The following is a 58,084-nucleotide window of genomic DNA, read 5'->3' on the forward strand; positions in this document are numbered from 1 at the left end:
GGATGATTAGAGTCCTGAATCTGCTAGTTCCAGAAAGGGGGCGGTTCGGAGGGATAGTGGGAAGTAGGCAGATGAGAGTGACTTCTGAGTCTGAACTTGAACCTGGAAGGACAAAGTCCTGTAGCTGTCACTCAATGGAGAATGACAATAAACTAACATAAAGAAGTGCAGAGGTGAGAAACAGAAAGGGTCCCAGTTCTGGTGCCACCACATGAGTCCTGGGTTAAGTGTCATCTGAAGTCTTTTATATATGAGTCAATAAACTCCCCCCCCCTTGTTAAATTTTATTTATTTGACAGAGAGAGAGAGAGCGCACAAGCAGGGGGAATGGCAGTTAGAAGGAGAGGCATAGGAAGAAGCAGCTCCCCACAGATATGGAGCCTGATGAGGGACTCCATCCCAGGACCCTGGGGATCATGACCTGAGCCAAAAGCAGATGCTTAACCAACTGAGCCACCCAGGTGTCCCTAAACTCCCTTTTCTGTGGAAGTCAGTTTAAGTTGGATTCCCATTCCATTGCAATTAAGAGTCCTGATGATGTAGAAGAAAGAAGAGCTTACATAGTATGAGAAAATGGAGGAAGGGCACTCAGGTGGCTCAGTCAGTAAAGCCTGCAACTAGGGGTTTTACATTTGAGCCCCAAGTTGGGTGTAGAGATTACTTAAAAATAAAATCTTTTAAAAAACTGGTGAAGAAACCTGAAAACCAAGAGGCAAGGAGTAGTGAACACCTACTTCCAGCTCTCCTCTCTGGGAACTGCCACCTCTCCCCACCCCCAAGATCATAGGAGGAGGACTCCCTTGTTACTGGGTTTTGTTCAAAAGACCCTGCTCCCCCGGCCACAACTGAGCCCATCATATTTTTTTTCTCAGTAAACTGGAGCTGGGACTAAGAGTGCAGTGCTAATCCCGAAGATGAAAAGACGCCAGACCTTGGGACGCGAGGCATAGCTGTATTTTCTGCCCGTGGACCGTGCAGCAGAGAGAAAGGCAATACATCACATTACAGATGAGAAATTTGAAAGTCAGAGAGACTACATAGCTTTGCCTAAGGTTGCACACTTGGTACGATTTTCACAGAACTAGAGTCTAGCTTTTCTGAATTCAAAAGTTAGGCAGGAAACAGCGGGGTCGGGGCGCCCCAAGAACTCTAGACCTGTGAACAACTTGAGCCAGACAGCGAGGGGTCATCACAGCCTGGCCAACCACCCAAGAAGAGTCAAGCCAATCGAAAGGATGCAAAGATATCTTTCTGTGCTCAAAATATCAGAGAAATCCTGGTGCTTAAAGTGTCCCTCGCTGAGCTCTGAGACTTGCTTTACTGCACTTCCCGAGAATTTACACCGCCTCAACCTGAGCAATTGGAGCAGCCACCGACTTCCCGGAAACTGCAACTCTCACTATGCATCGCGACTGCACGGACTAAACCTGGAATAAACTACAAGCCCCAGAATTCTTTGGGAGAGAGCTACGCTAGTACGAAGGGGCGGAGGGGCGTATTCACGTCGGCCGCGCGGGACCGTTAAATTTGAAACTTGGAGGGTTTGAGGTTACTGGTTTGCCAAGGAGTCGGGTGCAAACTTTTGTCCCTCTGGTCGCTTTGTTACCTCTAAGGGCAGGTTGCGGAAGGAATTCCAGGCGGTCTGCGGCCCTGAAGAAAGGCCTGCGGCAGGAAGAGGGTTTGAACCGGGAATGCAGGATGGCGGCGATGAAGAAGGAAGGGGGTGCTCTGAGGTGGGTACCGGAGAAAAGCTGCCGGGAACTGTGCCTGCGAAACCCGAGGAGGTAGCCGGTGACAGAGGCTCCGCTCAGTGCAGTCCAGAGGAACACGGTCGGGAGAAGAGTGGGCCTGGCTGGAGCCTCCTTCCTGCTGGAGTCGGGGGCGCAAGTGTTGGAGGTGAAGACAGAGTTAGTTAGCATCGACCTCACTGGGGTGAGGGCACGGGAGAACCCAGCTGCATCCAGCTTCAAAGCAAAGGAGGCTGTGCGATCCCAATGTACAAAGAACTTGGAATTTGTAGTGTGGTCCGTGTATCTCCGCTCAGCCATTTTCTAGCTCTTTGATCTTGGACTCACTCGTCTTAGTATGGAAAATGCTGGTGGGTGGGGGACGGCCCTAACTGGGTGATGGGCATTAAGGAGAGCACTTGAGGTAGTGAGCACTGGGTGTTAATATGCAACTGATGAATCACTGAATTCTACCTCTGAAAATAGTAATACTGTGTATGTTAATTGAATCTAGATAAAAAAGGATAGCAGAGATATAATAAATTGCTACTTAAATATTAAAATCATACTGTAATCTTATAAATAAAATCACACATTTATTTATTTTTTTAAAAAGATTTTATTTATTATTTATTTGACAGAGAGAGATCACAAGTAGACAGAGAGGCAGGCAGAGAGAGAGAGGGAAGCAGGCTCCCTGTCGAGCAGAGAGCCCGATGCGGGACTCTATCCCAGGATCCTGAGATCATGACCTGAGCCGAAGGCAGCGGCTTAACCCACTGAGCCACCCAGGCGCCCTAAAATCACACATTTAAAAAAAAATATGGAGGGGCGCCTGGGTGGCTCAGTGGGTTGGGCCGCTGCCTTCGGCTCGGGTCATGATCTCAGGGTCCTGGGATCGAGCCCCGCGTCGGGCTCTCTGCTCAGCGGGGAGCCTGCTTCCCTCTCTCTCTCTCTCTCTCTGCCTGCCTCTCCGTCTACTTGTGATCTCTCTCTGTCAAATGGATGGATAAAATCTTTGAAAAAAAAAATATGGAAAATGCTGATGAATTCAAAGTATGTGTAAGGTAACTGTCTCCAAATAAGTGCCAAATGGTAGGTGCTTCCATGTCAGTGGCATAATTAAAAATATAAAAAGCCCTTCTCTGCATGCTTGCTGCTTTTCCATATATATATATATATATATATATATATATATATATATATATAAGTTCTTCTGGGTTGGAAATCTGTATGCATTTTTTAAAAAGATTTTATTTATTTATTTGAGAGAGAGTGAGATAGAGCATGAGCAGGGGGAGGGGCAGAAGGACAAACAGACTCCTCGCTGAGTGGGGCACCCTAGGTGGGGCTCCACCCCAGCACCCTGAGATCATGACCTGAGCCAAGTCAGATGCTTAAACTACTGAGCTACTCAGGTGCCCTGAGGTATGCATTTTCATTATGGGGTACACCATACTTAGATAAATGCAATATGGAGAACTCTTTAGCTTACGCAACAAGTATTTATTGATTACCTACTAAGTGCTAAATATGGCAAATAAACAAAAGACACAAAAATCCCTACCCTTGTGAAATTTAAGTTCTGGGGTGGGGTGAGGGTGGGTGCAGCAGACAAGAAACAAGATCAATAAACTTAAGTTAGATGGTCAGTACAAAAAGAACTAAAACAGTGGGGATTAGGGGCATTGATGCAATTTTAGATTTTTTTTTTATAAAGATTTTATTTATTTATTTGACAGACAGAGATCACATGTAGGCAGAGGCCGGCAGAGAGAGAGAGGGAGAGAGAGAGAGAGAAGGAAGCAGGCTCTCCACTGAGCAGAGAGCCCGATGCGGGGCTCGATCCCAGGACCTTGAGATCATGACCTGAGCTGAAGGCAGAGGCCCCAACCCACTGAGCCACCCAGGTGCCCCAATTTTAGATATTTTTGAACAGGGGGCCTCACTGAGAAGGTGTCTTTTGGGTCAAGACTTGAAGGAAACTGCTCTGAGTTGGACTCCCTGCTCACCATGGAGTCTGCTTCTCCCTCTCCCTCTGCTGGTCCCCCTGCTTCTTCTCTCTCTCTCTCAAATAAATAAAATCTTAAAAAAAAAAAGACTTGAAGGAAACTCAAGAGTCAGTCAAGCACATATCTGGGGGAAGTACAGAGATTTGGTGAGGGTTGGGGGAGGGAGCTGCATCTTGCAAGTAGTTGGAGTGAAGTGAACCAGAAGAGCAAAAGGAAATGAAGGATGAGGTAGAGGTGAGGATGCAAAGATTGTAAGGACTTGGCTTTTACTCTGGTTCAAAAGTCAGTGGAAGGTTTTGAGCAGAGGAAAGACAGGATCTGATATTAGTTTCAGTAGGATCACCAGCTGCAGTGTTGAAAAGACTAAGGCAGAAGAGGATGAAAGCAGTTATGAGGTTACTGAAATAATCCAGGCAAGAGAAGATGGTAGCTTGAGCCAAACTAGAAACAATGGAGATGATAGAAGGTTGATTTCTGAATCTGTTTTGAAGGTGGAGCCAATAGGATTTGCCAGGTAACTGGAGGTGGGGGATAAGGAAAGGGGTGTCAAGGTTGGCACTGAGATTTTTGGCTTGAGCAACTGGAAAAATGAAATTGCCATTTATTTGAGATGAAGGAACACTGGGAGGAGCAGGTCTGGAAGGAGACAAGACAAGCAAGGAGGGAGGGGAGCAGTCCCAGCTCAGTTTGGGACATTAGGTGAGGTAGTTTAATTGCTATTCCAAGATAAATAAAGAAATTCAGATGGACTCAGCAAACATTTATTCAGTGCTTCCTGGAGACAGAGTCTATATTAGACCATGAGGTTGTAAAAATAAATGACATGGCCTTTAACATTTATAAGATTCACACAATGTAGTTAAAAAGATGAGAGTAGTTACAACCTAAATTATTAATCACTTATAGTTAACCTTCTTGAGAGTTTTCAGCTCTCATCTAAACTAAGGTCACATGTAACTTTCACTTTATTTCAAAGATTAGTGCCTATCTGTTTCTCTGTTTTAAACCCAGAGATGGTGTCTCTCAGCCAGAAGTAAGCTTTTGTCTGATAGTTGCAGAACTCTGAAGTTCAGAGCATACCTCATAATGGTGATTGCCTCCAAAAAACTTGTGGGAATTTCCCCATCCACAGGCTGCGGGCAGTTGTAACCAGTAAATTGTATTTTTGTCTGCTTGTGCTCTGGGCTACCTGTATATACATATAAACTTCAGTTTTAAGTCATCAGTTGAAACATGGTGTGTTGGTCTGACAAACTGCTAGTTTTGTTTGTTTGTTTGTTTTTAAGATTTTATTTGTTTATTTATTTATTTGAGCCTAAGAGAGAGAGAAAGCACACACAAGCAAAGGGAGGAGCAGAGGGAGAGGGTTAAGCAGACTCCATACTGAGCGCAGAGCCCAACGTGGGGCTCAATCCCACAACTCTGAGCTGAAATCAAGAGTTAGGTGCTTAACCAACTGAGCCACCCAGGTACCCCAGTTTGCTAATTTTAAACTAAATGAGATGATGCATTTAGTGGTAAGCATAGAACTCCTTTTTATCTACTTTGCCAAATTTATAATTTTTCTCCTTCTTTTCTTCCTTAAACTTTATTCTTATAACTGTCCTCAGTACCGTAGTTACATTCTCTCTTCTGTTAGGCAATACTACAGCCATAAACTTGGAAACCAGGTTACAGAAAGGCTCAGACACTTAGGAGTATGAGAACACTACTAATGTGCCAGCCCACCATATTCAGCCCAAAGATCATGAATAATCACTTATTTGAAAACATTTATAATAATCTATATATACATCTAAGTATGAAACTTACTTTCATTTCTCTTCACAGTGAAGCCATGTCCTTGGAAGGAGATGAGTGGGAACTGAGTAAAGAAAATGTCCAACCGTTACGGCAGGGGCGGATCATGTCCACACTTCAGGGAGCATTGGCACAGCAAGAATCTGCCTCTAACGGTACTCTTCAGCAACAGAAACGGTGTGTAGAATGGTGGGGGGTGAACCTGTCATCATTCATCTCCAACTGTAGTTGGTAATGTAGATGTGGATCCATGCCTACTGGCATTAAGAAGTACTTTTCAAAATTTGATACTGTGAGAATCTGTTCCCCACCTGCTTTTTCATCACACAACAGCTACTTAAAGATCTCCTTGAGTATGATTAAGAACAAGAGCTATAGGATTTCATTTAATTATGGAGCAGTCAAACTCTTGTATCAATAGAAATAGAGCTTATACAGAACAGTGAGAACAAAGGAAAGTAAGTATCATATTAAGCAATATTTATCAAAAATGTTATATCATGCTGGATCCCTAAATAGAATTAACTTTTGAATAGTAATCAGTTAAAAGAAATTGCTTCCTTGGATTCTGAGTACTGAGAGAGAGTGAAATCTTCTACCTTTTTTTTTTTTTTAAGGTTTTATTTATTTAGATAGACAGCGATCACAAGTAGGCAGAGAGGCAGGCAGAGAGAGAGGGGGAAGCAGGCTCCCTGCCGAGCAGAGAGCCCGATGTGGGGCTTAATCCCAGGACCCTGGGATCATGACCTGAGCTGCCGGCCGAGGTTTTAACCCACTGAGCCACCCAGGCGTCCCTGAAATCTTCTATCTTGTGTATGCATTCAATTTTTAACTTTCCAGGAAAGCATTTTTGAGAGTATGCCAAAAAGAAATAGTGATCTCCAAAGAAAATATACCTGAGAGAAATTAACCCACTGAGCCACCCCGGCGCCCCGAGGACTGCTGATTTTTTTTTTTTTTTTTTAAGATTTTATTTACTTATTTGACAGAGATCACAGTAGGCAGAGAGGCAGGCTGAGAGAGAGGAGGAAGCAGGCCTCCTGCTGAGCAGAGAGCCTGATGCGGGGCTTGATCCCAGGGTCCTGGGATCATGACCTGAGCCAAAGGCAAAGGCTTTAACCCACTGAGCCATCCAGGTGCCCTGAACTGCTGATTTTTATCAGTAGTGTCTTAGATTTTAGTTTTCCACCATTTCTGCAGGTAATGGCCTCATTATCTCATACCTAAATCACCATATTAACTTCATAATGGTGGTTCCTTTTCTAATTTCTTTTATTATTAAAATGTTACTTAATTGATCTTTTTAAATCTTTACTTAACATATTCAAGATACTCTCCAATTAAAGAACCAGTAGTGGCTTGAGCAGATGGAATCCAAAGTCTTTTAGTTTAGTTTTATTTCTTTTAAGTAATCTCTGTGCCCAGCATAGAGCTTGAACTCACAACCCTGAAATAAAGAGACGCATGCTCCACAGACTGAGCCAGCCAGGCACCCCAAGTCTTTAAATTTACATTTAAAACATGCCCTTCTTCTCCAGTAGACATTCTAACGTAGTGTTAGACTACTACTGACCTCCTGACAATATGTCAGAAGGAAGATCTTTTGCTCCTGGACCATGGTTGTGTGTTTGTATGTATATCATAGTAAGGTTAATCCCTTACTATGCCTATCTCCGTTTATTCCTGATACAGTTAGTATCAGGAGCTAGTGTTAGTAACTCTCACACTTTTACAACTTTATTCAACATTCATTTCTTGGAAATCTTGGAAAAATCCTTTTTTTTTTTTTCCAAATTTTATGGTTCCTTCAGAGTCCCACCTTTTGATGCTGCTTCTGTGATACCTCCTTTTGACTTATCAAAGCCTTTATGATCCATTCTTGGCAGCTGTGATATACTATCCTGCTTTGTATTGTTAGTTAATTTTCCCTTTGTATACTTTGTCTTTCTTATTATAGATTCCTTTGCATCAGTAATTATTGTATAGTTCTTTGTATCAGATATAACCCTTTATACGGCTTTTATTATTTTTTTATTTTAATTTTACTTTATTAATTTCTATTAATGTAAATTGTTTATTACCTAGTACTTCCTATCATTTATGGAGTACTTATTATGTCTAAACACTTTATAGTAAGAGTAATCAACCTAGTAAATTAGATAGGTACTACAGTAGTCCTGCCTGATCTGTGGTTTCACTTTCCTCAATTTCATTTACCTGCTGTCACCTGTGGTCCAGGAGCAGATGATAGTCCTTCTGACATATCGTCAGGACGTCAGTAGTAGTCTAACTCTGCACTAGAATGTCTACATCATTCACCTCACTTCATCTCATCATGTAGGCATTTTTATCATTTCACATCATCACAAGAAAAAGATGAAAGATGAGTACAGTACAATAAGATAGAGAGAGAGACCACATTCACATAACTCTTACTATAGTATATTGTTACAGTTTTTCTATTTTGTTATTGTTGTAAATCCCTTACTATACCTAATATATAAATTAAAGTTTATCATGGGTATGTATGTACAGGAATAAAACATAGTATATATAGGTTTAAGAAGTATCCTCAAATTCAGGCATCCATTGGGGATCTTGGAAATTATCTCTCTGCAGATAAGGGGGGGACTTCTTTATTTTTATTTCCAATTTAGAGATGAGGAGACTGAAAACAGAATTTGAACTGGTTGTCTAATGTCACTGTGCTATTGATTAGTAGAACTGCTAGTTTGAGCCTAGGGAGTTTTTTTTTCCAGAGTTCTAAACTGCTGTGTAATTCTGTTTTTCTGTATGTTCTTTTGGAATTTATCTAATTTCCCCATGTTTTGTCCTTCCTATTATATTATCAAGCAGAATCTTGATTATTTCTGTTTTTCTTCCTGTTTAACAAACCCTCAAGCTCCAGTGCAGTTATTTGGATTGATGCTAAACACTTAAAAAATGAATAAAAATGGAGGTGATGCTTGTTTATTTGGCTATTTATTTATTTTGCTAATGCTAACATTTTCTGTTTAAATTTCAGGGCATTTGAATCTGAAATTCGGTTTTACACTGGAAATGACCCTCTGGATGTTTGGGATAGGTGCGTCTTTTTTTTATTTTGCAAGGGCACTAGAAACTTAACAGATGAGTCCTTATGGCCATGCTTCTCAAATTAGGGTGTACAGAGCAGTGTGTCAGAATACAAAGTGATATCTCCCTCTCTCTCTTTTTTTTTTTTTTTTAAAGATTTTATTTATTAATTTATTTGACAGAGATCACAGGCAGAGAGGCAGGCAGAGAGAAGGAGAAACAGTCTCCTTGCTGAGCAGGGAGCCCAATGCAGGACTCAATCCCAGGACCCCAGGATCATGACCTGAGCTGAAGGCAGATGCCCAACCATCTGGGGCACCCAGGTGCCCCAAAGTGATATCTTTGAGAGAGACAGACAGTGTTTCTTCCTGAGGTGTTCGTAACTGAAGAAATTTCAAATTTGTGGCATGCAACTGAGAGCTACACCCTTTTATCCCCATACCCATTATTTCCCAGAAGCACACGTTAGCAAGTTTAAGGAATATAGGCTTAGGACATGTCATTGAGGGCCTCTAAATAAACATACTTTCAAATTAGATATTTTTGCTTAAGAAAGTCAAGAATGGGTCTTGGTGCAAGAATAAAAGTACACATTAAAGTTTAAAATTCTTTTTGAGCATCTGGCTTGCCTAAAAAGTGGCTCAGTCAGTTGGGTGTCTGCTTTCGGCTCAGGTCATGATCCTGGAGTCCTAGGATTGAGTCCTATGGCTAGCTCACTGCCCAGTGGGAAGTCTGCTTCTCCCTCTCCCCCTGCTCTTTTTCTTGCTCACTCTCTCAAATAAAATCTTTAAAAATCAATCAATAAATAAAATTTTTCTTTTCTTTTCCATTCAGGTATATTAACTGGACAGAGCAGAACTATCCTCAAGGGGGGAAAGAGAGTAATATGTCAACATTATTAGAAAGAGCTGTTGAAGCACTACAAGGAGAAAAACGATACTATAACGATCCACGATTTCTTAGTCTCTGGCTCAAATTGGTAAGTCTTTCTCAAGTCTGTTTGAGTTTAAAGTATTACGCCAGGTGATTTTCTCTAGAACTTTCTGGTACATACCAAAAAAAAAAAAAATGGCAAAACCTGAACTATTTAGTAGGTACTGAACTAAACAATTAATACATACTCAATATTTGTCAAATTGGCTCTATTTAAAGATGGATTTTAATGGAAGTTGGGGTTTTTTTGGCCCCTTTAAAAGTGATCATAAGGGCTGTATACCTCCTCATGGGAGTGGATTATTTATTTCAAATATAACTGGGACATGCAGCTGTACTGGGAGAGGATCTGTAGGAGCCAACACATGGCAGTAGTATGATTGTTAGTGAAAAAGTTTTTGCAGGTGATTCTGGTATCCCTTTGTCCCCTTTCTGAGAACCAATACCATGAAAAGATATTGTTTTTTATGTAGTATATTGCTACATCCAAAAATATCAGCCTGTCCACTTTATACTGTCTCATTTGACATGTAGTTCTTTTATTTCTAGAACAGTCTTGAGGCTTTTTTTTTTTTTATGAAAATATCTTCAAATAAGCTAATGACCAGAATTTCTTAGGTATTAATTTCATTGCCTTTATCCTAAAAGAGATTAGAAAAAGTAAGTGATTAAAAAAAAGAGAGAGAAAAGAAAGATAAAGTGATAAATATTTAGAATAGAATGTTAGATAATAGATAATTAGATAATGGATAACTGGATACTTATAAAATAAATTCTTTTTATTAAAAATTAAACAATAAAAATAGATAATTATATAATATTTTAAATTATTCTAAATAATAGAATATTTACAACAGCCATTGTAATATAAAATATTGACAATTGAAATTGATAAAATTTTTGGCTAAAATATATCTCTTGAGACCTTATCTTAAACCTCAAATATCATTAATAAAGGGAATTAGGTGAATTATGCCTGAAGGCATAAGCTATCTTGGTTTCCATAGGACATTTGACATATCTTGGCATCATTATTGACAAGTTGGAAAAATTATCTTTGGAGCGTTAGTGACAAGAATTTATGTCAAAGGATGGTACCCAAGGAATGCTAAATCTTGGATGGTACCCAAGATTTGTTAGCATGGAGACTATGGTCCCTGGTAGCTTACAAATAGATTGTTTTCTTCATTCCATCCTATATAATATTCTTATCCTAAATAATGTTCTTATATGTGATTTACCTAAAGTTTGGACTAGATAAATCTCTAAAGTAATTCTTTATCTCAGGATTCTATGATAATATTTAGTTGGAACTACTGAAAGTAACAATTAATTGGAATAATTTTGCTGTTCACAAATGCTGACCTGGTGCTGGTATTGAAGAATAGTGATATTATTATAACATAAAAAGCATAGTCTAGACCAAAACTACTGGAAGAATGGTCTGCAGACTGTTCAACATAAATGTAAAAGTTCAGAGCAAGCATTTAGAAGTTTTTTTTTTTTTTTTTTGCATTTAGAAGTTTTAAGTTTTGTTAACAAATTTGACTTTCCCACAACATCCAAACACATCATTGTATTTCTAGTAATTTATTTTTATTATATATTTTTAAAAAATACCAATCAACAATAGGAAAAAGAAAATACCAGTCAACAGGGTGCCTGGGTGGCTCAGTGGGTTGAGCCTCTGCCTTCAGCTCAGGTCATGATCTCAGGGTCCTGGGATTGAGCCCCCATTGGGTTCTCTGCTCAGCGGGGAGCCTGCTTTCCCCTCTCTCTCTGCCTGCCTCTCGGCCTACTTGTGATCTCTCTGTCAAATAAATAAATAAAATCTTTAAAAAACAAAAACAAAAAATAGTCAACAATGGAATAGAAACTTGAAACTCTTACACACCAAAACTAGCCGCTTTCCCATGGGCAGTCTGCGAAACGCTGTTCTAGACAACCCTCAGAGTCAAATGATCAGCCCTAGAATGATCAGCAATAATCTGAACTTTGTAGATGGTTAACAGGGTGTATAATGAACTATTTTGCTGTTTTTTTTTTCTTTATGTAATGGTCAAGAGGAGTAACAGTTGGCTTCCTCACACTACTTTCCTTGCTTTGCAGAACAATTTCTCTAAGAATTATATTTATAAGGGGTAACTACAATCTAGCTAAGGAAAAAATTGTTCTTAGGCAGTATCCAGGATTTTTAGTTAAAAGTGTAAAAATTGTTTTAGTTGGCTTGTTAGGGATTACCACAAAGATTTATTTAACTCTTGGATATATTAATCTAACCATGTGGCCCTTTTATTTATGTTATTTTTTTTTAAAGATTTTATTTATTTATTTGACAGAGACCACAAGTAGGCAGAGGCAGGCAGAGAAAGAGGAGGAAGCAGGCTCCCTGCTGAGCAGAGAGCCCGATGTGGGGCTCAATCCCAGGACCCTGGGATAGAGCCCGATGTGGGGCTCAATCCCAGGACCCTGGGATCATGACCTGAGCCGAAGGCAGAGGCTTTAACCCACTGAGCCACCCAGGCGCCCCTATTTATGTTATTTCTTAAGTAATCTCATTCAGCACTCTAGAATAACCTGATCTTTTTTGGCTTTTACAGGTTGAACCAGAGCTATTTAGAAAGCCATTAACAAATGCAGTCAATGTTAACCTTTATTTATGTAGTAACAGATGTCGAGGACTGGATCTGATACTGATAACATGTTCAGAATTAGAACTTTGCTTGAATTGCTATCACAAAGGGGAAAACATCACTCATTGGGATAAGCAGAAAACTCCATTTATTGAATTACTATACAATTAAACTATAAAATACTATTTGTTTTTGTTAAAGATAGAAATGGAGGGGCACCTGGGTGGCTCAGTGGGTTAAAGCCTCTGCCTTCGGCTCAGGTCATGGTCCCAGGGTCCTGGGATCGAGCCCCATATTGGGCTCTCTGCTCAGTGGGGAGCCTGCTTCCTCCTCTCTCTCTTGTCTGCCACTCTGCCTACTTGTGATCTCTGTCTGTCAAAAAAATAAAATCTTTAAAAAAAAAAAAAAGATAGAAATGGAGCATTTCATTTATTCAGTTTTCTACCAGACCCTGGCTAGAGGTTGGGATATAGTGGATAGTAATATTTTGTGCCTTTGTGGAGCTTACTTTATTGGGAAAGACAGATGTTAAGCATTTAATTGTCACAAAGGAGAAAGCAGGAAACTATTGAGTTGTGTAGGAGAGAATACATACAAGGAGGACTTAACCTAGGCTAGACAATCAGGAACAGATAGAAATGAGAGAAAATATATCTAGTAAATAAATAGGAGAAAATGTTAGCCTCCTTTGTGGTATAAGAACTCCTAATTAGAACACTGAAATGCCATTTTTGTATGAAATTAAAATTAGGTATTTTCTGTGAAATTAGTATTTGGGAATAACTACTAGCATTTTAAATTTGTACAACACTCTTAGAAAGCAAGTTGTTGCTTTTTAGGGTGATTTAGGGTGATTCAGCCCATTAGGCGTCTGCCTTAGGCTCAGGTCTTGATCCCAGGGTCCTTCGATTGAGCCCTGCATCAGGCTCCCTGCTCCGTGGGGAGTCTGCTTCTCCCTCTGCCTTCTGCTGCTCCCCCTGCTCATGCTCTCTCTCTCTGTCAAATAAATATATAAATAAAAATCTTTTAATAAAAGGGCAATTTGTTACTGTTTAACATAGTTCTACTTATAGGAATTTATTTAAGGGAGTAATATGAAACATGAAAGGTTGTGTGCATGAAGATATTTGTTATAGAAATTATTGTAATGGGGCAAAGTAGAAGCTGTCTATCCAAAAAATAGGGAGTGGCTAAATGATGGAAGATTTCTGGGTAGAATATTTTTTCTTATCTAAAAATAATAATGAATAAGCAGCAACATGGAAAAATGAATGATGGACAATTAAGTGGAATAAAAGCAAATTTTCTTGTGATTAAAACTTTATAAAATGATAAAAACCCCTTTACCTGTGTAAAATGATATATGTTCTTTTTTTTTTCCTTAAGGAAAAAATGTATGTGGCACTGTTAATGATGTGGGATTTTTATTCAGCCATTCCCCTACCTTCTTACTATTAGAATTATCAACATTATATCTGGTCTTATAAGACCCTCCTAAAATACAGATTTGACCATGTCATTCCCTTGCTTACAGCTCTCCCACCCAACACACATACATTCACTATCAGGTAGATTTAAAATTAATTATCTTAACATTTAAGACCTGTTACACCCTTTTTTCCAAGCACTTGTCTTGTCTGCATCCCTACAAACTTTAAGTCTCTGTCTTTGCTTATATCATTTTCTCTGTCTAGAATGTCCTTCCTTTCCCATTCTCTACCAGATATGTCTATTCCTCCTTCAACGCCACACTCAAATGTCATACTTTCTTGAGGTCTTTCCTTCTCATCCCTTTTCTTACAAATTAATTTCTTTTGTCTACTTTTTAAGTCTTCCCAGTAGAGTCCTTATAACATTGTATTATAACAGATACATATTTTTTCAATGCAGAAACTACATAAAACTCCAGTGATTTTCTGGCAGATAAAAGACAGTAAGTGAATAGAAATTGATTAACTATTAATGCTTTTAATTTGTTACAGGGACATTTATGCAATGAGCCTTTGGATATGTACAGTTATTTACACAGCCAAGGGATCGGTGTTTCACTTGCTCAGTTCTATATCTCATGGGCTGAAGAATATGAAGCTAGAGAAAACTTTAAGAAGGCAGATAAGATATTTCAGGAAGGAATTCAACAGAAGGCGGAACCACTGGAACGACTACAGTCACAGCACCGGTAAGCTTCTCTAGAGCTTGTCTTCCCTCTTTAAAACTAATAGATATAAATCATTGGTTTTGCGTCTGAATAAAATGTTCTCCATGGATTGGCAAGTTTCCTTAGTTACGATTTAATTTTTTAAAAGACCAATTTATATTTCACATATAGTAAAATCTACTCTTTGTTGTACAATTCTGTAAGTTCTTACAAATGAATAGAGACCTGTAACCATTGCCATGATCAAGTTCCATCACTCCATAGGATTTCCTTATGCTCTCTGCCTTTGTAGTTTAACACATACTCTCATTCCCAAACCTTTGCAACCATTGATCCTATTCTCCAGCCCTATAGTTTTGCCTTTGCCATGATATCACAGAAATGGCATCATTCACTGTAGCTTTTTGAATCTGACTGCTTTCATTTAGCATAATGCATTTTGGTTATTAAATTGATTCTGCTTTAAAGATAGATATTCTGAATTCAAGTCTTTTGTCAGGTATGTGACTTGTAAATCTTCTCCCAGTTTCACTATGGTCTATTTGTTCTATTAATAGTGTGTTTATGGAACAAAATTTTTTAATTTTGCAGAAGTCTAACTTACTTTTGCATGGATCATGAGAACTCTGTGTAGTGGAAGGTTGCCAACAGTTTCTCCTATGTTTTCATCTTGAAATTTCAAGAAAAAAAATTTGAGTATAGTTATATACAACATTGCATTAGTTTCAGGTGTGTAGTATCGGGATTGGACAAGTTGATAAGTTATGCTATGCTCATCACAAGTGTAGCACCCATCTGTCACCATACAAAACCCTTACAGTATCACTGACTTTATTTCTTATGCTATTATTCTTAAGCTTTTATTCCCATGATTTATTCATTCCATAACTGGAAGCCTGTGTCTTCTTCTCTTTTTCTCCCATTTGTCCAATCCCTGTCTCCTCTGGCAACCAACAGTTTGTTCTCTGTATTTATAGGTCTTATTCTGCTTTTTGTTTGTTTAAGTCTGACTTATTTAACTTAGCATAATATGCTCTAGGTACATGCATGTTGTCACCAGTGGCACCAATTCATGCTTTTTTATGGCTGCATAATATTCCATAGTGTGTGTGTGTGCGTGTGTGTGTACACACACACACACACACATAAGCACACAATATCTTCCATATTTGTCTATTGAGAGACACTTAGGTTGCTTCTATATCTTAGCTGTTGTAAATAATGCTGCAGTAAACATAGGTGTGCATATATCTTTTTGAATTAGTGTTTCTGGGTTTTTTTGGGTAGATACCAAATAGTGGAATTATTGGATTATATGGTATTTCTACGTTTCTATGTTTAATTAAAAAAAAGATTTATTTATTTACTTTAGAGAGATTCCACAAGTATGGGTAGGGGCAGAGGGAGAGAATCTTTAAGCAGACTCCCCACTGAGCACGGAGCCATGGGGCTCAGTCCCATGACCCATGAGATTATGATCTGAGTTAAAACGAAGAGCTGGATGCCCCCAATCAACTGATCCACCCAGGCTCCCCAATCTTCAAGTCTTTGTAGTTTTACTTTTATATTTAGATCTCTTGATCCATTTGAGTTAATATTTGTAGAAAGTATTGATCAAGGTTTTGTTTTTGTTTTGTTTTGTTTTTTGCATACAAACCTCCATTTGTTCTTGTACCACTTGTTGAAAAGATTTTCTTCATTGAACTGACTTTGCACCTTTGTCGAAAATCATACTCGACATAAAAAAAAACGTATTTATGTAGGTTTATTTCTGTTATTCTGTTCTGATCTATATATCTGTTAATTAGTGTATATACCACAGTATCTAGATCACTGTAGCTTTATAGTAAGTCTAGAAATCAGGTAAATAGGAGACCTCTAACTTTGTTCTTCTTTTTAGGTCTTCTAGTTCCTTTGACTGTCTGTAAAAGTTTTAGAATTAGCTTCTGGGATTTTGATTAGTATTGTGCATAAACTTGGTATATTTCTCCATTTATTTAGATCTTTGATTTCTTTGAGTATGCTTTTATAGTATTTGTCTTTTGAGGAATTGACTCATTTCATCTATGAGTTTAGGAGCATAGAGTTGTTTATAGTGTTTATTTTCCTATTAATGTCTGTATGTTATATAGGTATCTCTCCCCTTTCATTCCTGATATTCATAATTTGTGTTTTCTCTTTTTTCCCTCAGTCTAGCTAAAAGTTTATTGATTTTATTGATTTTTTTTAAAGATTTTATTTATTTATTTGATAAAGACACAGTGAGAGAGGGAACACAAGCAGAGAGAGTGGGAGAGGGAGAAGTGGGCTTCCAGGGGAGCAGGGAGCCCGATGTGGGGCTCGATCCCACAACCCTGGGATCATGACCTGAGCCGAAGGCAGACGCTTAACGACTGAGCCACCCATGCGCCCCGATTTTATCGATCTTTTTAGAGAACCAGCTTTTGGTTTCATTGCTTTTTCTTAATTGATTTTTTCTTCTTATTTTTATTAATTTCTGCTCTTTATTATTTTCTTCTTCAATTTTTTTTATTATTATTTCCTTCTTTGTGTTTGCTTTAAGTTTAACTTGCTCTTTTTCTAGTTTAAGGTGATAACCTGTTTCACTAATTCTAGCTGTCTTATCTAATATAAAAATTTCCTTCTTAACACTGCTTTAGCTATACACCACAATTTTTTTTTAAAGATTTTATTTATTTATTTGACACACAGAGAGAGAAATCACAAGTAGGCAGAGAGGCAGGCAGAGAGAGAGGGGGAAGACACTGAGATCATGACCTGAGCCGAAGGCAGAGGCTTAACCCACTGAGCCACCCAGGCGCCCTATACTCCACTAATTTTGATATAATACTGTATTTTTCACTTTCATTGAGCACAAAATATTTTAATTTCACATATATTGTTCCTTTGACTTGGGTTATTTAGAAGTGAATTAATTTAATGGGAAATGTTTGGAGATTTTTCAGATGTCTCTCTGTTACTGATTCCTAGTTTAATTCCATTAAGGTCAGGGAACATTTGTATGGTTTCAGTTTTTTTTTAATTAAGTTTTGTTTTATGGCCCAGAATATGTTCTGTTGTCAGTGAATATTCTATGGACACTTGAAAAATATGTGTTTTCTGCTGTTCAGGGGTAGAATGTTTTTTAAATGTTATGTAGGTCAAGTTGATGGATAGTCTGTTCTGGTCTTCTGTTTCCTTGCTGATTTTCTGTCTACTTGTTCTATCAGTTACTGAGAGGAGAATTTTGACTTCAAAATTCTATTTTTGTCTATTTTTTTCTCTTAAGTCCCATTTGTTTTGCTTTATATATTTTGAAATCCTGAAGCATACACATTTAGAATTGATCCCTCTTTCATTATACAATGTCTATCTTTATCCCTGGTCATACACGTTCTGAAGTCTCCTTGGTCTGATATTAGTACAGCCATTCTGGCTTTCTTTTCTTTATATGATATATCTTTTTCCTTTCTTTCTTTCTTTTTTTTTTTTTTTAACAGTTTTAGAGTTGTGTGACCACCACTATCTAATTTTAGAACATATTTAATACCCCAAAATGAACCCTGTACTCATTAGCAATCACTCCCCATCCCCACTCATCCACTTTCAGGCAATTGCTTATCTGCTTTCTCTCTCTAGATTTGCCTATTCTGGGCTTTGCCCATAAATGAAATCCTACGTTATGTGGTCTTTTGTGACTGGTTTCTTTCACTTAGCATACTGTTTTGAAGGTTCATCATACTATGTTCATCATTGATGAACATAGTTCTGTTGTATACTAGTATCTCATTCCTTTCTATTGCTCAGTAATATGCCATTCAGTGGCTATGCCACATTTTGTTTATCCATTCATCAATTAATGAGCAATTGGGTTGTATTCATTTTTTTGGTTATTATGAAATAATGTTGCTGCAAACATTCATGATGCAGGCTTTTGTATGGATTTTCTTTCATTTTTATCCCATGTCTTCATATTTAAAGTGGGTTTCTTATACACAGCGAATAGTTGGGCCTTGTTTTTTCATCAGCTCTCATAATATCTTTTTAAATGTTGTGTTTAGAACATTTACTTTAATTATTGTGTTGGATTTAGATCTATTATTTTCTTATTTGTTCTCTACTTGTTCTATATATTTTGTTCTTCTCTTGCCTCTTTCCTGCCTTCTTTTGGATTGTCTGAATATTTTTTAATATTTCATTTTAATTTATTTTATTGGCTTTTTTTTGTCTGTTACTGTTTTTTTAGTGGTTGTCTAGGGTATATTATAAACATACCTGACCTTTCATGGTCTACTTAGAGTTGATATTTTACCACTTCAAGTAAGAAAATACTGAAGCTTTATAACTATATAGGTCCCTTGATCTTCCCTACTTTTTTGGTATACTTGTCATATGTATTACATCTACATATGCTGAAAGCCCCACCACACAATGTTATAATTTTTGTTTTCAAGAGCCTTACATATTTAAAGAACTATGGAGGAAAATGGTCTTTTGTATTTATCATTTTTGTTCTTTCTTCATTCCTTAAGTCCCAAGTTCTCCTCTGGAATAATTTCCCTTTAGCCCGAAGAGGTTTGTTTAGCCGTTCATTTAGAGTGGGCCTATGGCTAATAAACTGCCTTAGTTTTTCTTCTTCTTTTTTTTTTTATTTTTATTTATTTGACAGAGAGATCACAAGTAGGCAGAGAGGCAGGCAGAGAGAGAGGGGGAAGCAGGCTCCCTGCTGAGCAGAGAGCCTAATGCAGGGCTTGATCCCTGGAATGACCTGAGCCAAAAGCAGAGGCTTAACCCACTGAGCCACCCTGGCGCCCCTTTAGTTTTTTTTCATCTGAGAATGTCTTCATTTCATCCTCATTCCTAAAGGATATTTTCGCTGGATGTAGAATTCTGGGTCAACAGTTCTTTTTTTGTTATTGTTGTTTTTTTTTTTATATTAAATTTTATTTATTTGAGAGAGAGAGCAAGAGCGGTGGGGGGAGGGGCAGAGGGAGAGGGAGAAGCAGACTCCCCAGTGAGCAGGGAGCCTGACACAGGGCTCCATCCCAGGAACCTGGGATCATGACCTGAGCTGAAGGCAGCTGCTTAACCGTTGGAGCCATCCAGGTGCCTTTCAACAGTTCTTTTCTTTCAGTACTTTAAAGATGTTCTACTGTTTTCTGGACTCTGTGATTTCTGACGAGAATGGTTCCTTCTCTATATGTAATATGTTGATTTTCTCTGGGTGCATTTAAGATTTTTTTTTTTTAATTTTATTTATTTGACAGAGAGAGAGTGCACAAGCAGGGTGGAGGGATAAAGGGAGAAGCAGACTCCTCGCTGAGCAGAGAGCCCTACATGGGACTGGATCCCAGAACCCTGGAATCATGACCTGAGAGGAAGCAGACACTTAACCGACTGAGCCACCCAGGCACCCCTAAGATTTTTTTCTTTAACATTATTATTCAGAAGTTTGAATATGATGTGTCTCTGTGTGATTACCTTTGCATTGAATCCATTTGGGGTTTACTGAGCTTTTTGAATATGTAAATGTGTACCTTTCCCAAAATTTGAGAAGTTTTCAGCCATTATTTATTTCTGCACTTATATGTCTTTTTCTGAGACTAAAATTACACATGTGTTAGACTTTTTGATATTATTCCATAGGTCCTTGAAGCTCTTTTTTATTGTTTTGTTTTTGTTTTTATTTTTTTAATTTACTTTTTTTTAAGAAGATTTTTATTTATTTATTTGTCAGAGCACAACCAGGGGGAGCAGCAGGCAGAAGCAGAGGGAGAAGCAATCTCCCTGCTAAGCAAGGAGCCCAAAATGGGGCTCGATCCTAAGACCCTGGGATCATGACCTGAGCTGAAGGCAGATGCTTAACCAACTGAGCCATCCAGGCACTGCCCTTGCCTTTGTTTTTACTTTTTTTTTTTTTTTTTAATTTATTTACTTAACAGACAGAGATCACAAGTAGGCAGAGAGGCAGGCGGAGAGAGAGACGGAGGAAGCAGGCTCCCTGATGAGCCGAGAGCCCGATGTGGGGCTCGATCCCAGTACCCTGGGATCATGACCAGAGCCGAAGGCAGAGGCTTTAAGCCACTGAGCCACCCAGGCGCCCCTGTTTTTACTTTTTTAACCTTTCTTTTTTCTGTTCTTCAGAGAGGCTAATTTTTGTTGATTTGTCCTGAGGTTCATTTACTCCTTCCTTAGCCATCTCCATTCTGATATTGAGTTCATCCAGTAATTTTTTATTTCAGATAATGTGTCTTTCAGGTCTAAATTTTCCATTTGATTCTTTTTTATAGTTTTTCTGTCTCTGCTGAGAACTTCTGTCTCTCTATTCATTTCAGATATTTTTACCTTTATCTCTTAGAGTGTCGTTATAATAGCTGCTTTTAAATTTCTGTCTGGAAATTCCCAATACCTAGGTCATCTTGATTTTGATATGTGTTGATTGCCTTTTTCTTTGAGAATTGATCACATTTTCCTGGCTTTTTCTCTGTCAAGTCATTTTGGATTATATCCTGGACATTTATCCCATTACTATGTTATTAGACTGAGTCCTGTTGGTTAATATTCTCTGGGGAATCTGATATTTTTGTCGTACCAGGCAACCAACCTTTAGATATCATAAGTTCTTTTTCATGTGGGTGGTGGTTCCATTGGCAGTTCAATTTTCAAGACTTTTGGGTCTATCCCATGTGTAGGGGGCTCAGTGGTTAGTCTAGGACTTGGCCAATGGTTTATATCATAGTTCAGTTCTCAAAGCCTTTTCTGTGCTGCTTTGGGCCTGCCTTCTGTATGCATAGCTCAGGAGTGAGTCCAGAGCTTGTGCCAGTTCATGTAGAGAATTAGGAGATCCCCTGCTTCAGCTCATTCTCTCCAGTATCTTTCCCACATTGGTTGGCCCTCAGAGTCCCCTTTTCCCAGTACTTTGGCCAGAAAGATGAGGTTTTAGCTTCCCACACCATTGTTGCAACAATTTAAAACCACAACAGAAATGAGAAGAAGAAAAAAAAAACAGGAAACAACCCTGTGTGGGTTGTTTCTTCAAGTTTGACTCCTCTCTACAGTCCACTTGCTTTTGTTTACTTTTCAGAGGCCTCAGATGCTTTTTTTGTATTTTGTTTAGAATTTTTAGTTCTACCCAGTGAGAGAGAGGCTATCACAGGCTTACCCCTTCTTGGCCAGCATTTACAGTTTATTCTGCTTTTTTACCCTTTTGATAATATGTAAAACTTCAGCAGCAGCACAGGAAATTTAATCTTCAAACTTCTGCAAGCTTTGCTAAAATAAAATGACATGTGGAATACAACTTCATTTCATATGGGTTGGGAAAAAATGGTATGGGGGTGAGCAATGTGCCTAAAGAGAACAAGAGACATAGACAGTGATAGAATAGATGTGGCAAGACGTTAACAGTTGCTGAATCTAGGTGAAGAGTATATGGATGCTCATTTACTCTTCCAACTTATTTTGTAAGTTTAAAAAGTTGGTGGGAACTCTGAGCTTAATAAATTCTTTAACCTTAGTCACCCCGATTTGCTCCTGAGATCAGCCTAATGGTGCTCTTCAGAGTATGACAATTGGTTGAGCCTTGGACATTAAAGGGGAAGTTAAATCATCCTATTCCAAACTTTCTCTGAGTTCAAGGTAGCTTTCTTTATTCCTGAGAGAATAAACACTTTCTTTGGGCTATTTCCCTATATTTCTTCTCCCTTGTTTTAATAAATCAGAAATTTTGATTCCAATGAGTAGTGTTCATCTCCCCCAAAAGTTAATTGTCCATTCTCTTAGACAATTCCAAGCTCGAGTGTCTCGGCAAACTGTGTTGGCCCTTGAGAAAGAAGAGGAGGAGGAAGTTTTTGGATCTTCTGTACCACAACGAAGCACACTGGCAGAACTAAAAAGCAAAGGGAAAAGGACAGCAAGAGCTCCAATCAGCCGTGTAGGAGGTGCTCTTAAGGGTAAGTTTGTTAAATGTTATTATGGGAAACTCTTAGTCGCGGGTGGTAGGCAAATTATGTAAAGAGATAATGTATAAATATATATGTGGACACTGTCCTAGTTTTCTGAATACTAGGTAGCAAAAAGAAGGAAGTCTTCAGAGAGCTGAGATTACAGTATGCAGTAAAAGCAAAACATGTCAGCAATTTTGTGTCTTAATTAAGAAAAACCTAATATATACGGAAATATATACGGAGCATCGAGAGTTTCTGAGTTTGAGTTGTTCGGCTAATTTGTCTTCTCTAGATTCAGCACATTTCAGCTGATATCCACTGAGAGAAAGTTTTAAGTTGACAAATGAAGATTTAGCTTAGGGTAGTCTCTGAGAAAACTAGACAATGTTAGAATGATGATTGAAGGAAGATGTAGAATTTTTTTTCCCGAAGATTTTATTTATTTATTTGTCAGAGAGAGAGAGAGAGAGTAAGCACAAGCAGGGGGAGTGTCAGGCAGAGGGAAAAGCAGGCTCTCTGCTGAGCAAGGAGACCAATGTGGGGCTCTACCCTAGGACCCTGGGATCATGAACTGAGCTGAAGGCAGACATTTAACCATCTGAGCCACCTAGGCATCCCTCTTTTTTTTTTTTAAACATATCTATAAATAAAAGACTGTAGGTGAGGGAAAGGAGGGGGAGAGTATAAGTAACAATCAGAATAGATTAAAAAGTTAGTAATTTGATTCATGTAAGGTTTTAAAAAAATTATTGTTTAAAAAAATCTCTTTGGGGCGCCTGGGCGGCTCAGTGGGTTGAGCCTCTGCCTTCAGCTCAGGTCATGGTCTCAGGGTCCTAGGGTAGAGCCCCTCTGCTCAGCAGGGAGCCTGCTTCTCCCCACCCCCTCTTTGCCTGCCTCTCTGCATACTTGTGATCTCTGTCTGTCAAATAAATAAATAAAATTAAAAAAAAAGAAAAACCTTGTTTCTATGGTAGTAGGGGTAATCTCCTTGGCTTTAGGAAGAATTAGGTATACCTTACTAGCACCTCAGTTGATAATTAAAGATTTTACATGAAGTTTTAATATTTTTCTCCTAGCTCCAAACCAGAACAGAGGACTCCAAAATCCAGTTCCTCAACAGAGGCAAAGTAATTCCAGAATTACTATTTTTGATGAAAATGCTGATGAGGCTTCTAGAACAGAGTTGTCTAAGCCTACAGTTCAGCCATGGATAGCACCCCCTGTGTCCAGGGCCAAAGAAAATGAGCTGCAGCCCGGCCCTTGGAATACAGGCAGACCTTTGGAATACAGGGTAAGGACTATTATAGCCAGTGTATTTGCCAACATAACAAAGACTTCAGATTTAGTGTAGAGGAGCATTTTTAGTGTGTCTTTTAATTCCTCCTGAATGATTAGGCATGGTCTGCATATACTTTGTCAGAATGTATAACTGTGGTAATTTTCATTTTCTTCTTCATCGCCAGCCTCGTGGTGGTACGGCTTCTGTGACCACTGTACCCCCTCTACTTCCCAGTTTTACTCCATATGTTGAAGAAACTGCACAACAGCCAGTTATGTGAGTTTGATTTCCTGATGTTTTGAGGGGGTAATTATTAAGAGTGAGCAGGGGCACCTTTATTCTGGTTCCCAAAGGCATTTCCTTCTTTACAGTGATGAAAGTAACCAGACAGAGAGAGAGAGAGTATGTGTGTGTGTGTGTGTGTGTGTGTGTGTTAATGTCTTTCTTCTTTAGAGTATATTAGGACTAAAAGACCATTTGGTAAATTCTTTTTAAGGAATAAACTTCATAGGTTAAATTTAGATTGCTATAGTCAAAGATAATCCCTTTGATTTAAGTGAGATGTTCTATTTTTGTTTTGACAGTAATTAGAGATTATGATAGTTTTTCCTCTTACCCTGCTCTTTCCTTCTGAATATCTTTTTCTTTTTCTTCCTAACCCTTAGTATTTCTGTTATAGGAAAAAGAATGATAGGTGATACTTAAATCATCAGGCAGTGTGAGATCTAGTCTAATACACACTGCAGAGCTTATAATACTAGGGTCAGATTCTATGCCCCGATGCAAGAGTTTTCTCATAACCTATCTGTAACCCATCATCACTACATGCTAGGTACGGTAGGAAGGCAAAAATAGATAAGATTCATAACAAAAAATTCTGCCTAATAAGAGCTCAACACAGGGGAGGATATTCTTAGGAAATTTCTATGAGGGGCACCTGGGCGGTGCAGTCAGTTAGGTGTCTGACTCTTGGGTTTGGCTCAGGTTATGATCTCAAGGTCATGGGATCGTCTGAGTACAGAGTCTGCTTGAGACTCTCCCTTTGCTCCTCCCCACTGTGCTCACTCGCTCTCTCAAGCAGATGAATAAACCTTTTGAAAAAAGAAGAAAAGAAAAAAAGTCCCATGAGTCTTTAAAAAAGATTACCTGAAGAAATTGCTAGCACACATTTGTGGATATTTAATTTTTCTAATGTTTCAGATCACCTATAAATACAATTATGGCAAAATAAATATGGTATAGAAAATGTTGAACTTTATTTGAACTCTTCTTCTTGGCTGTCTTATTTGACCTATCTGCAACACTTTTCTTTAGTTTGTGTTTTCTTAATGATGTGTTCCAGGGTCTCTTCATAGATTAAGATAATCAGTGAAAATCTTTAATAGGAGTTGCAAATATTTCCCCCTAATTTGTCGCTGGTTTTGATCTTGTTTAGCAATAACCATTACCAATATATTTCTAATTCCTATATAGATTTAACAGTCTTCTTTTTTTTTTTAAGATTTTATTTATTTATTTGACAGGCAGAGATCACAAGCAGGCAGAGAGAGAGGAAGGGAAGCAGGCTCCCCGCTGAGCAGAGAGCCCGATGCGGGGCTCAATCCCAGGACCCTGGGATCATGACCTGAGCCGAAGGCAGAGGCTTTAACCCACTGAGCCACCCAGGCGCCCCTTAACAGTCTTCTTTATGGTGTCTGTGTCTCCATCATTCTTTGCTGGGATTACTACAACCTACCTAATCTTTCTACTTCTACTGTTACTCATCCCATTCATTCTTTATGCTGTCACAGGTCTGCATTGCAAATCTGATTGATTCATTTTCCTGACCAGAATCCCTCGCTAGGTCCCCATAACCTTTGGGATGAAACCAGAACTCCTTAAGATTAATTATGAGACTGTTCTTGATGTGGCCTCTGCTAACATCTCCAGTTTCCTCCCCAACATATAGTCAAACCAGATTGCTTGCAAGTTCCTGAACTTGTCTAGAGCAGCTACCGTTTGGATGTTTGGGTTGTTTTTAACTTTTTGGCTAATTATGAATAATGCTTCTATGAATATTTGTGTATACGGGGTTTTTTGTGGACATATGTTTTCGTATTCTATGAGCATATACCTCAGAAGGGAATTGCTGAGTCATATAGTAACTCCATGTTTAACATTTTCAGGAACTCTCCCAATTGTTTTCCAAGGAGGAAAACAATTTGTTCCCAAATTGCCATAATGAATGAGGGCTCCAGTTTCTCCACATCCTTACCAATACTTGCTATTATTCACTTTCTTTTGGTTTTGTTTTTTTGGTTATTGCCATCCTAGTGGGTGTGAAGTGGTATCTCATTGTGGTTTTGATTTGCTTTTTTCTAATGATTAATGATGTTGAACATCTTTTCATGGGCTTATTGGCCATTTGTATTTCTTTGAAGAAATGCCTTTTCAAATCCTTTGCCTATTTTTCAATTGGATTATTTGTCTTTTTATTATTTTTATTTTTATTTATTTATTTATTTATTTATTAAGATTTTATTTATTTATTTGGCAGACAGAGATCACAAATAGGCAGAGAGGCAGGCAGAGAGAGAGCGGGGGAAGCAGGCTCTGCTGAGCAGAGAGCCCAAGGTGGGGCTCAATCCCAGGACCCTGGGATCATGACCGGAGCCGAAGGCAGAGGCTTTAACCCACTGAGCCACCCAGGCGCCCCTCTTTTTATTTTTTTAATAGATTTTATTTATTTATTTGAGAGAGAGCACAAATGTGAGTGGGGGGAGGGGCAGAGGGAGAAGGAGAAAATCCCAAGTGGACTCCCCATTGATGTCTTAGCCTAAGGCAGGGCTTGATCCCATGACCCTGATATCACACCCTTAGCTGAAATCAAGAATTGGTCGCCCAACCCACTGAGCCACCCAGGTGCCCCTGTCTTTATTTTTGAGTTGTAAGGATTTATATATTCTGAGTACAAGTCTCTTATCAGATATATCATTTACAAATATTGTTTCCCATTCTATCAGGTGTCTTTTCACTTTCTTTGTTTTTCTTTTCACTTTCTTGGTGTTACCTTTTGAAGCCCAAAAGGTTTAAAAATTTTGACGAAGGGGCACCTGAGTGTCTCAGTCATTAAGTGTCTGCCTTCGGCTCAGGTCATGATCCCAGGGTCCTGGGATCGAGCCCCACCTTGGGCTCCCTGCTCAGCAGGAAGCCTACTTCCCCATCTCCCACTACCCCGCTTGTGTTCCCTCTCTCGCTCTGTATCTCTCAAATAAATAAATAAAATCTTTAAAAAAATTATTTTTGATGAAGTGCAATTTATTCTTTTCTTTTTTTTCTTGTATTTTTGGTGTTATATCCCAGAAGGTTTTGCCTAGCTCAAGATCATGAAGATTTACTCTTGTGTTTTCTTTTGAAAGTTCTATAGTTCTAGCTCTTACATTTAGGTCTGTAATCCATTCTTAGCTAATGTTTGTGTCTGATATAAGGAAGGAGTCCTACTTCATTCTTCTGCATGTGGATATCCAGTTGTTGTTTGAAAAAACTTCTTTCCTCGTTAGATGGTCTTGGTACTCTTCTTTTCTTCTCTTTTCTTTTTTTTTTTTTTTCCAGAGAGGGGTTCAGGAGGGACAGAGGTAGAGAGAGAGAATCTCAAGCAGGCTCCATACCCAGCACAGAGCCTGATGGAGAGCTCAATCTGACAACCCTGAGAGCATGACCCAAGCTGAAGTCAAGAGTCAGATGCTTAACTGACTGAGACACCCAGGTGTCACAAATGGTCTTGGTACTCCTGTTGAAAATCAACTGACCATAATGTATTTTTGAGACTTTTCTATCGCATTGATCTACATGTGTATCCTTATGCTATATCCTTGATTACTGTAGATTTGTTGTAACTTTTGAAATCTAGAAATTTGAGTCTCCTAACTCTCCCAACTTAGTTCTTCCTTTAGACTGTTTTGACCATTCTGGCCCCTTTGCAATTCCATCTGAATTTTAGGATCATTTTGGTAATTTGTGCAAAATAACCAGCTGGGATTATGTTACAGATTGTGCTCTGAATTTGGTATTCAATTTAATGAATATTGCCATCTTAATAATACTAAATCTTTTGATCCATGGACATGGAGTATCTTTAATTTATATCTTCTTTCATTTCTTCCAACAGTTTATCTTAGTTTTCAGAATATAAGTTGTGCACTTTTTTAAAAAAAAATGAGTAGATGTTGTTTTTTGAGTTATTTTAGGTTTATAGAAAAAGTGTACAGAAAGTACAGAGTGTTCCCATATACTTCCTCCTCCCCCACCCTTTACACAGTTCTCCCTATTAACATCTTGCCTCCAGTGCTTCTTTTGTTGTAATTGATGCACCAATACTGATACTTTTTTTTTTTTTTAATTTGACAGACAGATCACAAGTAGGCAGAGAGGCAGGGAGAGAGAAATAAGGGAGGAAGCAGGCTCCCCGCTGAGCAGAGAGCCCAATGCGGGGCTCCATCCCAGAACTCTGGGATCATGACCTGAGCCAAAAGCAGAGGCTTTAACCCACTGAGCCACCCAGGTGCCCCCAATACTGATACATTATTAACCAATGTTCGTAGTTTACATTCAGGTTCATTCCAATGTGTTTTACAGTTCTATGGGTTTTTCAGGTGTCCCATCATTACTTTGTCACATAAATAGTTTCAGTGCCTTAAAACTTAACTCCACCTGTTCATTATCCCTTCCTCAAGTCCTTGGCAAACACTGATCCTTTTGTGTCTTTTTATTTCTACATTTTCCAGAAGTCCTAGAGTTGGAAATAAACAGTGTGTAAGCTTTTCAGACTGGCTTTTCTCAGTAATATGCACTTAAGCTTTCTTCATATCTTTTTTGTGGCTTAATAGCTCATTTATTTTTAGTACTGAATGATATTCCATTGTGTGGATGTTCATCCATTTATGGGAGGACATCTTAATTGCTTCCAGTTTTGGCAATTATGAACAAAGTTGCTCTAAACCCTTGTGTGCAGGGTTTTATGTGGACATAAGTTTTCAACTCATATAGCTGGATTATATCATAAGACTCAGTTTTGTAAGAAAGTACCAAACTCTCTTCCAAAGTGGCTGTACCGTTTTGCATTCATTCATACCTCCACATCCTTGTAAACACTTGGTGTTGTCAGTATTTTAGATCTTAAAGATGTATGGTGGTATCTCATTATTTTAATTTGTAATTTCTTGATAATATGTGATATTGAATATCTTTTATATGCTCATTTGCCTTCTGTATATCTTCTTTGGTGTTTGTCTATTCACACTTTTAAAAATTTATTCTGAAGTACTTCACTCTTTTTGGTGCTGCTGCAAATAGAAATGTTTTCTTAATTTCCTTTTCTGTTCATTGCAAGTGTATAAAGCACAATTGTTTTTCATATATTGGTTTTATATCCTGCTTTTTTGGTGAATTCATTATTTGCCCTTGTCGTTTTTATAGATTCTTAGGATTTTCTGTATATAAGATCATGTCATCTGCAAGTAGAGATCATTTTATTTCTTTTCCCACCTGGATGTCGTGTTTCTTTTTTTAGTTATGCTTTATTTCTTTTTTTTTTTTTTTCCTGATTGCCCTGGCTAGAAATTCCAGTACAGTTTTGAGTAGAAGTGGCAAGGTTGGCTCAGTGGATTAAAGCCTCTGCCTTCGGCTCGGGTCATGATCCCAGGAGTCCTGGGATCGAGCCTCAGTCCCACATCAGGCTCCCCTCAGCAGGGAGCCCACTTCCTTCTCTCTCTCTGCCTGCCTCTCTGCCTTCTTGTGATCCCTGTGTCAAATAAATAAATAAAATCTTAAAAAAAAAAAAAGAATGGACATTCTTATCTTGTTCCTGATCTTAGAAGAGAAGCATTCAGACTTTCATCATTAAGTATGATGCTTGTGTGTGTTTTTTGTAGATGTCCTTTATTAGGTTGAACAAGTTGAGGAAGGCTTTTAGGTATGTAGATGCTTAGTACCTACCATTAAAAGTTCTGATTTAGTAGATCTGGGGTAGGGACCAGATGTCTGGGCTTTTTTGTTTGTTTGTTTGTTTGTTTGTGTAGATTTTATTTGTTTATTTAGAGGGAGTGTGAGCAGGGGGAGAGGCAGAGGGAGAGGGAAAGAGAGAATCTGAAGCCAACTCTGCACTGAGTGTGGAGCCCGATGTGGAGCTCCGTTTCAGGACCTGAGATCATGACATGAGCTGAACTCAAGAGTCAGATGCTTAACTGACTTAACTAGGTGACCTGGGACCAGATATCTTTAGCTGTGAAAAGGCACATAAGAAAATAAAAGGTATATAAGTAATTCTGTCCATAGCCAGGATTGAGAATATCTGCCCTATTTTGCTTGAAGTATTTTATGCTTCATTCTTTTCAAACCTGTGTTATCACTTTCATTCTTCCCCTTCAGCTGAGAACCTTGAACTTCACATTCCTGAATGTTGTATTCCTAACTCTAATTGTTTTTGGCAATAAAAAGGAGCAAATGGGTTATATTGAGTAGGTTAATTTTTTTTCATACACTGGGTTTGATTAAGATATGATATTCAGATCTGTTTTACCTATAAGGAATATAAGCTATTTGATGACCCTAACTTATGGCTAATTTCATTCCTCATCATAGCAGAGTAATACTCAGAACATAATTGTTTGATAATCCACATAAATTATTTTTTAGCCTCTTTTCTCCATCTTCTTTTTTTATTTTTGAAATCAATTATACATAGTCCTTACTACTGACATTGTCCTTGTGTTCTTTCAAAACATGTAAGAAATAACTCATTTGACCTGTATGGTGAATAATAATTATTTTGCTTCTTTAGGACACCATGTAAAATTGAACCTAGTATAAACCATATTTTAAGCACAAGAAAGCCTGGAAAGGAAGAAGGAGATCCCCTGCAAAGAGTCCAAAGCCATCAGCAAGAGTCTCAGGAGAAGAAAGAGAAGATGATGTATTGTAAGGAGAAGATTTATGCAGGGGTCGGGGAGTTCTCCTTTGAAGAGATCCGGGCTGAAGTTTTCCGGAAGAAATTAAAAGAGCGAAGGGAAGGTATGTGTATTGATCTAGTTCACAGCAAAATTTCTTGGGAATTGTAATCTTTGTCCCTGCCCATTATTTTCACAAGCATTCCCTCTATTCCAGTGAAGCAGCTCTGATCATGGTCACCAGAAACCTCCTTTTTGCCAAATCCAGTGGCCATATTTCAGTCTTGATCTTTTTTGCCATCTTGGCTTCACTTGACACAGTTGATGAGATACTTGTTTATGAAATGCTTCTGTTGGCTTCTTCCTTTTTGTGTATTCCCTCTCAGTTTCCTTCACTGCTATTCTTCTCATCAAAGAGCTATTCTTCTCATCAAAGACTTCTTCCTAAGACCAGAACAGAGTCTTGGAATATTCCAATTATCTTTTCTTTCAACAACTCTCACTAGATAATAGATTAAATACTGTTTACAAGGTGGGGATTCTTGAATTTATATCTCTATCCCTGACATTTCACCTGAACTCTAAACTTCTATTTAGTTAACTGTATCTATTGGCTATTCCAACAGACATTTTTAAAAATTATTTTTTAATTTTTTTTATGTTGTTAGTCACCATACAGTACATCATTTGTTTTTGACGTAGTGCTCCATGACTCATTGTTTGCATATAACACCAGTGCTCCATGCAATCCGTGCCCTCCTTAATACCCATCACCAGGCTAACCCATTCCCCTCACCCTCCAATAGACATTTTTAAACTCAACGTAGCCAGAACAGAATTATTGATTTCTGCCAAAAACTACACCCCAACACATGCACATATCATAGGCTTCCCCATTTCAGTAAAAGGGAACAATATGCACAATCAACAATATGTTGATTCAAACCAAAAAAAAAGCCAGAAGTCATCTCTGATCCCTCTTTCTGTACCATTCCCCCATATCTAATGAATAAGCCTATCAACCACACCACCAAAAAAAATTTCCCAAATCTTTCATTTATACCGTTCTCATTATTAAGCCAAACCGCCATCTTTTAGATAGACTATTGCAGCTAGACTTTCTGCCTTCAGTCTGGCCTTACTGTAGTCCATTTTGCTCATAGAAAATGATTTTTATAAAAAGTTCAGGTCCTGTCATTACTTTACTTAAAATTCTTCAATGTTTTCTCATTGTCTTACCATGCAGTACAAACTCTACCCCACATGGTATTAGCCACATAATATTATATATTTTATATATATACATATATATATATATATAACATAATATATAGCCACATAACATGGCTCCTGCCTACCTCTCCAACCTCATCTTTTACTTTGCTCCCTCTTACTTTGCTACAGTCATACTGGCTTTCTCTGGAACTCACTCTTGAACATAGTGATCTTGTTCCTGCATTTGGGCCTTTGTGCCAGCTTTGGCCTAGAATCTTTCCCCAGATCTTTATATGACTGGCTCCTTGTCATTCAGGTTACAACTTTATGAATGTCGTTCTCTTAAAATGATCTTCCCGGCTTACCCATCTTAAGTAACTCTTGACCTCCATTCTCCTACTCAGTCACACATTCTTTTATCACCTATTTTATTTTTAACACTGATTTCCTTATTAATTTGTGTGTCTGCATGTCTCCCCCAAACTGAATATTAGTGTCACATGGCCAAGGACTTTGTGTTATCACTGACAAGTAAATGTTCTGAATTGTGCTTGGTACATCATAGAATATTCTGGTTCTTATTGATTAAATAAATGAAAGAATAGAGACCTAGACCTCAAGTAGAGGACTTTGGGTCCATTTATATTAATCTTAATCTGTAATATTAGCATACATGTTGAGGCCATGAGCTCCAAAGACATTTTTTGACAGAATAAATTGCTATGAGGACTAATGCATCAGCCAACCTTACTGTTTCTAGCTGAGCTACTGACCAGTGCTGAGAAGAGAGCAGAAATGCAGAAACAGATTGAAGAGATGGAGAAGAAGCTAAAAGAAATTCAAACTTCTCAGCAAGAAAGAATGGGTGATCAGGTCTATTTCTCTCTCTCTTCTCATTTTTTTTTTTTTAAGATTATTTATGTATTTTAGAGAGAGAGCATGCAAGCAGGGAGAGGGACAGAGGGTGAAGGAAAGGGAAGGCATATTCCCCACTTAGCGCCGAGCCCCATGCAGGGCTCCTATCTCACACCCTGAGTTCATGACCTAAGGTAAATCAAGAGTCACACACGCTTAACTGTGCCACCATATGTCCCCATTTCTTTTTTTTTAATATGGAAAACTATGCTTATTGAAACAAATTTAAGCAATATCAAAGCATAGAAGATAAAAATTCTCCTAACCCCATTCAGAGTTTCTGGTAGTTTCATAGCTATTAGTAGCAACAAAGTCCAGCAGGAAAGTAATTTAACAGGTGACCTCAAATGGAACTTGAGCCACTAAAAGCATGCAATTTATTGACTTCTTTTTATTCTAGTCATGTTGCAATGTCACCCAAAGAAATTTGGTATATGCTTGGCACGGCTCAGTTGAGTACACAGAAACAGCTTATACTAGGAACGTAAATTATTAGAAAGAACTTTTATAGCAGAGATATTTTATATGGTTAGTGGTTATCTATGCAAAGAGTATGGTAAACCTTATTTGGAACTAAGCTTGAAAATAGGTAGGATTTTTAGATAGGAGGGACACATTCATTTTGTTTATTTAATGCAAATAGCACGAAGAGAAGATGCCTACAAAGGAGACAGCTGAACTGCAAATTGCTTCAGGGTCTCAGGAAATACCAGGAATGGCTCTATCCAGTTCTGTTTGTCCAATAAACTCTTGTGCCAGGTAAGACCACATTTGGTGAAAGGGATGATGCTTATAGGAGGGCACTAGAACCAACCTTTACTCTAATGACTTGGTCTTTTATAATATCAACACATAATATCTGCACATCTCTGTCACAGCATAAGTTCTGATGATGAGGAGGGAAGACAGGGTACTGACTTTTTTTTTTTTGTAAAAAAAAATACATGTTTGGGGCACCTGGGTGGCTCAGTGGGTTAAAGCCTCTGCCTTTGGCTCAGGTCATAATCCCAGGGTGCTGGGATCGAGCCCCGCATCGGGCTCTCTCTCTGCCTGCCTCTCAGCCTACTTGTGACATGGGGCTCAATCCCAAGACCCCAAGATCACAACCTGAGCCAAAAGCAGAGGCCCAACCCACTGAGCCACCCAGGCGCCCTCAAATATAATTTTTAAATTAAAACACATTTTTTTAAAGTGGGCTCCATGCCAGCTCCATGCTGGGCATGGAGCCCAGCATGTTGTTTGACTTGAACTCATGACTCTGAGATTAAGATCAGAGCTGAGATTAAGAGTTGGACACTTAACTGACTGAGCCACCCAAGGCACCTCTCAAATACACTTTTTAAAGATAAAACCACCCATTTCTACCACCAAGAGATTATTGCTATTAACATAAGTATATTCCTTATGTGTTCTGGTTTTTGTTTATTTGATAAAAATGAGAGCTTACCATTTTGTTATCTGCTTATACTGTTAATGTTACAACATCTATTATCAAATATACTTCTCTAAAGCAATTTTAACGACCGAAGGTTTTATCTTCTTAAAGAATTTGGATTGACAGTATTAGAATTTTTTTTTTTATCTTAGAGAGAAGTTTATATTTAATAAAAAAGCCTCTTGGACTTACAAGAATTAAGTAATTCTTTTGTGGTACTTAGGACATGTATTAAAACAAGTTTCTTTACAGAGAGACTTCCCCTGAAGAAAACATTTGGCAAGAACCTCATTCAAAGGTGAGTTGCACTTGACAATGTCATGAAAAACTTACCAATAACAACACATTATGTAATATGTGTAAATATTTTTAATTTTGGTAAAGGGAGTTGTAAGAAGATCAGAGGGGAACTAAGATAGTATCAGATCTTTGAGTTATGGAATTCAGTGATAAGCATGTAATTTGAGATAGGGAAGACAATTTAAGAGTATTTTTGTTTTTTAAGATTCCTTGGTGCTTTGAATGTTTAGTTAAATGTAATTTAAACTTATATTAACTACTGAATATCATCTTCCACCTTAGCAATGTACACTCAGCTAAACCTATCAGTAGTATTTAGCAGCCAAGAAAGTGCTTTTTCAGAAGAAAGAAAAAGAAATGTCTAAAACTGAAGCAATTTAGGGGTACCTGGGTGGACAAGTGCCTAAGTGTTGCCTTTGGCTCAGGTTATGATCCCAGGCTTCTGGGATCAAGGACCGCGTCGGGCTCTCTGCTCATCGGGGATCCTCCTTCTCCCTCTGCCTCTCCCCCTGCTTGTGCCCTCTCTCTCTCAAATAAATAAATAAAACTTAAAAAAAATTAAAGCTATTTATATTCGAATTTATTATCTTTTTTTTAAGATTTTATTTATTTGACAGAGAGAGAAAAAGAGTGAGCAAGCACAAGCAAGGGGAGAGGCAGGCAGAGGGAGAAGCTGATTCCCCATGGAGCAGGGCGCCTGATGCAGGACTCAATCCCAGGAACCTAAGATCATGAACTGAGCCAAAGGCAGACACTTAGCCAACTGAACCACCCAGGCCCCAATTTATTCTCTTTTCATTTGAAAATACATTAAATGTGGTAAAACATAACTATATACCTATTAGTAGTTTAAAAAATATATAGGATATGATTAAAACCCCAACTCTAACCACCAATTTATAGGAAATACAAAGCCTGGAGGAACATGTTAAGCAACACAGGAAGATGTAATTGGCAAAAAAAATCCAGGCTTATTGGGCAAACAACCAGTTTTCTTCAACAGAAAATTACTAAACAACAACAAACCCTAAAGAATCAAAGTGATTTAGGAGGCGTTTCAACCAGTCACAATATATGAATCTGCATTCTCAATTCAGACTTTCTAAATAATTTTGGTAAAAAGCGAATCTTCTGATTGGATATATGATACTCAGAAATTACTAATCTTATAGATATGATTATGTTTTGAGATTATGCTTTTTTGAACGAGCCTCTCTTTTAGAAATACATACTAAAATATTTACAAATGATATGATGTCTTAGATTTGCTTTAAAATAATTTAGAGTTGAGTTGGGTTTGGAAAGTAGTAGCAGTGGCGGGGAATAAAGATGAGACACAGTCATTCATGTTTAGGTAACTTATTAAATGATCTCTACTTTTATATGTTTTTAATTATTCATTTTATGTTTTTATTTTTTATTTTTATTTTATTTTATTTATTTATTTGACAGAGATCACAAGTAGGCAGAGAGGCAGGCAGAGAGAGAGAAGGGGAAGCAGACTCACCTCTGAGCAGGGAGCCCGACACAGGGCTGGATCCCAGGACCCTGGGACCATGACCCAAGCCGAAGGCAGAGGCCTTAACCCACTGAGCCACCCAGGCTCCCCTGAAATTATTCTTTTTTTTTTTTTTTTTTTTACTTGACAGAGATCATGAGTAGGCAGAGAGGCAGGCAGAGAGAGAGAAGGGGAAGCAGACTCACCTCTGAGCAGGGAGCCCGACACAGGGCTGGATCCCAGGACCCTGGGATCATGACCCGAGCCAAAGGCAGAGGCTTTAACCCACTGAGCCACCCAGGTGCCCCCAAAATTATTCATTTTAAAGAACAGATTACCTTTCTGCTTCCAAATAGCACAAAATATTAATTGACCTAGATGTCTTGAAGAATAGGCATTTACTCTTAAGAGCATAAATCTGTTCTCTTTTTCTATAGGTCCCAGTTTACCTTTCTCCATTTTTGATGAGTTTCTTCTTTCAGAAAAAGAAAACACCAGGTTTGAAGTTTTTGTTTTGTTTTGATACTTTAAAGTCTTCTATTATTATAAATAAAGATGCATTAAGGGCTACTGTTACCTATGTGAACAGAAAAATAAATTAAGTGTTTTTTTGCAGTCATCCTGCAGCTCCCCCACGGATTTTAGCCCAACGAAGACCCCTTGCAGTTCTCAAAACTTCAGAAAGCATCAACTCAAATGAGGATGTGTCTCCAGATGTTTGTGTAAGGAACAGTATTCCTAAGTTAATATAAGCACACTTGTGAATTGTTTCATGCAGTTCTCACAAAGTTAGGGTTAAAATTAAAATCACAGGCTTCAAATTTAAGCACATGAAAAGATGCGTAACATCTCAGTCATTAGAGAATGTAGATCAAAACCACAGTGAGATAGTACTTCACATGCACTGTGATGACTATAATCAAAGACAGAAAATAAGCCAAGTGTTGGTGAGGATGTGGAGAAATTAGAACCCTCATACAGTGCTGGTAGGATTATAAAATGGTGCAGACCACTTTGGAAAACAGGTAGGTAGTTCCTCAAAATGTTAAACATAGAGTTACCATATGTATGACCTAGCAGTTCTCTCCTAGGTATAATCCAAGACAATTAAAAACATGTTTACATTTTAAAAAATTATACTTGAATGTTCATGCAGCATTATTTATAATAGCACAAAAGATAATAGCATTTATTCTATAATTTCACTTGTTATAAACCCCCTTATTTATTTATATTAATACTATTATTGTTTTTTAAGAGGGTCCACACCCAGCATGGAACTTGAACTCACGAGCCCAAGACCTAGAGTCACCTGCTCTACCAACTGAGCCAGCCAGATAGCCCTGAACCCTTTCTTAAGTATATGCATGTAACCTACCAGGTGTTAAAAACAACTGTTCCCTCTGGGGAATAGTAGTTGAAGTGGAGATGGGGGTCAGTGCAAGAGGGAGACTTTTTCACTATATATCCTTCTAAACTAGTTGACTTTTTAAACCATATACATGTATTACTTTGAAAGACAAAAGAAGGCACTTGAGTGGCTCATTTGGTTGTATCTGACTCTTGGTTTCAGCTGAGGTCATGATCTCGAGGTCCTGGAATCGAGCCCTGTGTCAGGCGCCAAGCTCAGCCAGCACTGTGCTTGAGATTCTCTCTCTCCCTTTGCCCCTCCCCCCTGCTTGCACATGCACTCTCCCTTAAATAAATAAATCAATCTTTGAAAGACAAAGGAATATTTTTTTAAATTTTCCATTTTTTTAATACTTTATAGTCCATCTTTTCTACAATGACTGTGAATTATCTTTAAGAAATAAAATAAAAATTAAAAAAAAAGAAATAAAATAAAAATTCAACATTTGGCATAGAAGACTTAAAAGCTAGGAGGATAGCAGATTATTAGAACATTTTCTAGGTCAAAGCCAGAAGAAAAATAGAATTACTCCTCTAGTTCTTAGGTGAAATTGGTTGGGAAAAAAATTATCCAGTATTTTTCCTTTGTACGGTGATTCCTCACAGTATACTTTTTGATAATACATAGTTTGCTATTTCATGATATAAAACCTTTTCCCTCAAACGTTATGATGTGCTTTTTAAAATTATCTTTTCTAGAGATTCTTATACTCTACTTCCATACCCTACATCAAAAATCACTTATCTAATGTTTGTCTCTCTGAATAAAAAAGGTAGGTCCTCTAGATGCTTACTGAAATATTTCAGCTAAACTTCATGAATTTTTTTTTCAGGATGAATTTACAGGACTTGAGCCCTTGAGTGAGGATGCTATTATCACAGGTTTCAGGAATGTAACTCTATGTCCTAACCCAGAAGATACCTGTGACTTCGCCAGAGCAGCACGTTTTGTATCCACTCCTTTTCATGAGATAGTGTCTTTGAAGGATCTCCCTTCTGATCCCGAGAGACTGCTGCAGGAGGAGGATCTAGATGTGAAGATCTCTGAGGACCAGCAGACTGCTTGCGGCACCATCTACAATCCAACTCTCAGCACCAAGAAGCTCAGGTAATTGATTGTAGGTTGCACAAGCCAGACTGAGTGATCTCGTATTCTGTGTGTGCTTGTCAGTTGGAGCAATCATTAATCAAGTTCTCACTACCTGCCAGGTTCCATGCTAAGTGCTTTACATGACAGTGGGACCCCCCTGACAAAGTGGTGGTGGTATTTGGTAATTGATTGAGTATGAGGGTTAGAATAAGTCAATTTTGATGGTTATGAGACTGAGAGCCCCAGGAGGATTCTGGTGTCTTTGAGGTAACTTGGTAAACTATGCCTGATGGGGAGACAGGAGGCATTTTGTTTTTCCTTTAATATTAAGTTTTAAATAATGGTAGAATAGCTTGATACTAATTTCAGATAGGCTAGAAGTGTACTTTTTTTTTTCTTTTTAGATTTTATTTATTTGAGAGAGAGATCATGAGTTGGGGGGTGGGACAGAGGGAGAAGTAGACTCCCCGCTGAGCATGGAGCCCTATGTGGGATCAAGTCCCCACATCAGTGATCCTGGGATCACGACCCGAGCTAAAGGAAGGTGCGTCACCGACTGAGCCACCTAGGCACTCAGAAGTATACTTTTTTAAAGTATCTTTTAGGGGCGCCTGGGGGCTCAGTTGGTTAAGTAGCCGACTCTTGATTTTGGCTCAGGTTATGATCCCAGGATCATGAGATCAAGCCCTGGGTCAGGCTCTGTGTTTAGCATGGAGTCTGCCGGAGATTCTGCCTCTGTCTCTGTCTCTCTCCCGCTTTCTCTCTCTCCCTCTACTAAATAAAAATAAATAAATAAATAAAATCTTTTTTTTTTTTTAAGTATCTTTTAATGGGGAGGTGGAAATGAAGAAATGGTGTAGAAAGCCACAGACAAAGCCTTTTGATGTATTTGTATTTAAAAGTTGGCTAAGTTAAACAAATAAATGTTGGTTTTAGGAATATTCTTTAATTTGCCAATTTGTGCTTTTAAAACTGCATTTTTAAATTTTTGTCCAATAAACTTTTTATCACATGTTAGCATGTTTTCATCTTGAGTGATTCGGGTTTCCCTTTTTCTTTCTTGATCTTTTCTTATTAAAGAATAAACTGTCGGGACGCCTGGGTGGCTCAGTTGGTTAAGCCACTGCCTTTAGCTCAGGTCATGATCCCGGGTTCCTGGGATCGAGTCCCCGCATCGGGCTCCTTGCTCAGCGGGGAGCCTGCTTCTCTCGCTGCCTCTGCCTGCCTCTCTGCCTGTTTGTGTCTACTCTCTCTCTCCCGATCTCTCTCTCTGCCAAAAAAAAAAAAAAAAAAAAAAAGAATAAACTGTCTAGAGAAAGGATAAACAAGAAAAAAGTACCTCAGTCACTGTTTCTCAGTAGTATAGAATAGTTGTAGATTAGGCATTTGCTATTGATTAGGTAAATAAAGCATAAATTTAGGAAATCTAATGCTTAACATTGATTGTCAACCAGGGTAGATAAAGTCACCTAAATTCTGATTATAAATCTATATCTGTTTCAGGAAAATAATGGACTTTGAAAATTAGACTAATGAATATTAAATAAAATACAAAGATAAGTGATATCTATTATCCCTATGAAACTGACCTCATTTGTGGTTCTTTCAGCCCAATTATTGAAGACAGCCGTGAAGCCACACATTCCTCTGGGTTCTCTGGGTCTTCTGCCTCAATTACAAGTTCCTCCTCCTCCATCAAATGTCTTCAGATTCCTGAGAAATTGGAGCTTACTAATGAGACTGCAGGTAGCTTCATACCACTTGTAAGCAAACCTCCATACCCGTGTCTACTGAACACTTACTTATCTCAGCAAACTGAACTATGTGGGTTTTTTTTTCTATAGAAAAAAAGTTCCCATAAATTGTACAGTTTCTAGAATGAATCAGTATTAATTGAACACCTTAAAAACCTGGTAGATGAATTTTGTTAGGTTAGCCGTGTTGATTGTGCATTCTTGTGTTTTTTCCTCTCCTCTGTTTACAACACCCATTTTAGGTTTTGGGGGTGATGGGGTTTTTGGTTTGTTTGTTTGTTTTCAACTTTTTTTCCTCCAGACACTCCTACTCAGTCACCCTGGTGTCCCCAGTATCGCAAACAACTACTAAAATCTCTAATGGAGCTGAGGGCCTCTGCAGAGTTTTTTATAGAAGATAGACCATTGCCTAAGTTGGAAATAGAAAAGGAAATTGAACTGGGTAAGTATCATTGAACACATGGGGTTTTTTTGTGTGACACTGTAGAAGTAAGTTATTATTTGTACTTGAGCTTGTTGCTTGAGCACAGTAAATATTTTTAGAATCTAAGAACAACATTATAGGGGTACCTGGCTGGCTTATTCAGTAGAACATGCAACTGTTGATCCAGGTCGTAAGCTGGAGCCCCACACTGGGTTTAGAGTTTACTTAATTAAAACAAAAAACAAGAAAACTCATGTATTAAAAGAAAAAAAAGAACAAAAAGAAACAACATTATAGAGGTTGACACACTGATAAGTTCATGTTCTAGTAACAGTATGGATTCTGTCTTCCCTTCTTTCAACTTTTAACAATGATTTTGAAAAGTATTCTAACTAGCTGTTAACTGGCAAATATAAGTACCTTTAGCCCTTAAGCCAGGAAGTAAAAGCTAAGGGGCTGTACATATTCACAGTGATCTTTAAATGGAATCAAACCTTCTCAACAGGTAATGAGGATTATTGCATTAAACAAGAATACCTAATATGTGATGACTACCAATTATTCTGGGTGACACCAAGAAACTCTGCAGAGTTAACCATAATAAAGGTAGGACTGATTCTTTGTCATTTCAGTTACCTTGTAAAAAATAATGTGGGTTGAAGCAGTAACTTTGGCCACGTGGTACCATCAATTCCCTTGAACAGTCCATTAGCTTCCTGATAGAAAAGTTGCTGAGAAATTAAAAAATCACTCAGCATTGTGTGCCAGGATCAGATGTCAAAAATGAGAGGCAATTGTGTATATCTCTTAAAAGTCCAAACATACTAAATATTCTATCAATTCTATCTTTTTGAGGAAATACCCTGAAATTTTCTGGCCTGCTCCAATCCGGACAAATTACATCCTGGGCTTCTTTCTCCCTCTGTCTCTCTCTCTCTCTCTCTCTCACACACACACACACACACACACACACACACTCAGAGTACTACCTTGACATTTCCGTTCTCCATTTTCCTAGGGAGTCACATTACCTCTTTCTTATATTGGATGCCCAGTAGTATTGGCTCCCATTTTTATTTCTTTCTTGATTTAAGCCTTCACATTTTAGTAGTCTCCCGAGAAAGGATGCATGGGTATAAATTTTTTTGAAATGTTTCATGTCAGAAAATTTTTTATTCCACATCTTTACTGGATTGGTAGTTTGAATATTAGAATTCTAGGTTCAAAACTTTTTTTCCTTAGAATTTTGAAGATAGCTTTATTATCTTTGGGCTTGCGGCCTTGGTTTTTAAAGTCTTTTGCCATTTTTTGTGTGAGACTATTTTTCCCTCTCCCTGAATCCTTGTAGGATCCTCCGTTTGTCCCTAGTATTCTGAAATTCCACAAGTACATCTTTTGGTAAAAATCTATTATTGCCCATCTGCTAGACACTGAATGGCCATTTCAATGTGGAAACTCCTTCAGTTTTGAGAAATTTTCTTCAAAGAATAAATTATTTCTTCTTTTTAGTCTTCTCTGTTCTCTACTTCTAGAATTCCTTTTATTAGGATATAGGGTCTCTTAGAGATCCTTTAAAAATCTTATCTTTTTTCTCCTTTTCTCTTTGTCTTTTTGCTTTACGTTCTGAAATGTTTTGTCAACTTTATATTCAGGCTTGTTATTGGGTTTTTCATTTCTTTTGTCATGCATTTGATTTGCCAGCGCTCTTTTTTATTCTCAGAATTTTCTTCTTTATAACATTCTGCTCTTCATTTCAAAGGTGGAATATTCTTTCTCTGAGTGTATTTGCGAGGCTTTAAATTTTTTTCTCCTTGCATCATGTTTCCTTTTGTCTGTTTGAACTCTGTCTTTCATATTAGAGGTTTCTTCAAGACTTTGACTCTATTCATATTTAAGTATGAGACTCTAAAAGCTAATTGAAAGCTCTATGTATTTAGGACCTTGACAGCTGTTGGGCCTCACAGTAAGAAGATCTTGCTTGGCCATTCAATAAAATGCCTCAATTCTTGATGCCTTTTCTTTTGAGCTGATCAGATTCTTCACAGAAAACTTCTAATATCCTTCCTGGAGCACATAATCCTGGCTGCTAGCTTCTTAAAAGCTAAATGGGAAAATTAGTCTGGAGAGTGGAGGGGCGGACAGATACATCTTAACATTTGAGGTATAAGCTCCCCCCCACCCCTAGCTCCCTTAAACAGTCCCTGGCGACCTCTAGCCCAGAGCCCTTCTGCTTTATACTTTCTAGGGGTAAACTTTTGGTCTTCTAGAATGGAGGAGAGGCAGTTGTTAGGCTGGGCTATAGGAGCAGCAGAGGAGTCTGGGATTTAACTTCCTCATTAATAGAATTCAACCACTCCTGTGTTTGTTCCTTCTCCACCTTATTTCTCTAGGTAATTGGTGCGATCAGTTTTATACCATGGGGAGATGGTCCTGTGGCATAAATTCTGTTGTGCTCAGCTTTCTCTACTGCTAGAATCAGCTTTCCTTGGGTCTGCTAAGTGGATTGTTACCTCTTACTGTACTCTTTCTAGCTTTCAGAATTTGTTGCTGCTGTGTTTTTTACTATCGATTTATGACTTTTAAAACATTCCTTTACTACTATTTCTGTTGGGGTATCATAAAGGCTGGAGGGAATGTTTTGAATCTGCCAACCATAATCAGAGACTCTAATAGCTCTTATTTATTTTTTTTTTAAGATTTTTTTTAAAATTTATTTATTTGACAGAGAGAGATCACAAGTAGACAGAGAGGCAGGCAGAGAGAGAAGCAGGCCCCCCGCTGAGCAGAGAGCCCGATGCAGGACTCGATCCCAGGACCCCGAGATTATGACCTGAGCCGAAGTTAGCGGCTTAACCCACTGAGCCACCCAGGCGCCCCAAATAATAGCTCTTATTTTTAAAATTTCTTGCAGGTATCATCTCAACCTGTCCCATGGGACTTTTATATCAACCTCAAGTTAAAGGAACGTTTAAATGAGGAGTATGATCATCTGTGCAGCTGTTACCAATACCAAGATGGTTGTGTTGTTTGGCACCAATATATAAACTGCTTCACCCTTCAGGTCTGAATAATATAAAAGCATTATCATTTAAAGCCCTTAAATAGAGAGATTTGTGCTCCATTTAGCAAAAGAATTTAGTGCAAAATTCCTGTTAATCTTCTAGAAATAGACCAATTAAATTATAAACTTGAAGCATTGATCATTTTCCTTTCCCAAGTTGTTTTGACCAAAAACTTCTTTGGTACATTTTTTCTTAACTTTTTATTATGTCAGTTTTCTTAACATTTGTTTATTTACATAATCTCTATACCCAAGAAAGATGGAGCTCGAACTCATGACCCCAAGACCAAGAATCTACACTCTACTGACTGCGCCAGCCAGGCCACCCCTATTATGTCAATTTTCAAACATAGACAAAAATAGACAGAATTGGGCAGTGACCCAGTAATCTGACTATGATCGTCATCAGTTCATGGCCACTCTTATGTTAAATTCCTGGTGTGATAATTCCAATATTTTTTCCATGTCTGGTTTTGATATTTCTCTGTCTTTTCAGATTGTGTTTTTGGCCTTTTAGTGTATCATATAATTTTTCTCTTTTCTTTTTTAAAGATTTATTTATTTGAGAAAGAGTTTTTGTGCGTGTGTGAGTGGGAGGAGGGGCGGAGGGAGAGAATCTCTAGCAGACTCCCTGCAGAGTGCAGAGCCCTGTGTGGAGCTCCATCTCACTCACCCATGACCTGAGCCAAAACCAAGAGTTGGCACTTAACTGACTGAGCCACGCAGGCGCCCCTAATTTTTCTTGACAGACAGGCATGATGTACTGGATAAAAGGACCTGCTATAAATTGACCTTTAATAATGTGGTGATAAGGTATGAGGGGAAGGAAAGCATTGTATTGTTCTATGCGTTATGTTCTTTTATAGTGAGCCTATGCCTCTGGACTGTGTTCCTTCCAAGAATTTCTCCTCCCTTAGGTGGGACATGATGGCTAGAGCAGGCTGGCGTTGGGTATTTCCCTTCCCCAGGTCAAGTAGGCTCAGATAATACTCTAGCAGGTTAGGCTCTGGTTAACTGGTTTCTCCTGATGACAGAGTTTTTAAGAACAGTGCCTGTGGCCTATTTCAAAATGGTTCTTCTTCCCCTCCACCTCTGGAAGCACAAGGAGAATTTTTCTCCAACACTTATTGTGAGAACCTGATCTAGCTCCTAGACATAAAACTCACAGAAGTGTGAGGAACCCCCTTTACCACTGCCACCACCATGCTTATAGATCCTAGAAGAGTTGATTTTTCAATCTGTGCAGCCTTTTATTTGTTAGGACAGAGTGGCAACTTCCAAACTCTTTACAGAAGGAATGGTCTATTTTTGCTACTCCTTTTCTATCTATGCTATCCCCCAGTAGATTATTTTTAGAACCCAAACACAATATATCACTTTATTCTTTGGAGTGTGGTTTTTTTTTTTAAGGTTTTATTTATTTGAGAGAGTGTGCAAGCCAAGGAAGGGGAGGAGCAGAGAGGGAGGGAGAGGGACAGACTGTGCTGAGTGCAGAGTCCAACTCAGGGCTTGATCCCAGGACCCTGAGATCATGACCTGAGCCAAAACCAAGAGTTGGTCGCTCAACTGACTGAGCTACCCAGGTGCCCTTGAATGTTATTTGATGGTAATATGAATTTCCAAAATGGTTAGAATGAGGGTATTTTGAAATTACCATTTATAAAACACCTCTTGTGGGCCTGGCTAATCCTTGATGCTCTTCATCTATTATTATTATTTTTTTTTAAGATTTTATTTATTTATTTGACAGAGATCATAAGTAGGCAGAGAGGCAGGCACAGAGAGAGGGGAGGAAGCAGGCTCCCTGCGGAGCAGAGAGCCCGATGCGGGGCTTGATCCCAGGACTCTGGGATCATGACCTCAGCCGAAGGCAGAGGCTTTAACCCACTGAGCCACCCAAGCGCCCCCTCTTCATCTATTATTTCGTTAAGTCCTTATAGTATGGGATATATGTATATACACTATTTATACTATCTACTATATAGGAGAGCAGTGTTGTTAGAACTGGGACAAAAAGATCCAACCTATGAAAGCCAGATTCTAGTAGAGAACAACAAGGAGTACAAAGCAGCAGCTGATAAGGTACTGAGTGTAAGTACAGTCACCCCAACTTAAGAAATAGTGAATTTTCTGTCCTTTTGTTTCTAGGATCTTCTTCAACACAGTGAACTTATTACCCATGAAATAATAGTGTTAGTTATTTATAACCTTTTGACAATAGTGGAGAAATTACACAGAGCAGAAATAGTCCATGGTGACTTGAGTCCGAGGAGTCTGATTCTTCGAAACAGGTTGGTCTTTTTCATTCTCTTAAAATTCTGTCAACTTTCTCTTAAAATATGGATAGTTTCCATTTCCTTTTGCCTCTTGACAAATGCCATATTGAGGAACACAGTATGTTAAAGTATTTGCTATCTAAAAGTAAATAATCAAGGGGAATGGTTTGAAAGAGTTCAAAGAAAATACATTGAGGAAATACATTAATTCAAAAAAAAATTAACCATTCTGAGAATTGTGATGATTCCTTGCAAGAAGAGATATAAATTATGATTACTTGGAGGAATGTGACTTAGATTGGGTAGTCTTTCTCTGCGTGCGGCCAGTATGGATTGAGTGAGGGTGCTAGCAAAACCAAGGCACTTCTCGGTTTCAAAACCAAAATTTAAGTCAGGCCAAATTGAGGTCATTGCTAAGAGCAGTGGCTAAACCAGAGTGCAAATGCAAACTATGCCAAGGAAAAGGGCTTGGAGTTCCAGTTAAACCCAGTTAAGCCATCAAATTCAAGGGATGAACACAGAGCAGGATATACATGGTTTTGTGATGGCAGAAAAATGTATCTTGTGCTAAGGAAAAATGGGAGCAATTGTAAATTTTAAAGTAAAATATATCATTCTGTGCTGTGGAGGTATGTGATGGGATTAGTCAAAGCCTATACTTAAAAATATAACATTTCTCACTGATACTCATCAGGGATTTGGGGGAACTGAGGAAAGCAGAGACAAAAGGAACACAAAAATAATTCATTATTTTCTCTCACACAAATAGTTTATGTCTCCTTGGAGAGTAGCTTTATTGCATGGAATAGATAAACCCAATGAAAATATAACTAATAGTGAATTAGTGTTATTAGGTTTCCTTTTATCTGTTTTGGGGGTTAGGAAATAATGGTTGGAATTACAGGTAATAGAGAATATGGTGTTAAGTAAAAACAGGATAGTTTACAGTAGAGGTGGCATCTTACACAAAAACAGCCTTTTGTTGTTTCAGTTAAACTCTGAGAAGGAGGAATCTGAATGACACTTGGAAAGCCTAATCTATAGTAGTGAACAAGAAAGGTTATGACATCTATAAAAGCTTCTAATTTTCCATAGTTCTCATCAGTGTGCAAATCATTGCTATTGTACATATTAATGTGTCTAGTATAAGACAGAGGCTTGTACTCTACTTCCAGTACTTGTTTTATATAATAACTATAATAACTATAATAAATGTTCTGTGGTGGCTATACATTATGGTTTAGATATCCTTGTGTCACTAGACTAACCTCAACATTCCCCGCTTAGCTGGACACTGCCGCGGCCCTTACAGGTGCATTTTCATAGCTAACCACAGGAGGGAGCTGTTGGCATAGCTAAGACACACCTGCAATACCTCCCCCCCCCCTTTTTTTTCCTCTTTTTTTTTTTAAAGAACAGCTCTTCAGCTTCTTTCATGGCCTATTTTTATTATCTCTTTCTCTTAAATCTGGGCTTAGAATTCACGATCCCTATGATTATAATAAGAACAATCAAGCTTTGAAGATAGTGGACTTCTCCTACAGTGTCGACCTTAGGGCGCATCCTGATGTTTTTATCCTCAGCGGCTTTCGGACTGTACAGATCCTAGAAGGACAAAAGATCCTGGCTAACTGTTCTTCTCCCTACCAGGTAAGTGTAAAACAAGCCTGAGCAACTATGGGAAGGTTTCTTAATCTCATTCTTCCATGGATAAACCATGAAAGATAGTATTTACTGATAGTGCCTCCCCTGGAATAGATGACCTAGTTTTCAGATATCACCAAGTCAAGCAAAATGTACCATTTTTGTGTTACAACACTGAAGACTGTACACATACACGTGCAGACACATGACACACAGTAACCTAAGTGTCAGGGCCATTTCTATCACTCATCTATGTGATCTTCTGTAAGTAATTTTCTATAATCTTTGTAAAATAAGGCTAACAATCTGCTCTGTGTGCATCAGAATTGTTGTGAGGGTTAAATGAAACAATGTACATAAAAAGAAGATTACAAGTGTTAAGTGCTTTATGTGGTGGTGTTATATACAAAGTCCCTTCTGACTCATCTCTGGATATTTGGCATTTGCTGATTGAAAATGTAGCATGAACTTGAATTAGTCATGTGGACCACATTTAGATCACAGCTAGAGTCTGTGCACATTCAGTAGGTCTACAAATTTGAATTTGACAGTCTGTATAGTTTTGTTCTTCAGGATAATTTTGTTCCCATTTTTTGTTCTTAAGGGTAATTCCCAGAGTTAGCTTTATAGATCACCCCTTTGGGGAGCTTTTCTCTTCATGGTAAGAGTAGGGAACAGTCTACTAAAATGTATGTCATAAAATAAACTTCAACACTATAATAACTTTCTGCTTTCTACATAAAGAAATTGCCATGATAGTAGCAGAGAAATATTTTAGCTGATGGTGCTTTTTGTGATTTCAGGTAGATCTGTTTGGTATAGCAGATTTAGCACATTTACTATTGTTCAAGGAACACCTACAGGTCTTCTGGGATGGGTCCCTCTGGAAACTTAGCCAAAATATATCTGAGTAAGTACTGGTGATTTCAGGGTCTTTGCCTATCCAGATAATTTTCTTTTACTCTTGGGTGCCCTCTGCTCGGGTGGCCTTAGTATTCTTAGTCCGAATGCCATGATTCCATTAATTTCAAACAGTTTTCATTAGTGTGTCAGTGGAGCATCTAGTGCAGAAGCAGAACAAAGGAATTGCTAATTAAAAATAAGAATCAAACTATTCAGACTTAAGGACATCATTCTGGACCTATATATATCATATAGACTGTGACTATGGTATGGAAGCCTCTCATTCTAGAAGTGTTAATCCTCTCATTCTAGAAGTGTTAATAGAAACATTTCGTGAGAATAATTTTATAATCAATTGATGTTAGTCTAATAACGCTTTTTAATAGCTATTGTTATCAAAGTTAATAAGCATCTCTTGAAGAGAATTAAATTTCTCAATTATATACTAATTTTAGGCTATTATTTATTTAATGAATGGGTAGAATCAAAGCAGAGAACTGAAGTCTCCTTAGAGAAGTAAATGCTCCCTTAATAAGAGCTGCTTGATCTCAGAACCTTAGTATTCCCTCTAGCCAACTCATAAAACTTATTAAATATCCCATGGTCCACGTTAGCTTATCATAGCTAATAACTTCACAGAATAAGCTTACCATATACCAATTTATTGGTATATTCTTTGGCTTAAAAAAAAAAAAACCCACTATTGAGAATTTAACACCCCTTCTCCATTCCCCCTACTCCCAACAAGTGAATTGTATTTTTACTTTATTTAATTCAGAATTTGGTAAGTTTCATATGTCTCTGAAACATACTTTAAAAATGGGCTTTAAGTATAATGTAAGACCTGTAGGATAAATTCAGTTATCTCCACTTGGCTGTGGTCCTAGGTGGGTGTAACACAAACAAATAGGTAGGGTCAGCTGGGGTTTCCTAACAACTCTGCCTTGTCTGATAATACAAGCTTCTTTGGTTAAAAAAAAACAAGGAAGTTAAACATCGTAGACATTAGCAGTAGTTACTTCAGTCAAGCTTAGGATTCTCGGAGGATTGTGAAGATAATAAAACTCTGGGCAGGGGAGAAGGAGAACTGCAGTCTGTCTAATGACCTAGACTTTAGGAAAGTTAGAGGAGAGGAGCAAAATTCACTTTTCTTCTTTTTTGTAGAGCAGTGCTGCATCTTAGCACACAGAGGAAATATGTAGATTCCCAACAGAGACTTATGGGAAGACTCTCCTCTCTTTTTTATTATCATATTATGGCTCTCCTCTCTTTTATATAGTTCTACCCTGGGCTTTGAAAGGATTACTTGAGTTCTAACCCTAGACTTTTGCTGTTACCTTAAATCAGTCAGTGCATAATGTAGCACTGATTTAAATACAGAATTCTTTTATATGCCTAATCTTGATGGAAATGGTGTTATGTATTTTTAGGCTAAAAGGTGGTGACTTGTGGAATAAATTCTTTGTACGGATTCTGAATGCCAGTGATGAGTCCACAGTGTCTGTTCTGAGGGAACTTGGAGCAGCAATGAGTGGGGTGTTTGATACCACATTCCAAAATCACCTGAACAAAGCTTTGTGGAAGGTAGGGAAGTTAATCAGTCCTGGGGCTTTGCTCTTTCAGCAGGATAGGCAATCAAATCTCTCATAGATTCCTGCCTAAAACCAATGGTTGTATTGTGGAACACTGGACCTGTGTATGCTATAATTTAATTTAGGACACATTTAGATACACTACCAACGCATTGCTACTTTTTAATAGAGCTATATTTCTAGTAACTGGCATTTTTAACATAGCACTATATCTGTTCTTGACTTTGTCTAACAAAGAACTGTTTTATTCTTAATGGACTCCGTATGAATGGGTGCCTTGTTGTCCTTTAACACATTTGTCTCTACTTTTCCCTGTACATTTTTCTTTTGTAATTTGTGACATATACCCTTATGATCACTCTGTATTTTTTTTTGATCACTATGTATTTTTAAGTAATAAAATAGTATTTGTTAAATTTGTGCTTCTAACTTCTCATGTACTTTTGCCAACTAAGGTAATAAATGGCTTGATTTCGCAGACAAGAGCTGTTTTACCATGGAAATTTATATATCCTAGACTTGGAACTGCCATGATAGAATCATAACAAGACAGAATAGCCAACCATTCCTTTGGGTGTTCTGACCTTCCACTAAGTGGTCTAAATTTAAAAGTATATAAAGTGATTTAATACAAGGCCAAATTTTCTTAAATTTCAAGTGGCAAAATTGTTTATTCTATTTTAATGTTTTCATTTTTTTTAGCCACCAAACCCTTTGGACTATTTATATAATCTCGTGGTGTTGCAGCTACTGGGTCTCTTGACTGGGACTGTGGCTCTAAGAAAGGAAGAGAAAAGGTTTTGAACAGGTTGTAGCAACCTTTCAGAAATAGAACAGTCACCATTCTACTACCTGCAGAATAACTTGGTGGGGCAAGTGTTCATAAAGGAAAGGAAGGAACTTTTGATTGGGAGATTTGAAGAGATAGAGGCCAGGATAAAAAGATAACTTGGAAGCATGTAATAATCTGGGAAAGACTAGATCTAGAGTATTAGAGGAAGTATTAGACCCCTCAAACAGAAGCATAAATTATACCTGGCTTTGGATATAGGGAGGAAAGCTGGAAGAAAGGGCAATGAAAATGATCAATTCCATATCCAAATATCAAAATTCTCATCTCTGCCTCCCTCCATTGCTGGTGCCTGATATTTTTTTTTTTCTTTTACTCTAGTTGTCACTGTTAGTGCTCTAAGATTGCTGGAAAGCAGAAAATTCTAAGTATATCTCAACTAAAAATATTTAAGCATATATAGTTGATGCACTGAAATATAACTTGAATCTGAAAGATAATCAACTTAGAAAATTTTGCTCTTAGCCAAAATACAACTTTTCAAACATTTTCATGTTTGCTTCTTGTACAACTGATGATGTAAAATTATAGATCTGTATCTTTGATGTAATTGAGCCCTTCTTTCCCCTATGCTCTCCTCATTTCTTTTATTTTTTTCAAGATTTTATTTGGGTGCCTGTGTGGCTCAGTGGATTAAGCCTCTGCCTTCAGCTCAGGTCATGGTCTCAGGGTCCTGGGATCGAGCCCTGCATCGGGCTCTCTGCTCAGCAGGAAGCCTGCCTCCCCCGCCCCGCCGCCTGCCTCTCTGCCTACTTGTGATCTCTCTCTCTCTGTTGAATAAATAAAATAAAAAATCTTAAAAAAAAAAAAAAGATTTTATTTATTTATTTGTTGGAGAGAGAGCACAAGCAGGTGGAGGGGCAGGCAGGTGCAGAAAAAGAGTCAAGGATCCCCATGTAGGACTCGATCCCAGGACCCTGGGATCATGACCTGAGCCAAAGCCAGCGGCTTAACGGACTGAGCCACCCAGGTGTCCCATGCTCTTCTCATTTCTTAATCCACCATTTCAACGCATAAAATCCTTAATCTGAGGATGGACAGTAAATTTAGATTCTTTCTTAACATAGGCTTAGCTACTAATTCGTGACTTCTTCAAGAACCTGGCAGCAAGATGGAAAACCCAAAGCTTTATCTCTGAAAGTCACCTCTGAGGAGAGGGAAGAGAATCTGGGGAAGTTCCTTTATCAGAGAATTTGCCAGTGTTTTGCCACCTCTTCCTCCATTCCCCATCCCCTCCAACCCTGATGGTTCTCTGTAGTGGGAAGAAAACAGTAAGGACCTGTGATGCCTTAGTTTTCTCTTTGCCTGGGCATAAAACCACAAAGTGTTTCCATTTCCCTTGTATTTTATGCTTGTTTGTCTTGGAAGAAGGAAGCTTTTGGCAGAAGCTTCAAATGGTTCTTATTTCTTGTCTCACTAAGGCAGAAGTAGCATAACAATGGACCCGGCAGGCGAGACAGCTGAAAAGACAGGATTTTTACTGTTCTTTGAAAAGAGACCATGGAATGCGTAGAGCCTCACCATTCACAAAGTCCGCATCCACTAATTTTTACTGCTGTTAGAGCCCTCAACTTCCTGCGCTGCTTGAATAAGAAACCTTCCACCCAACTCAGAGTGCTCTAACTGATGCCAAAGCTGAATCTGGAAATAAAAAGGGTTTTCTTTAGCAGTAGGACTTTAGACTGTTAGTTGAGCTATTATCTCAAGGTAGATAAGAAAGCCTTCCAGATAGCGCAGGGCTCTCTGGAAAGACCCTTGATGCGTTTAAGCCAAAGTCTTTAAGCAAAGACACCACAGAAAGGCTTCTTTTCTGTTGCATTGGAAAATGTGGAATTCTTCCTCCAACTGCACCATCTCTTCCTAACATGCCAAAATTTGCTGCCAGTCTCTAAAATTAAGACTTCCCTAATGAGAAAGATGTATTTTTAAAACTTTTTTTTAATATAGAAACTTCGACCTTAACGAGGTCCTTGGTTCCACCAAAGACAGAAGAAGCTATGAATATGTAACAGGACAAATGCGGCATTTTCAAACCAGTGTGTGAGAAGATGGGGCATTCAGTAACTGGTGTGGAAACAATAGGTTCGAGTTTGAACTCTGTCGCCAGTGCAACCACTGGCTCATACCTTTGTGCAAATTACAAAAAGGCCCCTTCCTCTAGTGGATTCTGTACCTCACGGTGCACCGTAGCCTTGCTGGATTTCAGCCCCCACATAGCCTGTCAGCCTGCTGCCCTTGTTTGCACAGCGTATGTGGTGGGCTTGCCTATTTCACTGCCTGTCTGCAAAACCCTCTCAGATAGATCAAAAGTGTTAATGTAAGAAAATGAAAAGGTAAAATATTAGGGGCACCTGGGTGCCTCAGTTGGTTAAGACCCTGACTCTTGGTTTTGGCTCAGGTTGTGATCTCAGGGTCCTAAGATCAAGCCCCACATTGGGCTACACACACACACACACACACACACACACACACACACATACACACACACACACACACACACACACACACACACACACACACACGCTCAGTGCAGTCTGCTTGAGAGTCTCTCCCTCTCCCTGTGCCCCACCTGTTCGTGCTCTCTCTCTAAAATAAGTAAATAAATCTTAAAAAAAAAAAAAGAAAATATAAAATACTAGATGACTTTGTGACCTTTTGTCACTGTGATGTAAAACCAAGATACAGGCAAGAAGATTGCTATTTACTACTATAGTAGATAAAAGCTAAAATCTAATATAGCTACCTATCTCTCCCATCCAAAAAAAAACATAAACTGAAAATAACTTGCAACATATATTTGCATCATCTTTCACTTGCATTATCTCAAGTTCTCGTAACTGATCTTTATGCTTCCCTACCCATCTCCAGTCATAACAGAAACTTATCACAGCCTGTGAGACCCTACCAGTCTGTCCCACTACCCCCTAACCTCTTCCTTGACTCTCCTTTTCCTCCTCGTGCTTCTTGAACCTGTTCGCCTCCTTGCTCCTCCCTAAACATGTCAACTATTTTCTCTCTTTACGGCCTTTGTGCCTGCCATTTCTCCCGCCTGTATCTTCACGTGGATTACTCCCTTACTTCCCTTCAGGTACCCTCTCAAATCTCCACCTTAACAGAGGTCTTCCCTGGCCGTTCTGTTACAGCAGCATCCCCCCTTCCCCCCACACACACTGCTGCTTTCTGTCCCTCTTTATCTGCTTTGTTTTTTACAAAGCACCTATCACAACCTCATGTGCATGTAACTTTTTTTTTTCTGCAGCCCACTACTAGAATTTAACTTCCTTAAGGGTGGGGATTTACTTTGTTTCCTGTTTTAAACCCAGCGTCTGAATGAATAAAATATGACAAAGCACTATCTAACCCTAAAGTACAAAGAACTCTTTAAAATTTTTTGAAAACCAATAGAAATAGACAAAGGACATGAACAATCCATTAAAAACATCTTAATGGCCAACTTACCTGAGATGTTCACCCTTCATTCCTAATTAAATCAAATGCAAAATAAACCTGAAATTTTTATCATTCACATAGGCTATAGTTGAAAATTGTGTTTGTGATGGTGAAAGGAAGCAGGTGCTCGTATATTATTTGAATTATTAGCTGGAGTGCAAATTGTACCTTATCAGAAGGTGATTTGTCAATATTTATTAAATTTAAATATTCCCTCTGGCTGAGAAAGTTTTTTAAAAACATATCTTAAAGAAACATTGCCACACTCCCAAGAAAAGCACCATTTGTATTTTTGTCTTCCTGCTTCCAAGGCTCATTAGTCCTAAAGGGATGATCAGTATGACAGACCCCAGGAAAACAGGAATTCTGGACTGTGCAGAGGTGACCTGGGACCATTTTTGTAAACTGCAGGGGGTGCTGAAAGTCTTCCCATTTGGTCCGAGTGCATAGAGACGTGCATTAGGCTTGGAGAGAGAAACTCCATTTTCAGCTTCGGCTAAAGACAAAAGAGAAGCTGAAGAGGAAATGTGATTACCTTTGGGGAGAGCCATAGGAGTGAGGAGAGAAGAATGAAGGCTTTTACTTTTCGTTTTGTGCATTTCTGGACCTTCTGAATTTTCTGACCATGTCCATGGATTACTGCTTTTTTTTTTTTCTTTTTAATCTATGGTCTTAGAAATGATGGGCCATGGTTTGTGATCTTTTCTTTATATTAAAAAAATAAAAAGCCTAACAACTGTTAGTTTTGTTTTAGTTTTTGTTTTAATAGGGAATTTGGGAAGCTTTATCATTCAAATATCAAAGCAAAATAAAATTGAATTAAAATGAGACTGAGGGGTGCCTGGGTGGCTCAGTCGGATAAGCGGTTATGCGTCTGCCTTCAGCTCAGGTTATGATCCCCAGGTTCTGGGATTGGCCTGCATCGGGCTCCCTGCTCAGCAGGGAGTCTGCTTCTACCTACCCCTGCCCATGCTCTCTCTCTCTCTCGGGAATAAATAAAATCTTTTTAAAAAATGAGAGTGAAAATATTTTAAATCATTGAAGATAATATATCTAAACTTCTCTTTTTAATATGTTAAAAACTCATATATATTCAAATCTTTTGTAATTTTTCTATTTGAGATATGCTTTCCAAAATTACCATCTTCTTTATATTTTAATTTCCTATGTCTGTGAACAAAGGATTAAATTACATAAAACTTTTTTCTTTCTTTTTGGTAAAGATTTTTATTTATTTGAGAGAGAGAGAGAACAAGTAGGAAGAAGGGGCAGAGAGAGAGGGAGAGGAGCAGACTCCCTGCTGAGCAGGGAGCTCCATGAGGAGATACGGGGCTCGATCCTGGGACCTGGAGATCATGACCTGAGCCCAAGGCAGACGTTTAATCAACTGAGCCATTCGGATGCCCCAAAACTTGACTTTTTTCAAAACAAAATGCATTCTTTGGTTTTCATATAAAAACTTGAGTTTCTACAAACTGACATTGATTAAGAAAGGAACAAATAGACCATGATGAACTTAGGCTAAACTTCTATAAACTTAGACCTTTTTTCTATCAAAGCATGCCATTTCCAGTAATCTTGCTCCTCAGAGGCCCCGGTGGCAGATTTTCGGCTGCTCAGCAGTATTGTCCCATAAGTTCAGATTGGTTTCTCCGTGGGAAAGGAGTGGTTGCCCAAACTGCTAGTTTTCAAACTCCTTGTGAACAAAGGACTCTGCATCTATTAATTTTATATATTCCCAGAAATTAGCACATAGTTGTCAAAAAGAAGTCATGAATTAAAATGTTGGAAAAGAGCTGCTCTTAGTTCAAAAACTAGTTGAACTGGAGCCTTGACAAGGAGGGTAAATCTTTCTAGATGTGCTCTAGATGTGCTCTAGATGTAGGCTCTAGATGTGCATAGAATCATAATCTCGCTTTTCTTGTGTGTCTCTTTATGTTTCTGTAACCTTCTGTTGGAACTGATTGCTGACCTCACATTGTGATACATTTCATTGTCCTGTTCACTCCTTTCAAAATTAAATGTTATTTCCCCAGGTATATTTACTCCATTGGAATGTGTACTTTATTTCCCACATGTATTTAATCCAGCCTCACATTCATTTGAAAGTTATGCAAATCAGCCTAAGCTGTGATTTCAATCTTACTGGCCTGGTCATGTGATGAATTTTTAGTTAACTGCTTCAGTCCTGCAATTAGCAAAGTGAGAATGGCATAAAAACAAATACCCATTAAAATCTCTAAACAAAATGATGAATATATACATTTGTTTGTTTTTGCATTTTTTCAGACAAGATTGAAAAATCTGGTAATGTTAGAATCAGGTGATAAAAACATTGAAAAGGTGACACGTGAAGCTTCAATGAGATTGGCTCGTTCAAGGAAATGAGATCGCTAAGGATGAGTGCGTATGTGGTACAGTGAGTCAAGGAGTCCCAGCAAATCATCGAGGGGTTAGGCAGGCAGAAATAGGACCTAGGCAGAGTAGATGAAAGTTAACTAGTATTGCTGGAAGATACCTTCCACCTCAACTGGACTCGTCATTGAGCAGATCGCCAGTGGTTGAGGGTGTATGGTATATGCCATTAGGGGGTGCCCCATAGCTCCTACCTGTACCATTTCCCTGCTGCCATGTAGTCCCGTGTATTAACCCTACCTTTCTCACTCAGATGACCTCTTTGGGGCAAGATCTGTGGGGTTTTTCCTACCTTAGTTATAACTTCCATGGAGTGCTCATATTATAGGGGGTCAATTGCTCAGGTCTAGAGCTTTCTAGAATGTCCTCATTATTGAGGTGGCTCCCTGCCTATGGTGTCAAATCAAATACTAGCATGGTGGTTAGAAATGCCTCCAGAGCCAGAGTACCCGGGCTTAAGTCCTGGCTGTGTGGCATTGAGCAAATTACTTACCCTTTCTGAGCTAGTGTCCTCTATGAAATGAGGATAGCATGAGTGCCTGCCTTATAGAATATTGTGAATTAAAGTTCTTAGTATGGATAACATGTAGATATCTGTATTGATGTAGTTCTAATGTTGCTTGAACGGTCTAAAGTTCTCTGGAATCTTCTCAAGTACATTGGGATCCCAGCTAGTTGATCCCTACCTTTACTGTCTTGAGTTAATTTATAGTATAGTGTATAGCTAGACTGTGATATGATAAAGAAGCATGGTGTTCTGTAATCTAAAGATAAGGGGAAAGGAGTTGTTTCTGTTGGAAGTGACCTACAAGAAACCAAGTCTTTGTCCTTAAGACAGTCTCAAGATCAGCCAGGCACCAAGCTATCAGGAAGGTCCCCAGTCTTCAGTCCACAAGGGCGTTTTCAGTCTGCAGGGTCTCTTCTGCCTTACAGCTCTCTGCTGTGTCTGTGCCATGTTCATAGCACAGGAATCCTTAGAAGACTGCCTCCCGTCAGTTTGCTCTGACACATCAAGCAGGGTCTTGCTGCCCTCGGTGGTGGGCAGCAGGATGCAGAGTCCCTTCCCTCTAGCCATTGACAGATACAGCTCCCCGCCCACACCAAGGGAAAGATTGTCTGGCTTAGGGAACAGGGCCTACTTACCCCACTTAAGGCCAAGACATTTAGTCTCTTTCTACACTCTTCCTGCTGGAGCTTGGGCTTTTGGAACGCTTTCTGTTTCACGCTCTGCTATCTCCCTCTCTCGAGCCAACGAGTAAAAATGACCACTTGCTTAGTAGGAAAAAGAAAAAGGGGAACCGAGGGAGCCCTGTAAATTCAATTCAAAAACTAGAAAACTTGGGCTCAAACCCTAGGTCTGCTCCTT

At 38.5% G+C, this 58,084-nt stretch overlaps 1 protein-coding gene across 1 annotated transcript; it reads left to right on the forward strand.

The window, feature by feature from the left end:
- Positions 1-1,506: 1,506 nt before the first annotated feature.
- Positions 1,507-50,421, forward strand: BUB1B (BUB1 mitotic checkpoint serine/threonine kinase B). The gene is made up of 23 exons (XM_047738336.1): positions 1,507-1,733; positions 5,570-5,716; positions 8,565-8,624; positions 9,449-9,593; positions 14,163-14,359; positions 22,121-22,290; positions 23,361-23,575; positions 23,748-23,839; positions 30,381-30,610; positions 32,462-32,574; positions 33,260-33,375; positions 34,304-34,353; positions 36,287-36,347; positions 36,466-36,571; positions 38,093-38,367; positions 39,959-40,095; positions 40,405-40,545; positions 41,033-41,133; positions 43,439-43,588; positions 45,737-45,879; positions 47,343-47,514; positions 48,312-48,418; positions 49,842-50,421. Exons 1-23 carry the CDS (start codon positions 1,699-1,701, stop codon positions 50,059-50,061), a joined length of 3,183 nt encoding a protein of 1,060 aa, XP_047594292.1. The 5' UTR covers positions 1,507-1,698; the 3' UTR covers positions 50,062-50,421.
- Positions 50,422-58,084: the final 7,663 nt, after the last annotated feature.

Source organism: Lutra lutra, chromosome 7 (assembly GCF_902655055.1).
Source record: "Lutra lutra chromosome 7, mLutLut1.2, whole genome shotgun sequence".
NCBI classification, from domain to species: domain Eukaryota; kingdom Metazoa; phylum Chordata; class Mammalia; order Carnivora; family Mustelidae; genus Lutra; species Lutra lutra.

Bases quoted from the DNA above. Each gene is read 5' to 3' on its own strand.
- BUB1B (XM_047738336.1), top strand. From the start codon at position 1,699: ATGGCGGCGATGAAGAAGGAAGGGGGTGCTCTGAG. The intron at 38,368-39,958 runs GTAATTGATTGT...TGGTTCTTTCAG, and splicing joins CTCAGCACCAAGAAGCTCAG to CCCAATTATTGAAGACAGCC. The intron at 40,096-40,404 runs GTAGCTTCATAC...TTTTTCCTCCAG, and splicing joins GCTTACTAATGAGACTGCAG to ACACTCCTACTCAGTCACCC.